The sequence below is a fragment of the Rutidosis leptorrhynchoides genome, chromosome 7, assembly GCF_046630445.1.
Source record: "Rutidosis leptorrhynchoides isolate AG116_Rl617_1_P2 chromosome 7, CSIRO_AGI_Rlap_v1, whole genome shotgun sequence".
Lineage (NCBI taxonomy): Eukaryota > Viridiplantae > Streptophyta > Magnoliopsida > Asterales > Asteraceae > Rutidosis > Rutidosis leptorrhynchoides.
This window is the reverse complement of record NC_092339.1, coordinates 26339225-26411313: the sequence shown is the minus strand read 5'-3', so window position 1 is coordinate 26411313 and position 72089 is coordinate 26339225. Positions and strand designations below refer to the sequence as shown.

At 33.6% G+C, this 72089-nt stretch overlaps 3 protein-coding genes and 1 pseudogene across 3 annotated transcripts; 1 reads left to right on the top strand and 3 right to left on the bottom strand.

Annotated features, from left to right (window-relative positions):
• The first annotated feature begins 28976 nt into the window (after nt 1-28976).
• On the top strand, nt 28977-29846 carry LOC139859052 (uncharacterized). Its single transcript, XM_071847869.1, has one exon. It carries the CDS (start codon nt 28977-28979, stop codon nt 29844-29846), a length of 870 nt encoding a protein of 289 aa, XP_071703970.1.
• A 1269-nt stretch (nt 29847-31115) lies between these two features.
• On the bottom strand, nt 31116-31848 carry LOC139859051 (uncharacterized mitochondrial protein AtMg00310-like). The gene is made up of 2 exons (XM_071847867.1): nt 31551-31848; nt 31116-31444 (listed from the first exon to the last, which is right to left on the bottom strand). Exons 1-2 carry the CDS (start codon nt 31846-31848, stop codon nt 31116-31118), a joined length of 627 nt encoding a protein of 208 aa, XP_071703968.1.
• Nucleotides 31849-32942: 1094 nt separating this feature from the next.
• Nucleotides 32943-37173, bottom strand: LOC139858234 (uncharacterized). The gene is made up of 6 exons (XM_071847097.1): nt 37028-37173; nt 36355-36917; nt 35573-35899; nt 34098-34472; nt 33537-33754; nt 32943-33432 (listed from the first exon to the last, which is right to left on the bottom strand). The coding sequence occupies exons 1-6, from the start codon at nt 37168-37170 to the stop codon at nt 33187-33189; spliced, it is 1872 nt and encodes a 623-aa protein (XP_071703198.1). The 5' UTR covers nt 37171-37173; the 3' UTR covers nt 32943-33186.
• Nucleotides 37174-46628: 9455 nt separating this feature from the next.
• Nucleotides 46629-49057, bottom strand: LOC139859050 (anaphase-promoting complex subunit 8-like; annotated as a pseudogene).
• Nucleotides 49058-72089: the final 23032 nt, after the last annotated feature.

Sequence of the window (72089 nt, the reverse complement as noted above, 5' to 3'; positions counted from 1 at the left end):
AAAATGGTGTGGAACAGGAAACTTTTACAACCAATTCCAAAGACTTTACATGCTCGAAACCAACAAAAAAACTTTAGTCTCGGAACGACTCGCAACATCCGACACGGGTACATCTGGTACCTGGAATTGGCACCGAACACCGAATAGGCGGGTACTTAACGAACTTTTGGAACTAAACAATCTCCTTTCATCCATTCGCCTATCCGATAAACCCGATACTTGGAAATGGAACTTAGACCAATCCGGATTCTTCACTACAAAAACACTCACCTCCATCCTCACAATATTAAACTTGATACACCGAACACCACATTCAAAACACCAAGAAAGAAACTTTTAACCCAAAAAGTAAATATTTTTATATGGAGGGTCATACTTGGTAGAATCCTGACTCGGATAGAACTAGATAAACGAAATATTGATCTTGACACCCTACTTTGCCCACTTTGTAATTCTCACATCGAATCCATTGAGCACATTCTATTTCATTGCCCGATAATGCATATTTTTTGGTGCTCAATCCTACATTGGTGGAACCTTCCCGTTAACACTATCTCCAACCTACACGACATCACCACAACTGACCAATCGTTCACCACATCGCGTATTGGCACATACATTTGGCAAGAAACAAAATGGGCCACATCCTACATTCTATGGAAACATCGAAACCTCAAAGTATTTAGCAAAAAAGATTGGTGCACCGCCACAATTCTTTCTGAAATCCAAGTCCAAATATTTGCGTGGATATCCAAAAGGTTAAATAAATCAACAATCAAATGGCACCAATGGCTCATCAACCCCTCGTTCTACACATCCTTGAATCAACAAAGAACGGGCATCAGCTAAATCGGATTAAAAGCTCTCCTCGGATATCGATCGTCTCACGAATACATGCCTAGGATCCCCATTATTCACTTGGTTAAATGGGTAGTTGTAGCCAACTTTGTCACCGCATTCGCGGTACAGTCTGGCCGCCCCTACCCACCTCGAATTACTCAAGTGTCGCGGTGTCTAATGGCTCCTCGTCCATGTATTCATGAGCTTTTGTGATTTTTATCCTATATGTTACAACATAATGTATAGTATATAGGGCTTTGTAAATTTATCGATATATTAATAAAAGTTTTACTTGTTTTTCAAAAAAAAAATCATTTTTATAGGTCTACTACTATTATAAAGGACTTTCTTAAAATACTCTTGTATTTAATACTAAGGTTTATCATTTTTTTTTTTCTTCTAAATTTCTTTCACCTGCACATTTTTTTCATTGTTCTTTTATCTTTTTACCTCACAAGATGACAACTTTTTTCCTTTTAAACAAAATTTATTTTAGAAAATAATATTTTATCTATGTACTAAACTATACTACACGTTAAAGCACTTGTTACATGCATACATTTGTAGGCACATTACCATTAATAAAAATGAAGACTAAAATAAAAATTTTAAGATATCACGGTTTATACTTTATACCAACCACCAAGTTAAGTTGAACAAGTTTGCACCAATTAAACTATAAGATAACAAGCAATCGAGCCTCAAAAACATCAGTCTCTTCAAAATTACCTAACTTTTAAACTAATAAACTATCATGCTTCTGACTATTCGAAATCTGGGTAACTAGGGAGATCATAATTTTTTATAATGCAATTTGCTTTGCAGTTGATTAATGGAGTCTTCTAGAGGCATCGCTGTTTGAACTTGTTCTATGACAGTTGTTCATGGGTGCTTCTTAAAGGTGACTACACCCAGAACCTTTCCTATTGGCAGTTGTTCGACAGAACATCTTCCTTGACACGTGAAACAGATATGATGGGGTGTTGTAAACTTCTTTGGTGCTCCCCTTCTCGCTGTTAATAAAAATGCAAAAAAATAGAATACATACTTGAGAGTTGATTGTTGATTCCATTCGATAAAAGTAGACTTCAAAATTCCATCAGAGATCAATTGATGAGGTGAAAGAAAAGCATGATGTAAGAAGTGAAAAAGACAAATAAGAAGCTGAGAAGAAGTGGAAGAGTTGTCTAAGAGCACACGGTGAAATGTCCCGTTCTTATTGATTAAAAACGTTCCATATTAATTGATTTCGTTGCGAGGTTTTGACCTCTATATGAGACGTTTTTCAAAGACTGCATTCATTTTTAAAACAAACCATAACCTTTATTTCATAAATAAAGGTTTAAAAAGCTTTACGTAGATTATCAAATAATGATAATCTAAAATATCCTGTTTACACACGACCATTACATAATGGTCTACAATACAAATATATTACATCGAAATCAGTTTCTTGAATGCATTTTTTACACAATATCATACAAACATGGACTCCAAATCTTGTCCTTATTTTAGTATGCAACAGCGGAAGCTCTTACTATTGACCTGAGAATAAACATGCTTTAAACGTCAACAAAAATGTTGGTGAGTTATAGGTTTAACCTATATATATATATCAAATCGTAACAATAGACCACAAGATTTCATATTTCAATATACATCCCATACAAAGAGATAAAAATCATTCATATGGTGAACACCTGGTAACCGACATTAACAAGATGCATATATAAGAATATCCCCATCATTCCGGGACACCCTTCGGATATGATATAAATTTCGAAGTACTAAAGCATCCGGTACTTTGGATGGGGTTTGTTAGGCCCAATAGATCTATCTTTAGGATTCGCGTCAATTAGGGTGTCTGTTCCCTAATTCTTAGATTACCAGACTTAATAAAAAAGAGCATATTCGATTTTGATAATTCAACCATAGAATGTAGTTTCACGTACTTGTGTCTATTTTGTAAATCATTTATAAAACCTGCATGTATTCTCATCCCAAAAATATTAGATTTTAAAAGTGGGACTATAACTCACTTTCACAGATTTTTGCTTCGTCGGGAAGTAAGACTTGGCCACTGGTTGATTCACGAACCTATAACAATATATACATATATATCAAAGTATGTTCAAAATATATTTACAACACTTTTAATATATTTTGATGTTTTAAGTTTATTAAGTCAGATGTCCTCGTTAGTAACCTACAACTAGTTGTCCACAGTTAGATGTACAGAAATAAATCGATAAATATTATCTTGAATTAATCCACGACCCAGTGTATACGTATCTCAGTATTGATCACAACTCAAACTATATATATTTTGGAATCAACCTCAACCTTGTATAGCTAACTCCAACACTCACATATAGAGTGTCTATGGTTGTTCCGAAATATATATAGATGTGTCGACATGATAGGTCAAAACATTGTATACGTGTCTATGGTATCTCAAGATTACATAATATACAATACAATTTGATTAAGTTATGGTTAGAATAGATTTGTTAGCAATTTTCACGTAGCTAAAATGAGAAAAATTATCCAATCTTATTTTACCCATAACTTCTTCATTTTAAATCCATTTTGAGTGAATAAAATTGCTATGGTTTCATATTGAACTCTATTTTATGAATATAAACAGAAAAAGTATAGGTTTATAGTCATAAAAATAAGTTACAAGTCGTTTTTGTAAAGGTATTCATTTCAGTCGAAAGAACGACGTCTAGATGACCATTTTAGAAAACATACTTCCACTTTGAGTTTAACCATAATTTTTGGATATAGTTTCATGTTCATAATAAAAATCATTTTCTCAGAATAACAACTTTTAAATCAAAGTTTATCATAGTTTTTAATTAACTAACCCAAAACAGCCCGCGGTGTTACTACGACGGCGTAAATCCGGTTTTACGGTGTTTTTCGTGTTTCCAGGTTTTAAATCATTAAGTTAGCATATAATATAGATATAGAACATGTGTTTAGTTGATTTTAAAAGTCAAGTTAGAAGGATTAACTTTTATTTGCGAACAAGTTTAGAATTAACTAAACTATGTTCTAGTGATTACAAGTTTAAACCTTCGAATACGATAGCTTTATATGTATGAATCGAATGATTTTATGAACATTATTACTACCTCAAGTTCCTTGGATAAACCTACTGGAAATGAGAAAAATAGATCTAGCTTTAAAGGATCCTTGGATCCCTTGAAAGTTCTTGAAGCAGAATCATGACACGAAAACAATTTCAAGTAAGATTTCCACTCGAAATAAGATTGTTATAGTTATAGAAATTGAATTAAAGTTTGAATATGATTATTACCTTGTATTAGAAAGATAACCTACTATAAGTAACAAAGGTTTCTTGATCTTGGATGATTACTTGGAATGGATTTAGAAAACTTGGTAGTAAACTTGCAATCTTGGAAGTATTCTTGATTTTATGAAACTAGAACTTTTGGAATTTATGAAGAACACTTAGAACTTGAAGATAGAACTTGAGAGAGATCAATTAGATGAAGAAAATTGAAGAATAAAAGTGTTTGTAGGTGTTTTTGGTCGTTGGTGTATGGATTAGATATAAAGGATATGTCATTTTGTTTTCATGTAAATAAGTCATGAATGATTACTCATATTTTTGTAATTTTATGAGATATTTCATGCTAGTTGCCAAATGATGGTTCCCACATGTGTTAGGTGACTCACATGGGCTGCTAAGAGCTGATCATTGGAGTGTATATACCAATAGTACATACATCTAAAAGCTGTGTATTGTACGAGTACGAATACGGGTGCATACGAGTAGAATTGTTGATGAAACTGAACGAGGATGTAATTGTAAGCATTTTTGTTAAGTAGAAGTATTTTGATAAGTGTCTTGAAGTCTTTCAAAAGTGTATGAATACATATTAAAACACTACATGTATATACATTTTAACTGAGTCGTTAAGTCATCGTTAGTCGTTACATGTAAATGTTGTTTTGAAACCTTTAGGTTAACGATCTTGTTGAATGTTGTTAACCCATTGTTTATTATAATAAATGAGATGTTAAATTGTTATATTATCATGATATTATGATATATAATATATCTTATTATGATATATATACAGTTAAATGTCGTTACAACGATAATCGTTACATATATGTCTCGTTTCGAAATCATTAAGTTAGTAGTCTTATTTTTACATATGTATTTCATTGTTAATACACTTAATAATATATTTACTTATCATTTAACATAATTAACCAAGTGTATCAATATCTTAATATGATTCATATGTACCTAGTAAGACGTTGTTATAACGATAATCGTTATATATATCGTTTTCGAGTTTCTTAAATTAATATTCTCATTTTTATGTATATAACTCATTGTTAAAATACCTAATGAGATACATACTTATAATAAAATCATTTTAACTATATATATAACCATATATATGTCATCGTATAGTTTTTAAAAGTTTTAACGTTCGTGAATCACCGGTCAACTTGGGTGGTCAATTGTCTATATGAAACCTATTTCAATTAATCAAGTCTTAACAAGTTTGATTGCTTAACATGTTGGAAACACTTAATCATGTAAATAACAATTTCATTTAATATATATATAAACATGGAAAAGTTCGGGTCACTACAGTACCTACCCGTTAAATAAATTTTGTCCCGAAATTTTAAGCAGTTGGAGGTGTTGACGTATCTTCTGGAAATAAATGCGGGTATTTCTTCTTCATCTGATCTTCACGCTCCCAAGTGAACTCGGGTCCTCTAAGAGCATTCCATCAAACCTTAACAATCGGTATCTTGTTTTGTTTAAGTCTCTTAACCTCACGATCCATTATTTCGACGGGTTCTTCAATGAATTGAAGTTTTTCATTGATTTGGATTTCGTCCAACGGAATAGTGAGATCTTCTTTAGCAAAACATTTCTTCAAATTTGAGACATGGAAAGTGTTATGTACAGCCGCGAGTTGTTGAGGTAGCTCCAGTTGGAAAGCTACTGGTCCGACACGATCTATAATCTTGAATGGTCCAATGTACCTTGGATTTAGTTTCCCCCGTTTACCAAATCGAACAGCGCCTTTCCAAGGTGAAACCTTAAGCATGACCATTTCTCCAATTTCAAAATCTATATCTTTTCTTTTACTGTCCGCGTAGCTCTTTTGTCGACTCTGGGCGGTTTTCAATCTTTTTTGAATTTGGATGATTTTCTCGGTAGTTTCTTGTATTATCTCCGGACCCGTAATCTATCTATCCCCCACTTCACTCCAACAAATCGGAGACCTGCACTTTCTACCATAAAGTGCTTCAAACGGCGCCATCTCAATGCTTGAATGGTAGCTGTTGTTGTAGGAAAATTCTGCTAACGGTAGATGTCGATCCCAACTGTTTCCGAAATCAATAACACAAGCTCGTAGCATGTCTTCAAGCGTTTGTATCGTCCTTTCGCTCTGCCCATCAGTTTGTGGATGATAGGCAGTACTCATGTCTATACGAGTTCCCAATACTTGCTGTAATGTCTGCCAGAATCTTGAAATAAATCTGCCATCCCTATCAGAGATAATAGAGATTGGTATTCCATGTCTGGAGACGACTTTCTTCAAATACAGTCGTGCTAACTTCTCCATCTTGTCATCTTCTCTTATTGGCAGGAAGTGTGCTGACTTGGTGAGACGATCAACTATTACCCAAATAGTATCATAACCACTTGTAGTCCTTGGCAATTTAGTAATGAAATCCATGGTAATGTTTTCCCATTTCCATTCCGGGATTTCAGGTTGTTGTAGTAGACCTGATGGTTTCTGATGTTCAGCTTTGACCTTAGAACACGTCAAACATTCTCCTACATATTTAGCAATATCGGCTTTCATACCTGGCCACCAAAAATAAAGATCCTTGTACATCTTCCCCGTTCCAGGATGTATTGAGTATCTGGTTTTATGAGCTTCTCTAAGTACCATTTCTCTCATATCTCCAAATTTTGGTACTCAAATTCTTTCAGCCCTATACCGGGTTCCGTCTTCCCAAATATTAAGATGCTTCTCCGATCCTTTGGGTATTTCATGAAATGTCCCGTTCTTATTGATTAAAAACGTTCCATATTAATTGATTTCGTTGTGAGGTTTTGACCTCTATATGAGACGTTTATCAAAGACTGCATTCATTTTAAAACAAACCATAACCTTTATTTCATCAATAAAGGTTTAAAAAGCTTTACGTAGATTATCAAATAATGATAATCTAAAATATCCTGTTTACACACGACCATTACATAATGGTTTACAATACAAATATGTTACAACAAAATAAGTTTCTTGAATGCAGTTTTTACACAATATCATACAAGCATGGACTCCAAATCTCATCCTTATTTAAGTATGCGACAGCGAAAGCTCTTAATAATCACCTGAGAATAAACATGCTTAAAACGTCAACAAAAATGTTGGTGAGTTATAGGTTTAACCTATATATATCAAATCATAATAATAGACCACAAGATTTCATATTTCAATACACATCCCATACATAGAGATAAAAATCATTCATATGGTGAACACCTGGTAACCGACATTAACAAGATGCATATATAAGAATATCCCCATCATTCCGGGACACCCTTCGGATATGATATAAATTTCGAAGTACTAAAGCATCCGGTACTTTGGATGGGGTTTGTTAGGCCCAATAGATCTATCTTTAGGATTCGCGTCAATTAGGGTGTCTGTTCCCTAATTCTTAGATTACCAGACTTAATAAAAAGGGGCATATTCGATTTCGATAATTCAACCATAGAATGTAGTTTCACGTACTTGTGTCTATTTTGTAAATCATTTATAAAACCTGCATGTATTCTCATCCCAAAAATATTAGATTTTAAAAGTGGGACTATAACTCACTTTCACAGATTTTTACTTCGTCGGGAAGTAAGACTTGGCCACTGGTTGATTCACGAACCTATAACAATATATACATATATATCAAAGTATGTTCAAAATATATTTACAACACTTTTAGTATATTTTGATGTTTTAAGTTTATTAAGTCAGCTGTCCTCGTTAGTAACCTACAACTAGTTGTCCACAGTTAGATGTACAGAAATAAATCGATAAATATTATCTTGAATCAATCCACGACCCAGTGTATACGTATCTCAGTATTGATCACAACTCAAACTATATATATTTTGGAATCAACCTCAACCCTGTATAGCTAACTCCAACATTCACATATAGAGTGTCTATGGTTGTTCCGAAATATATATAGATGTGTCGACATGATAGGTCGAAACATTGTATACGTGTCTATGGTATCTCAAGATTACATAATATACAATACAAGTTGATTAAGTTATGGTTGGAATAGATTTGTTACCAATTTTCACGTAGCTAAAATGAGAAAAATTATCCAATCTTGTTTTACCCATAACTTCTTCATTTTAAATCCGTTTTGAGTGAATCAAATTGCTATGGTTTCATATTGAACTCTATTTTATGAATCTAAACAGAAAAAGTATAGGTTTATAGTTGGAAAAATAAGTTACAAGTCATTTTTGTAAAGGTAGTCATTTCAGTCGAAAGAACGACGTCTAGATGACCATTTTAGAAAACATACTTCCACTTTGAGTTTAACCATAATTTTTGGATATAGTTTCATGTTCATAATAAAAATCATTTTCTCAGAATAACAACTTTTAAATCAAATTTTATCATAGTTTTTAATTAACTAACCCAAAACAGCCCGCGGTGTTACTACGACGGCGTAAATCCTGTTTTACGGTATTTTTCGTGTTTCCAGGTTTTAAATCATTAAGTTAGCATATCATATAGATATAGAACATGTGTTTAGTTGATTTTAAAAATCAAGTTAGAAGGATTAACTTTTGTTTGCGAACAAGTTTAGAATTAACTAAACTATGTTCTAGTGATTACAAGTTTAAACCTTCGAATAAGATAGCTTTATATGTATGAATCGAATGATGTTATGAACATCATTACTACCTTAAGTTCCTTGGATAAACCTACTGGAAAAAGGGAAAAATGGATCTAGCTTCAACGGATCCTTGGATGGCTCGAAGTTCTTGAAGCAGAATCATGACACGAAAACAAGTTCAAGTAAGATCATCACTTGAAATAAGATTGTTATAGTTATAGAAATTGAACAAAAGTTTGAATATGATTATTACCTTGTATTAGAATGATAACCTACTGTAAGAAACAAAGATTTCTTGAGGTTGGATGATCACCTTACAAGATTGGAAGTGAGCTAGCAAACTTGAAAGTATTCTTGATTTTATGTAACTAGAACTTGTAGAATATATGAAGAACACTTAGAACTTGAAGATAGAACTTGGGAGAGATCAATTAGATGAATAAAATTGAAGAATGAAAGTGTTTGTAGGTGTTTTTGGTCGTTGGTGTATGGATTAGATATAAAGGATATGTAATTTTGTTTTCATGTAAATAAGTCATGAATGATTACTCATATTTTTGTAATTTTATGAGATATTTCATGCTAGTTGCCAAATGATGGTTCCCACATGTGTTAGGTGACTCACATGGGCTGCTAAGAGCTGATCATTGGAGTGTATATACCAATAGTACATACATCTAAAAGCTGTGTATTGTACGAGTACGAATACGGGTGCATACGAGTAGAATTGTTGATGAAACTGAACGAGGATGTAATTGTAAGCATTTTTGTTAAGTAGAAGTATTTTGATAAGTGTATTGAAGTCTTTCAAAAGTGTATAAATACATATTAAAACACTACATGTATATACATTTTAACTTAGTCGTTAAGTCATCGTTAGTCGTTACATGTAAGTGTTGTTTTGAAACCTTTAGGTTAACGATCTTGTTAAATGCTGTTAACCCAATGTTTATAATATCAAATGAGATTTTAAATTATTATATTATCATGATATTATCATGTATGAATATCTCTTAATATGATATATATACATTAAATGTCTTTACAACGATAATCGTTACATATATGTCTCGTTTAAAAATCATTAAGTTAGTAGTCTTGTTTTTACATATGTAGTTCATTGTTAATATACTTAATGATATGTTTACTTATCATAGTATCATGTTAACTATATATATATATATATCCATATATATGTCATCATATAGTTTTTACAAGTTTTAACGTTCGTGAATCACCGGTCAACTTGGGTGGTCAATTGTCTATATGAAACATATTTCAATTAATCAAGTCTTAACAAGTTTGATTGCTTAACATGTTGGAAAAATTTAATCATGTAAATATCAATCTCAATTAATATATATAAACATGGAAAAGTTCGGGTCACTACAGTACCTACCCGTTAAATTAATTTCGTCCCGAAATTTTAAGCTGTTGAAGGTGTTGACAAATCTTCTGGAAATAGATGCGGGTATTTCTTCTTCATCTGATCTTCACGCTCCCAGGTGAACTCGGGTCCTCTACGAGCATTCCATCGAACCTTAACAATTGGTATCTTGTTTTGCTTAAGTCTTTTAACCTCACGATCCATTATTTCGACGGGTTCTTCGATGAATTGAAGTTTTTCGTTGATTTGGATTTCATCTAATGGAATAGTGAGATCTTCTTTAGCAAAACATTTCTTCAAATTCGAGACGTGGAAAGTGTTATGTACAGCCGCGAGTTGTTGAGGTAACTCAAGTCGGTAAGCTACTGGTCCGACACGATCAATAATCTTGAATGGTCCAATATACCTTGGATTTAATTTCCCTCGTTTACCAAATCGAACAACGCCTTTCCAAGGTACAACTTTAAGCATGACCATCTCTCCAATTTCAAATTCTATATCTTTTCTTTTAATGTCATCGTAGCTCTTTTGTCGACTTTGGGCTGTTTTCAACCGTTGTTGAATTTGGATGATCTTCTCGGTAGTTTCTTGTATAATCTCTGGACCCGTAATCTGTCTATCCCCCACTTCACTCCAAAAAATCGGAGACCTGCACTTTCTACCATAAAGTGCTTCAAACGGCGCCATCTCAATGCTTGAATGGTAGCTGTTGTTGTAGGAAAATTCTGCTAACGGTAGATGTCGATCCCAACTGTTTCTGAAATCAATAACACATGCTCGTAGCATGTCTTCAAGCGTTTGTATCGTCCTTTCGCTCTGCCCATCAGTTTGTGGATGATAGGCAGTACTCATGTCTAGACGAGTTCCTAATGCTTGCTGTAATGTCTGCCAGAATCTTGAAATAAATCTGCCATCCCTATCAGAGATAATAGAGATTGGTATTCCATGTCTGGAGACGACTTCCTTCAAATACAGTCGTGCTAACTTCTCCATCTTGTCATCTTCTCTTATTGGCAGGAAGTGTGCTGATTTGGTGAGACGATCAACTACTACCCAAATAGTATCAAAACCACTTGCAGTCCTTGGCAATTTAGTGATGAAATCCATGGTAATGTTTTCCCATTTCCATTTCGGGATTTCGGGTTGTTGAAGTAGACCTGATGGTTTCTGATGCTCAGCTTTGACCTTAGAACACGTCAAACATTCTCCTACGTATTTAGCAACATCGACTTTCATACCCGGCCACCAAAAATGTTTCTTGAGATCCTTGTACATCTTCCCCGTTCCAGGATGTATTGAGTATCTGGTTTTATGAGCTTCTCTAAGTACCATTTCTCTCATATTACCAAATTTTGGTACCCAAATCCTTTCAGCCCTATACTGGGTTCCGTCTTCCCGAATATTAAGATACTTCTCCGATCCTTTGGGTATTTCATCCTTTAAATTTCTCTCTTTTAAAACTCCTTGTTGCGCCTCCTTTATTTGAGTAGTAAGGTTATTATGAATCATTATATTCATAGATTTTACTCGAATGGGTTCTCTGTCCTTCCTGCTCAAGGCATCGACTACCACATTTGCCTTCCCCGGGTGCTAACGAATCTCAAAGTCGTAATCATTCAATAATTCAATCCACCTACGCTGCCTCATATTCAGTTGTTTCTAATTAAATATGTGTTGAAGACTTTTGTGGTCGGTATATATAATACTTTTAACCCCATATAAGTAGTGCCTCCAAGTCTTTAATGCAAAAACAACCGCGCCTAATTCCAAATCATGCGTCGTATAATTTTGTTCGTGAATCTTCAATTGTCTAGATGCATAAGCAATCACCTTCGTTCGTTGCATTAATACACAACCGAGACCTTGCTTTGATGCATCACAATAAATCACAAAATCATCATTCCCTTCAGGCAATGACAATATAGGTGCCGTAGTTAGCTTTTTCTTCAATAACTGAAACGCTTTCTCTTGTTCATCATTCTATTCAAATTTCTTCCCTTTATGCGTTAATGCAGTCAAGGGTTTTGCTATTCTGGAAAAGTCTTGGATGAACCTTCTGTAGTAACCAGCTAGTCCTAAAAACTGGCGTATGTGTTTCGGAGTTTTCGGGGTTTCCCACTTTTCAACAGTTTCTATCTTTGCCGGATCCACCTTAATACCTTCTTTGTTCACTATGTGACCGAGGAATTGAACTTCTTCCAACCAAAATGCACACTTTGAAAACTTAGCGTACAATTCTTCCTTCCTCAATACTTCTAACACCTTTCTCAAATGTTCACCGTGTTCTTGGTCATTCTTTGAGTAAATAAGTATGTCATCAATGAAAACAATGACAAACTTGTCAAGGTATGGTCCACACACTCGGTTCATAAGGTCCATGAACACAGCTGGTGCATTAGTTCAACCAAACGGCATGACCATAAACTCGTAATGACCGTAACGTGTTCTGAAAGTAGTCTTTGGAATATCATCTTCTTTCACCCGCATTTGATGATACCCGGAACGTAAGTCAATCTTTGAATAAACAGACGAGCCTTGTAGTTGATCAAATAAGTCGTCTATTCTCGGTAGTGGGTAGCGGTTCTTGATGGTAAGTTTGTTCAACTCTCGGTAGTCGATACACAACCTGAATGTACCATCTTTCTTCTTGACAAACAAAACAGGAGCTCCCCACGGTGATGTGCTTGGTCGAATGAAACCACGCTCTAAAAGTTCTTGTAATTGGCTTTGCAGTTCTTTCATCTCACTGGGTGCGAGTCTGTAAGGAGCACGAGCTATTGGTGCAGCTCCTGGTACAAGATCTATTTGAAATTCAACGGATCGATGTGGGGGTAATCCCGGTAATTCTTTCAAAAATACATCGGAAAATTCTTTTGCAATGGGAACATCATTGATGCTCTTTTCTTCAGTTTGTACTTTCTCGACGTGTGCTAGAACAGCATAGCAGCCTTTTCTTATTAGTTTTTGTGCCTTCAAATTACTAATAAGATGTAGCTTCGTGTTGCCCTTTTCTCCGTACACCATTAAGGGTTTTCCTTTTTCTCGTATAATGCGAATTGCATTTTTGTAACAAACGATCTCTGCTTTCACTTCTTTCAACCAGTCCATACCGATTATCACATCAAAACTCCCTAACTCTACTGGTATCAAATCAATCTTAAATGTTTCGCTAACCAGTTTAATTTCTCGATTCCGACATATATTATCTGCTGAAATTAATTTACCATTTGCTAATTCGAGTAAAAATTTACTATCCAAAGGCGTCAATGGACAACTTAATTTAGCACAAAATTCTCTACTCATATAGCTTCTATCCGCACCCGAATCAAATAAAACGTAAGCAGATTTATTGTCAATAAGAAACGTACCCGTAACAAGCTCCGGGTCTTCCTGTGCCTCTGCCGCATTAATATTGAAAACTCTTCCGCGGCCTTGTCCATTCGTGTTCTCCTGGTTCGGGCAATTTCTAATAATGTGGCCCGGTTTTCCACATTTATAACAAACTACATTGGCATAACTTGCTCCGACACTATTTGCTCCGCCATTACTCATTCCGACACCATTTGTTCCTTTCGTTCTATTAACCCCTGGTCCGTAGACCTCACACTTCGCCGCGCTATGACCATTTCTTTTACACTTGTTGCAAAATTTGGTGCAGAACCCCGAGTGATACTTTTCACACCTTTGGCATAGCTGCTTCTGATTGTTGTTGTTGTTGCGGTTATTATTGTTGTTGGGATGATTGTTGTAGTTGCTGTTGTTGTTGTTGTTGTTGTTGTTGTTGTTGTTGGGCCATTTGTTGTAGTTGCGATTGATGTTGCGATTGTTGGGATAATTGTTGCGATTATTGTTGTAATTGCTGTTGTTGTTGTATTGGTGATTCTTATCACCGTTTTCCTCCCACTTTCTTTTGACTTGCTTCACATTGGCCTCTTCAGCAGTCTGTTCTTTAATTCTTTCTTCAATCTGGTTCACTAGTTTGTGAGCCATTCTACATGCCTGTTGTATGGAGGCGGGCTCGTGTGAACTTATATCTTCTTGGATTCTTTCCGGTAATCCTTTCACAAACGCGTCGATCTTCTCTTCCTCATCTTCGAATGCTCCCGGACACAATAGGCACAATTCTGTGAATCATCTTTCGTACGTGGTAATATCAAATCCTTGGGTTCGTAACCCTCTAAGTTCTGTCTTGAGCTTATTGACCTCGGTTCTGGGACGGTACTTCTCGTTCATCAAGTGCTTGAATGCTGACCACGGTAGTGCGTACGCATCATCTTGTCCCACTTGCTCTAGATAGGTATTCCACCATGTTAACGCAGAACCTGTGAAGGTATGCGTAGCGTACTTCACTTTGTCCTCTTCAGTACACTTACTTATGGCAAACACCGATTCGACCTTCTCGGTCCACCGTTTCAATCCGATCGGTCCTTCGGTTCCATCAAATTTCAAAGGTTTGCAGGCAGTGAATTCTTTGTAGGTGCATCCTACACGATTTCCTGTACTGCTAGATCCAAGGTTATTGTTGGTATGTAGCGCAGCCTGTACTGCGGCTATGTTTGAAGCTAGAAAAGTACGGAATTCCTCTTCATTCATATTCACGGTGTGTCGAGTAGTCGGTGCCATTTCCTTCAAAATAGTCAAATGGAACAAGTTAATCATACAGAATATTAAGAGTAGTTAATAGTATTTCGTAGCATAATATGAACTCATTTATAAAAGCTTTTTTTTCATATTAGCGTTTTATAAGTTTAAATTCGGGTAGTACCTACCCGTTAAGTTCATACTTAGTAGCTAATATACAATTCAACTACTACAATTCTATATGAAAAACTGATTATAATAATATTTCGCGTTCAAACTTTTACACAATATTTTACAAACTTACAATACCGCTTATTTTACATATAGCATGAAATATAGCACACAATAAATTTGATACAAGATGGTTGTGAAGATAATTCTAGCTAGTACACAAGTCGTTCAGCAAAGGCAATAAAGACACGTAATTCATACGTCCAGAAACAAGTCATGCATTCTGGTTTTACTAGGATTACTTCCCATCCTTGGTCTTGTGGAACATAACCGTTATGGCCGTTGATAAGATAGCGTGTTGTAACGTCGTCAAAGGGACGAGGGTTACGTAATGTCCAACAGTCCCGTAACAATCTAAAAACCTCATTTCTTACCCCAATTACCGACTCTGTCACTTGTGGGAACGTTTTGTTTAATAGTTGTAGCCCGATGTTCTTGTTCTCACTTTGGTGAGAAGCGAACATTACTAATCTGTAAGCATAACATGCTTCTTTATGTTGCATGTTAGCCGCTTTTTCTAAATCACGAAGTCCAATATTCGGATATATTGAGTCAAAATAATTTCTTAACCCATTGCGTAAAATAGCATTTGGGTTCCCCGCAATATATGCGTCAAAGTAAACACATCGTAACTTATGGATTTCCTAATGTGATATCCCCCATCTTTCGAACGAAAGCCTTTTATAAACCAAGGCATTCTTGGAACGTTCTTCGAATGTCTTACAAACTGATCTCGCCTTAAATAGTTGTGCCAAAGAATTCTGACCGACTCTAGACAAGATTTCATCAATCATGTCTCCGGGTAGGTCTCTTAAAATATTGGGTTGTCTATCCATTTTGTGTTTTTATACTGTAAAATAGACAAGAGTTAGATTCATAAAAAAAATACTTATTAATACAAGCAATTTTTACATATATCATAAAGCATAAGCACACTATATTACATATATTACACCACACGAATACAACTATCTTATTCCGACTCGCTTGTTTCTTCTTCTTCGGTTTTGGTTCGTTTTGCCAAGTTTCTAGAGATACATGATGTTCCCCTAATACGAGCCGTCGTTTTCCACATTGGTTTAGAAAAACCTGGTGGTTTAGTGGTTCCCGGGTCATTGTTACAACTTAAGGACTTCGGGGGTTGACGATACATATAAGGTTCACCGGGATTGGAATTAGATTTCTCTATTTTTATGCCCTTTCCCTTATTATTTTCTTTTGCCTTTTTAAATTCAGTTGGGGTAATTTCTATAACATCATCGGAATTTTTGTCGGAATCCGATTCATCGGAGAATTGGTAATCCTCCCAATATTTTGCTTCCTTGGCGGAAACACCATTGACCATAATTAACCTTGGTCGGTTGGTTGAGGATTTTCTTTTATTTAACCATTTTATTATTTCCCCCACCGGTTCTATTTCTTCATCCGGTTCCGATTCTTCTTCCGGTTCCGATTCTTCTTCCAGTTCCGACTCTTCTTCCGGTTCCTCTTCGGGAACTTGTGAATCAGTCCACGAATCATTCCAATTTACATTTGACTCTTCATTATTATTAGGTGAGTCAATGGGACTTGTTCTAGAGGTAGACATCTATCACATAATATCAAACGCGTTAAGAGATTAATATATCACATAATATTCACATGTTAAAAATATATAGTTTCCAACAAAATTTGTTAAGCAATCATTTTTCAAGTAAACACGGTCGAAGTCCAGACTCACTAATGCATCCTAACAAACTCGATAAGACACACTAATGCAAAATTCTGGTTCTCTAAGACCAACGCTCGGATACCAACTGAAATGTCCCGTTCTTATTGATTAAAAACGTTCCATATTAATTGATTTCGTTGCGAGGTTTTGACCTCTATATGAGACATTTTTCAAAGACTGCATTCATTTTAAAACAAACCATAACCTTTATTTCATCAATAAAGGTTTAAAAAGCTTTACGTAGATTATCAAATAATGATAATCTAAAATATCCTGTTTACACACGACCATTACATAATGGTTTACAATACAAATATGTTACAACTAAATAAGTTTCTTAAATGCAGTTTTTACACAATATCATACAAGCATGGACTCCAAATCTCATCCTTATTTAAGTATGCGACAGCGGAAGCTCTTAATAATCACCTGAGAATAAACATGCTTAAAACGTCAACAAAAATGTTAGTGAGTTATAGGTTTAACCTATATATATCAAATCATAATAATAGACCACAAGATTTCATATTTCAATACACATCCCATACATAGAGATAAAAATCATTCATATGGTGAACACCTGGTAACCGACATTAACAAGATGCATATATAAGAATATCCCCATCATTTCGGGACACCCTTCGGATATGATATAAATTTCGAAGTACTAAAGCATCCGGTACTTTGGATGGGGTTTGTTAGGCCCAATAGATCTATCTTTAGGATTCGCGTCAATTAGGGTGTATGTTCCCTAATTCTTAGATTACCAGACTTAATAAAAAGGGGCATATTCGATTTCGATAATTCAACCATAGAATGTAGTTTCACGTACTTGTGTCTATTTTGTAAATCATTTATAAAACCTGCATGTATTCTCATCCCAAAAATATTAGATTTTAAAAGTGGGACTATAACTCACTTTCACAGATTTTTACTTCGCCGGGAAGTAAGACTTGGCCACTGGTTGATTCACGAACCTATAACAATATATACATATATATCAAAGTATGTTCAAAATATATTTACAACACTTTTAGTATATTTTGATGTTTTAAGTTTATTAAGTCAGCTGTCCTCGTTAGTAACCTACAACTAGTTGTCCACAGTTAGATGTACAGAAATAAATCGATAAATATTATCTTGAATCAATCCACGACCCAGTGTATACGTATCTCAGTATTGATCACAACTCAAACTATATATATTTTGGAATCAACCTCAACCCTGTATAGCTAACTCCAACATTCACATATAGAGTGTCTATGGTTGTTCCGAAATATATATAGATGTGTCGACATGATAGGTCGAAACATTGTATACGTGTCTATGGTATCTCAAGATTACATAATATACAATACAAGTTGATTAAGTTATGGTTGGAATAGATTTGTTACCAATTTTCACGCAGCTAAAATGAGAAAAATTATCCAATCTTGTTTTACCCATAACTTCTTCATTTTAAATCCGTTTTGAGTGAATCAAATTGCTATGGTTTCATATTGAACTCTAATTTATGAATCTAAACAGAAAAAGTATAGGTTTATAGTTAGAAAAATAAGTTACAAGTCGTTTTTGTAAAGGTAGTCATTTCAGTCGAAAGAACGACGTCTAGATGACCATTTTAGAAAACATACTTCCACTTTGAGTTTAACCATAATTTTTGGATATAGTTTCATGTTCATAATAAAAATCATTTTCTCAGAATAACAACTTTTAAATCAAATTTTATCATAGTTTTTAATTAACTAACCCAAAACAGCCCGCGGTGTTACTACGACGGCGTAAATCCGGTTTTACGGTATTTTTCGTGTTTCCAGGTTTTAAATCATTAAGTTAGCATATCATATAGATATAGAACATGTGTTTAGTTGATTTTAAAAATCAAGTTAGAAGGATTAACTTTTGTTTGCGAACAAGTTTAGAATTAACTAAACTATGTTCTAGTGATTACAAGTTTAAACCTTCGAATAAGATAGCTTTATATGTATGAATCGAATGATGTTATGAACATCATTACTACCTTAAGTTCCTTGGATAAACCTACTGGAAAAAGGGAAAAATTGATCTAGCTTCAACGAATCCTTGGATGGCTCGAAGTTCTTGAAGCAGAATCATGACACGAAAACAAGTTCAAGTAAGATCATCACTTGAAATAAGATTGTTATAGTTATAGAAATTGAAAAAAAGTTTGAATATGATTATTACCTTGTATTAGAATGATAACCTACTGTAAGAAACAAAGATTTCTTGAGGTTGGATGATCACCTTACAAGATTGGAAGTGAGCTAGCAAACTTGAAAGTATTCTTGATTTTATGTAACTAGAACTTGTAGAATATATGAAGAACACTTAGAACTTGAAGATAGAACTTGAGAGAGATCAATTAGATAAAGAAAATTGAAGAATGAAAGTGTTTGTAGGTGTTTTTGGTCGTTGGTGTATGGATTAGATATAAAGGATATGTAATTTTGTTTTCATGTAAATAAGTCATGAATGATTACTCATATTTTTGTAATTTTATGAGATATTTCATGCTAGTTGCCAAATGATGGTTCCCACATGTGTTAGGTGACTCAAATGGGCTGCTAAGAGCTGATCATTGGAGTGTATATACCAATAGTACATACATCTAAAAGCTGTGTATTGTACGAGTATGAATACGGGTGCATACGAGTAGAATTGTTGATGAAACTGGACGAGGATATAATTGTAAGCATTTTTGTTAAGTAGAAGTATTTTGATAAGTGTATTGAAGTCTTTCAAAAGTGTATAAATACATATTAAAACACTACATGTATATACATTTTAACTGAGTCGTTAAGTCATCGTTAGTCGTTACATGTAAGTGTTGTTTTGAAACCTTTAGGTTAACGATCTTGTTAAATGTTGTTAACCCAATGTTTATAATATCAAAAGAGATTTTAAATTATTATATTATCATGATATTATCATGTATGAATATCTCTTAATATGATATATATATACATTAAATGTCTTTACAACGATAATCGTTACATATATGTCTCGTTTAAAAATCATTAAGTTAGTAGTCCTGTTTTTACATATGTAGTTCATTGTTAATATACTTAATGATATGTTTACTTATCATAGTATCATGTTAACTATATATATATATATCCATATATATGTCATCATATAGTTTTTACAAGTTTTAACGTTCGTGAATCACCGGTCAACTTGGGTGGTCAATTGTCTATATGAAACATATTTCAATTAATCAAGTCTTAACAAGTTTGATTGCTTAACATGTTGGAAACATTTAATCATGTAAATATCAATCTCAATTAATATATATAAACATGGAAAAGTTCGGGTCACTACATTTCATCCTTTAAATTTCCCTCTTTTAAAACTCCTTGTTGCGCCTCCTTTATTTGAGTAGTAAGGTTAGTGTGAATCATTATATTCATAGATTTTACTAAAATGGGTTCTCTGTCCTTTCTGCTCAAGGCGTTGGCTACCACATTTGCCTTCCCCGGGTGGTAACGAATCTCAAAGTCGTAATCATTCAACAATTCAATCCACCTACGCTGCCTCATATTCAGTTGTTTCTGATTAAATATGTGTTGAAGACTTTTGTGGTCGGTATATATAATACTTTTGACCCCATATAAGTAGTGCCTCCAAGTCTTTAATGCAAAAACAACCGCGCCTAATTCTAAATCATGCGTCGTATAATTTTGCTCGTGAATCTTCAATTGTCTAGATGCATAAGCAATCACCTTCGTCCGTTGCATTAATACACAACCAAGACCTTGCTTTGATGCGTCACAATAAATCATAAAATCATCATTCCCTTCAGGCAATGACAATATAGGTGCTGTAGTTAGCTTTTTCTTTAATAATTGAAATGTCTTCTCTTGTTCATCCTTCCATTCAAATTTCTTCCCTTTATGCGTTAATGCAGTCAAGGGTTTTGCTATTTTGGAGAAATCTTGGATGAATCTTCTGTAGTAACCAGCCAATCCTAAAAATTGACATATATGCTTCGGAGTTTTTGGGGTTTCCCACTTTTCAACAGTTTCGATCTTTGCCGGGTCCACCTGGATACCTTCTTTGTTCACTATGTGACCGAGGAATTGAACTTCTTCCAACCAAAATGCACACTTTGAAAACTTAGCGTACAGTTTTTCTTTCCTCAATACTTCTAGCACTTTTCTCAAATGTTCTTCGTGCTCTTGATCATTATTTGAGTAAATAAGTATGTCATCGATGAAAACAATGACAAACTTGTCAAGATATGGCCCACACACTCGGTTCATAAGGTCCATGAACACAGCTGGTGCGTTAGTCAATCCAAACGGCATAACCATAAACTCGTAATGACCATAACGCATTCTAAAAGCAGTTTTTGGAATATCATCCTCCTTTACCCGCATTTGATGATATCCAGAACGTAAATCGATCTTCGAATAAACCAACGAGCCTTGTAGTTGATCAAATAAGTCGTCAATTCTCGGCAGTGGATAACGGTTTTTTATGGTAAGTTTGTTCAACTCTCTGTAGTCAATACACAACCTAAATGTACCATCCTTCTTCTTGACAAACAAAACAGGAGCTCCCCATGGTGATGTGCTTGGTCGAATGAAACCACGTTCTAATAGTTCTTGCAGTTGGCTTTGCAGGTCTTTCATCTCGCTGGGTGCGAGTCTATAAGGAGCACGAGCTATTGGTGCAGCTCCTGGTACAAGATCTATTTGAAATTCAACAGATCGATGTGGAGGTAGTCCCGGTAATTCTTTCAGAAATACATCGGGAAATTCTTTTGCGACGGGAACATCATTGATGCTCTTTTCTTCAGTTTGTACTTTTTCGACGTGTGCTAGAACAGCATAGCAACCTTTTCTTATTAGTTTTTGTGCCTTCAAATTACTAATAAGATGTAGCTTCATGTTGCCCTTTTCTCCGTACACCATTAAGGGTTCTCCTTCTTCTCGTACAATGCGAATTGCATTTTTATAACATACGATCTCTGCTTTCACCTTCTTCAGCCAGTTCATGCCAACTATTACATCAAAACTCTCTAACTCTACTAGTATCGAATCAATCTTAAATATTTCACTACCCAGTTTAATTTCTCGATTCCAGCATATATTATCTGCTGAAATTAATTTACCGTTTGCTAATTCGAGTAAAAATTTACTATCCAACGGCGTCAATGGACAACTTAATTTAGCACAAAAATCCCTACTCATATAGCTTCTATCCGCACCCGAATCAAATAAAACGTAAGCAGATTTATTGTCAATAAGAAACGTACCCGTAACAAGCTCTGGGTCTTCCTGTGCCTCTGCCGCATTAATATTGAAAACTCTTCCGCGGCCTTGTCCATTCGTGTTCTCCTGGTTCGGGCAGTTTCTAATAATGTGGCCTGGTTTTTCACATTTATAATAAACTACATTGGCATAACTTGCTCCGACACTACTTGCTCCGCCATTACTCGTTTCGACACCATTTGTTCCTTTCGTTCTGTTAACCCCTGGTCCGTAGACCTCACACTTCGCCGCGCTATGACCATTTCTTTTACACTTGTTGCAAAATTTGGTGAAGAACCCCGAGTGATACTTTTCACACCTTTGGCATAGCTGCTTCTGATTGTTGTTGTTGTTGTTGCGGTTGTTATTGTTGTTGGGATGATTGTTGTAGTTGCTGTTGTTGTTGTTGTTGTTGTTATTGGGCCGTTTGTTGTAGTTGCGATTGATGTTGCGATTGTTGGAATAATTGTTGCGATTATTATTGTAATTGCTGTTGTTGTTGTATTGGTGATTCTTATCACCATTTTCCTTCCACTTTCTTTTGACTTGCTTCACATTGGCCTCTTCAGCCGTCTGTTCTTTTATTCTTTTCTCAATCTGGTTCACTAGTTTGTGAGCCATTCTACATGCCTGTTGTATGGAGGCAGGCTCGTGTGAACTTATATCTTCTTGGATTCTTTCCGATAATCCTTTCACAAACGCGTCGATCTTCTCTTCCTCATCTTCGAACGCTCCCGGACACAATAGGCACAATTCTGTGAATCGTCTTTCGTACGTGGTAATATCAAATCCTTGGGTTCGTAACCCTCTAAGTTCTGTCTTGAGCTTATTGACCTCGGTTCTAGGACGGTACTTCTCGTTCATCAAGTGCTTGAATGCTGACCACGGTAGTGCGTAAGCATCATCTTGTCCCACTTGCTCTAGATAGGTATTCCACCATGTTAACGCAGAACCTGTGAAGGTATGCGTAGCGTACTTCACTTTGTCCTCTTCAGTACACTTACTTATGTAAAACACCGATTCGACCTTCTCGGTCCACCGTTTCAATCCGATCGGTCCTTCGGTTCCATCAAATTCCAAAGGTTTGCAGGCAGTGAATTCTTTGTAGGTGCATCCTACATGATTTCCTGTACTGCTAGATCCAAGGTTATTGTTGGTATGTAGCGCAGCCTGTACTGCGGCTATGTTTGAAGCTAGAAAAGTACGGAATTCCTCTTCATTCATATTCACGGTGTGTCGAGTAGTCGGTGCCATTTCCTTCAAAATAGTCAAATGGAACAAGTTAATCATATAGAATATTAAGAGTAGTTAATAGTATTTCGTAGCATAATATGAACTCATTTATAAAAGCTTTTTTTCATATTAGCGTTTTATAAGTTTAAATTCGGGTAGTACCTACCCGTTAAGTTCATACTTAGTAGCTAATATACAATTCAACTACTACAATTCTATATGAAAAACTGATTATAATAATATTTCGCGTTCAAACTTTTATACAATATTTTACAAACTTACAATACCGATTATTTTACATAAAGCATGAAATATATCACACAATAACTTTGATACAAGATAGTTGTGAAGATAATTCTAGCTAGTACACAAGTCGTTCAGCAAAGGCAATAAAGACACGTAATTCATACGTCCAGAAACAAGTCATGCATTCTGGTTTTACTAGGACTACTTCCCATCCTTGGTCTTGTGAAACATAACCGTTATGGCCGTTGATAAGACAGCGTGTTGTAACGTCGTCAAAGGGACGAGGGTTACGTAATGACCAACAGTCTCGTAATAACCTAAAAACCTCATTTCTTACCCCAATTACCGACTCCGTCACTTGTGGGAACGTTTTGTTTAATAGTTGTAGCCCGATGTTCTTTTTCTCACTTTAGTGAGAAGCGAACATTACTAACCCGTAAGCATAGCATGCTTCTTTATGTTGCATGTTAGCCGCTTTTTCTAAATCATGAAGTCCTATATTCGGATACATTGAGTCAAAATAATTTCTTAACCCGTTGCGTAAAATAGCATTTGGGTTCCCCGCAATATATGCGTCAAAGTAAACACATCGTAACTTATGGGTTTCCCAATGTGATATCCCCCATCTTTCAAACGAAAGTCTCTTATAAACCAAGACATTCTTGGAACGTTCTTCGAATGTCTTACAAACTGATTTTGCCGTAAATAGTTGTGCCGAAGAATTCTGACCGACTCTAGACAAGATTTCATCAATCATGTCTCCAGGTAGGTCTCTTAAAATATTGGGTTGTCTATCCATTTTGTGTTTTTATACTGTAAAATAGACAAGAGTTAGATTCATAAAAAAAAATACTTATTAATACAAGCAATTTTTACATATATCATAAAGCATAAGCACACTATATTACATATATTACACCACACGAATACAACTATCTTATTCCGACTCGCTCGTTTCTTCTTCTTCGGTTTTGGTTCGTTTTGCCAAGTTTCTAGGGATATATGATGTTCCCCTAATATGAGCTGTCGTTTTCCACAACGGTTTAGAAAAACCTGGTGGTTTAGAGGTTCCCGGGTCATTGTTACAACTTAAGGGCTTCGGGGGTTGACGATACATATAAAGTTCATCGCGGTTGGAATTAGATTTCTCTATTTTTATGCCATTTCCCTTATTATTTTCTTTTGCCTTTTTAAATTCAGTTGGGGTAATTTCTATAACATCATCGGAATTCTCGTCGGAATCCGATTCATCGGAGAATTGGTAATCCTCCCAATATTTTGCTTCCTTGGCGGAAACACCATTGACCATAATTAACCTTAGTCGGTTGGTTGAGGATTTTCTTTTACTTAACCGTTTTATTATTTCCCCCACCGGTTCTATTTCCTCCTCCGGTTCCTCCTCTTCCGGTTCTGATTCTTCTTCCGGTTCTGATTCTTCTTCCGGTTCTTCTTCGGGAACTTGTGAATCAGACCAATATATATTCGACTCTTCGTTATTATTAGGTGAGTTAATGGGATTTGTGCTAGAGGTAGACATCTATCACACAATATCAAACATGTTAAGAGATTAATATATCACATAATATATACATGTTAATAATATATAGTTTCCAAAAAAAATGTTAAGCAATCATTTTTAAAGAAAACACGGTCGAAGTCCAGACTCACTAATGCATCCTAACAAACTCGATAAGACACACTAATGCAAATTTTCTGGTTCTCTAAGACCAACGCTCTGATACCAACTGAAATGTCCCGTTCTTATTGATTAAAAACGTTCCATATTAATTAATTTCGTTGCGAGGTTTTGACCTCTATATGAGACGTTTTTCAAAGACTGCATTCATTTTTAAAACAAACCATAACCTTTATTTCATAAATAAAGGTTTAAAAAGCTTTACGTAGATTATCAAATAATGATAATCTAAAATATCCTGTTTACACACGACCATTACATAATGGTTTACAATACAAATATGTTACATCGAAATCAGTTTCTTGAATGCAGTTTTTACACAATATCATACAAACATGGACTCCAAATCTTGTCCTTATTTTAGTATGCAACAGCGGAAGCTCTTACTATTGACCTGAGAATAAACATGCTTTAAACGTCAACAAAAATGTTGGTGAGTTATAGGTTTAACCTATATATATCAAATCGTAACAATAGACCATAAGATTTCATATTTCAATATACATCCCATACATAGAGATAAAAATCATTCATATGGTGAACACCTGGTAACCAACATTAACAAGATGCATATATAAGAATATCCCCATCATTCCGGGACACCCTACGGATATGATATAAATTTCGAAGTACTAAAGCATCCGGTACTTTGGATGGGGTTTGTTAGGCCCAATAGATCTATCTTTAGGATTCGCGTCAATTAGGGTGTCTGTTCCCTAATTCTTAGATGACCAGACTTAATAAAAAAGGGCATATTCGATTTCGATAATTCAACCATAAAATGTAGTTTCACGTACTTGTGTCTATTTTGTAAATCATTTATAAAACCTGCATGTATTCTCATCCCAAAAATATTAGATTTTAAAAGTGGGACTATAACTCACTTTCACAGATTTTTACTTCGTCGGGAAGTAAGACTTAGCCACTGGTTGATTCACGAACCTATAACAATATATACATATTTATCAAAGTATATTCAAAATATATTTACAACACTTTTAATATATTTTGATGCTTTAAGTTTATTAAGTCAGCTGTCCTCGTTAGTAACCTACAACTAGTTGTCCACAGTTAGATGTACAGAAATAAAATCGATAAATATTATCTTGAATCAATCCACGACCCAGTGTATACGTATCTCAGTATTGATCACAACTCAAACTATATATATTTTGGAATCAACCTCAACCCTGTATAGCTAACTCCAACATTCACATATAGAGTGTCTATGGTTGTTCCGAAATATATATAGATGTGTCGACATGATAGGTCGAAATATTGTATACGTGTCTATGGTATCTCAAGATTACATAATATACAATACAAGTTGATTAATTTATGGTTGGAATAGATTTGTTACCAATTTTCACGTAGCTAAAATGAGAAAAATTATCCAATCTTGTTTTACCCATAACTTCTTCATTTTAAATCCGTTTTGAGTGAATCAAATTGATATGGTTTCATATTGAACTCTATTTTATGAATCTAAACAGAAAAAGTATAGGTTTATAGTCGGAAAAATAAGTTACAAGTCATTTTTGTAAAGGTAGTCATTTCAGTAGAAAGAACGACGTCTAGATGTCCATTTTAGAAAACATACTTCCACTTTGAGTTTAACCATAATTTTTGGATATAGTTTCATGTTCATAATAAAAATCATTTTCTCAGAATAACAACTTTTAAATCAAAGTTTATCATAGTTTTTAATTAACTAACCCAAAACAGCCCGCGGTGTTACTACGATGGTGTAAATCCGGTTTTACGGTGTTTTTCGTGTTTCCAGGTTTTAAATCATTAAGTTAGTATATCATATAGATATAGAACATGTGTTTAGTTGATTTTAAAAGTCAAGTTAGAAGGATTAACTTTTATTTGCGAACAAGTTTAGAATTAACTAAACTATGTTCTAGTGATTACAAGTTTAAACCTTCGAATAAGATAGCTTTATATGTATGAATCGAATGATGTTATGAACATCATTACTACCTCAAGTTCCTTGGATAAACCTAATGGAAATGAGAAAAATAGATCTAGCTTCAAAGGATCCTTGGATGGCTTGAAAGTTCTTGAAGCAGAATCATGACACGAAAACAATTTCAAGTAAGATTTCCACTCGAAATAAGATTGTTATAGTTATAGAAATTGAATTAAAGTTTGAATATGATTATTACCTTGTATTAGAAAGATAACCTATTGTAAGTAACAAAGGTTTCTTGATCTTGGATGATTACTTGGAATGGATTTAGAAAACTTGGAAGTAAACTTGCAATCTTGGAAGTATTCTTGATTTTATGAAACTAGAACTTTTGGAATTTATGAAGAACACTTAGAACTTAAAGATAGAACTTGAGAGAGATCAATTAGATGAAGAAAATTGAAGAATGAAAGTGTTTGTAGGTGTTTTTGGTCGTTGGTGTATGGATTAGATATAAAAGATATGTAATTTTGTTTTCATGTAAATAAGTCATGAATGATTACTCATATTTTTGTAATTTTATGAGATATTTCATGCTAGTTGCCAAATGATGGTTCCCACATGTGTTAGGTGACTCACATGGGCTACTAAGAGCTGATCATTGGAGTGTATATACCAATAGTACATACATCTAAAAGCTGTATATTGTATGAGTACGAATACGGGTGCATACGAGTAGAATTGTTGATGAAACTGAACGAGGATGTAATTGTAAGCATTTTTGTTAAGTAGAAGTATTTTGATAAGTGTCTTGAAGTCTTTCAAAAGTGTATGAATACATATTAAAACACTACATGTATATACATTTTAACTGAGTCGTTAAGTCATCGTTAGTCGTTACATGTAAATGTTGTTTTGAAACCTTTAGGTTAACGATCTTGTTGAATGTTGTTAACCCATTGTTTATTATAACAAATGAGATGTTACATTGTTATATTATCATGATATTATGATATATAATATATCTTAGTATGATATATATACAGTTAAATGTCGTTACAACGATAATCGTTACATAAATGTCTCGTTTCGAAATCATTAAGTTAGTAGTCTTATTTTTACATATGTATTTCATTGTTAATACACTTAATAATATATTTACTTATCATTTAACATAATTAACCAAGTGTATCAATATCTTAATATGATTCATATGTACCTAGTAAGACGTTGTTATAACGATAATCGTTATATATATCGTTTTCGAGTTTCTTAAATTAATAGTCTCATTTTTATGTATATAACTCATTGTTAAAATACCTAATGAGATACATACTTATAATAAAATCATGTTAACTATATATATAACCATATGTATGTCATCGTATAGTTTTTACAAGTTTTAACGTTCGTGAATCACCGGTCAACTTGGGTGGTCAATTGTCTATATGAAACCTATTTCAATTAATCAAGTCTTAACAAGTTTGATTGCTTAACATGTTGGAAACACTTAATCATGTAAATAACAATTTCATTTAATATATATATAAACATGAAAAAGTTCGGGTCACTACACACGGTATCCATTCAATTTCATCGCTGTCGTTCAAATTCGACGCCGGGAATCGACGGTCGCCAGGCACCGCGATGGCGTCGATCCCAACGTCGATTTCCACCATCCGTGAATCGACAGTGAGTAAATCGAGCCGTTTGAGTTTGAATTTTTAAAATCTAGCCGTTTAACGGCTAGTTTTGTTTTTATTTTATTTTATTTTCTTTTCTTTCTTATAAATACCACACCTTTTTCACATTTTACACACACAACAATATCTTTATTTATCATTTTCTCTCTAAAATATTCAAATTATTTACCATTCAACACAACTATATCTTTTTTATCATATTTTTATCTTTTTTGTCACAATATGTCGTCTTCTTCGAGTTCTTCCGGCGACTCGTTCACAAACTATACACTAAACGTACTTGAAGATTTATCTTCTAAAGATGAAGTTAACTCACATCGTTATATACGTCGAAATCGTTATGAAGCACACGAACGTTTGATGGACGATTATTTTGACGAGGGTTGCAAATATACGAATGAAAATTTCAAACGAAGATTTCGAATGCGGCGACGTGTTTTTCTTAGCATTATGAATGATATTCTAAGTTACTCATCAAATCCATTGCCGTATTATTTTAGATGGCTTCATCGAACACAAGATTCACGTGGTAGGTGGAGTATTAGCCCACATTTGAAGATGACAGCCGCACTACGTCAGCTAGCATACGGTTATACACTAGATGCGTTGGATAAGTATCTTCAAATGTCTGAACGAGTTGGCCGGGAATCTCTACACAACTTTTGTAAGTGTATCATTGATTTTTATGCTAACGTCTACCTAAGAGAGCCTACGTTGCACGACATTCACCATTTGTATGAAGGTCATGAAAGGATTCATGGTTTTCCGGGCATATTAGGTAGTATAGATTGTATGCACTGGGCATGGGAAAAATGTCTGGTTGCGTGGAGAGGACAGTATATACGAGGCGATCACAGTCACCCAACTATTATCGAAGACAATAGATACAACCTTGCTGAGAATGATTGGGTAGTTGAGCCCGTTCAGCATATACAACGTACTTGGATCGATAGGTGCGACGCTCGTGCAAGAAGAACAAGAGAGTTACGTGATAGAGAAGTGCATGAAGGCTTACGATCTGATTTGGTTGAACATTTGTGGGACTTCGAGACGACTTATGAATTTTATGAGATGAATTATTACGTTATCTAGTTTATTTTATGAATGTTTTGAATAGATGTAATCAAGTTTATTTTATGAATTTTAATAAATGTAATGTAGTTTATTTTATAAATTTCACTTTATTATTTTATTTTTATTATATTAAATTAATTTAAATACAATACTAAAAATCAATTAAAAAAATAAAAAATAAAAAAATTGACACTGAAATGGACACTGTGAACACCTCCACCTTACACACTGTCAGTCAATTTCAGTGTCCAAAATGGAAGCCGAAATGGACACTGAGAAATGGACATGGACACATTGTGCTCTAAGTGGATAGAGAATTACCTCGTAGAAGAAAATACACAAAACAATTTAGTAAATATAAGGGTATTTTAGAAGGGTGATGATAATGCTAAAAGTTTAGTGGAAACATCAATTCCCTTTACAAAATGTTACGGAACATAACTTATATTTAAGAAGGTTTTATTTGATTTGTGCCCTAAAACAATAGTTAGTATTATATAATTAGATTAAGGTTTCAACAAAGTTTTTTTTTTTTTTTTTTTTTTTAAAAGCAAGACGATGTATTACTATAAAGGATAATTACACGATAGAGCGGGCATAAGCCCCTCAAAAACACGAAACAACAAATACACGAACGCGAGACTTACAATTTTGATGCTAAGATTGCATCCACATGTTTAACACCTAACTAGACAAAATAAATACTTGGTGAAATAAGCCAAGTATGCCAATCCAAGCGAGGGTTTCTCGATCTAGTATTAATCCATTCGAACGACTTTATTTGTATCTCACTTAAAGTCAATGGACCGTTCCAACATTTGTCTTGAAAGACTTTTTTAGTCCGATTTCTCCATATAGTGAACGCACAAACTCACCCGATAGCTTGCCACATTTTTTTTCGGAGTTTGACATTGCAATATTGCTATTTCTTTTGAAGATTTCATCCAAACTAAGGTTATAGAAATGACTCATGTTGCACCATTTGAATACCCTTTCCCATACGTCAATTGCATGTCTACAAAAAATTAAAGAGTGCTCCACGGATTCCAAATCATCATCGCACAACGGACAACGCACACTATGTAAATCAATGCCACGTCTATCTAATTCCACTCTTACCGGTAGTCTCTTTTTTAACGCACGCCACGCAAAAATCTCGAGTTTTTTAGGTACTAGATTGTTATGTTCTGTGCATTGACTCGATACACCAGCACATAATAATTTCACCTCAATTTCACTAGACATAATCTTAACTTTAAACATACCGTCCGAAGATAAGCTCCATGACTACGTATCTGACTTGCTGTTATCGAATGAACAAAGTGAAATAAGTTGGAGCAGCCTCGACAATTCCCCAGCAGCGCGACCAGATGGAGTTCTTCTCCATTGCCAGACAGCTTCGATCCTTTCGCTTATTACAGAACCGACGACACCAATGCAACGATCTTTGACAAACACATCAGGATGTAATTCTAATATGTATAAGTGGGGAAATAAGTTGCATAACTTGTCCTCGCCTAGCCACTGATCCAGCCAAAATCTCATAGATCCGCTATCACCGATTGTCTTGAGAAAAGATTGTTTGAACGGGACATTGCAAGCTTCAACATCCGAACCTGCACATATAATGTTATACCACACGCCCGAGGTTGAACGACAATGATTATCATCGTTCAACATAAGGCCACCACAAAACCTGTAAATACTGCGAATGACTTTTACCCAAAGTGAGTCGGTTTCGGTTTTGAACCTCCACCACCACTTCCCGAGAAGAGCTAAGTTTTTGCTCTTTAGTGACCCGATATTTAACCCCCCCATTCCACGAAGTATTTAAGACCGTATCCCATTTGACCCATGAGATTTTTGAGTCTATTCTTGACCCGCCCCAAAAGAATTTTCTTCTCGCACTCTCGAGTAATTTTAACACACATAGCGGTGCCCGGTAAAGCGAGAAATAGTACAACGGAAGGCTCGTGAGGACCGATTTAATTACGACCAATCTACCTCCAAATGAAGACATTTTTGATTTCCAACTTGAAAGTCTATTATTGAATTTTTCATAATGGGTTGCCAATCCTTTAATTTCTTCATTCTTGTTCCGATGGGCAAACCGAGATAAGTGAAAGGAAACGCCCCAACTTGGCACCCCATTAAAGCCGATAATAAACTAAGTTCCGAGGGCTCAACACCAATACCAAATACACAACTTTTATCAAAATTAATTTTCAATCCCGACACAAATTTTCAAAGCGGGTTTGACATATTTCATGTTACACCGGAGTTCCCAGAACTAGTTTAACACATTTCACTTCCTGTTTTTGTACCTAGCGTTAAAAATCTTGTGTGCGGTTAAACCGGAGTTCCTAAGACCACTTCGTAAGACACTTTACCAAACATTGACAAATCGGCATTAGGAAGCCCGGTGTCATTTTTGACCTACCACCGCTAAATATAAAACCCTAATTGATTAACCATGACTAACCCGATTTTAAAAACGTCAGCTTTATTCAATCCGGAATGTACGCATTGAAGAACATAAAAAACAGATAAAAAAACATAAGTTTCTAAAGATTATTTTTAAATATAACTTATAATTCATTTCACCAGTTAGCAAATTTTCAAACAAACAATGGTAAATAATTGGATTTTCTTGCAAATTTACACGAATCTAAATTTTCGGAACTATTTCCAAAGCTCAACAGTTCATCTGAGTCTTAATCGCAACCTCGAACCATAACACCACCACCACCACCACCGCCACCAGCCCCGTCTCAGTCTCATTCAATTATGAGCCAGATGAACTTTCACGTAGGACCAAACCGACCTTCTCAAGGCCGGTTTAGTGTGATCTGTACAAACCAGCATTCGCAACTCCGGTAATACCTGTTTAGTAAACTCCATGCAACTTCTTACGCAAACCACAAAACCATGAGTTTTCATACTATTTAGTCAAAAATTTCGTATTTAATGACACTTATTCACTTAATTTGTACTCGGAGCATAAGTTAGTCAAACTTTTAAATTGAACCGAACACGAGAGAATTCCAATACAACACGATTATTAATTGATAAAGTAAAAGATAACATTAACAGATTATTAATATATCTTAATCTTAATTTATATATAAACACCATCATCAATCTTAATCCATCCATGATTGCATGCATGTGGTTTCTATTATAAATGCATGGCCAACTTTTCTTTATTCTCTTTTGCTTTTCACTAGTCTATTTACAAAAAAAAAAAGGTGAAAAGGGGATATACTCTTATCATTCCATGCAAGAGGGAGTGTGTGTGCACATTCACAATCTAGTCATGAAAGCAATATCCACCTACTTTGTGGGGTCTACTAATAAGCTAATGTGCTGGAAAGAAAAGTGGTAAAGAATCTCTTTGTAATTTTCCATCATAGATTTTTACTTTGGTCATCTTATCTTCACACCAATGCATTTGTTCTTCACTTAAATCAGTAGTTCTCAAAACTCTTGATACCACTTTTAAGTCTATTTGTGCCATCAATACCTCCATTTCATTCTGTACCTTTGATCGCCTTCTTCGTAAGCACTTGCGCGACCGTCTTAGATCTTTTAGCCTCAACTTCTTCTGCGCGTGTACATATAGTTAATAATATTTCATAGATTTAGTATGAAATAGTAAAGAAAGTTGATTGCTTTATTGGAAATGAGATGTAGGGGTTTGATTTTGACCTTATGGTTGACTTTCTTGAGCAAAAGGAGAACCGTTGGATCAACTGAAGTTCTTGAGTTTTTGGTTCGAAAGAGATGTGTAAATATTTGAAAATGATTCTCTTTGTCAGCCTTGAGAAAGTTCATAAATGTTTTGATGGCTTCCTCCATTATTACAAGAAATGATTCTGATGAAATTCTTGACCCCAAATATTCATCTTTTTTCTCCTCATCAGAATCTACAAATATTATAAATATATTAAGTATATAAAATCAATAATAGCATCAAGTATCATTTATAGTCTATAGAACTTTAGGAATGTATGATCATTTAGTATGTAAAGAACCATTTATATTTTTATTCAATAATCATTAAAAAGCCAAAGCAACTACAGAGTATATCCCTCTTGTGTGACTATACATGTGTACTAATTAATTAACAAACTTCAGTAACATGATCTTTTTAATTATTATATCTCGTGTTCTTGTTATTGAAGTAAAGTATATGAAGTAAAGTTTGTAATTAATAAAATCTAGATCAACTATTTAATCATCTTGATGAAATTAGGCAAATTTAATTACCTCGATATTCAGGGACTTGAAGTAACTTAGGAGCCAAACTTCTCATCCTTGCATAAACTACCGGTCTCCTACCATTTTCGTAAGGCTCGTTCTCTATGTAGCGTTGTAAAAGAACTTGAAATTGCTGAAACTGTTGTGCAATGTAAGCAGGACATCCAGGGTCAGATTCGCGACGTGAAGCTCTTAATTGGTGGAAATAGTTATAGTTCCAATTTAGAGCTTCCCACGTTAAGCAAATCTGAGCTACATACGCTGCTTCTAGTTCGTGATATGAGTTCTGGTAGATATACGACGTTTTCTTGTTTCTTGATGCTAATTTGTGGATGATTTTCTCGGATATTGATGAATGGGCTGTCATTGATGACCTAAATGATTCTGAAGGAATCCATAATTTCAAGTAATTAAGATATGAGTATATGAGAATTTTGCATGAAGCTTTTTATACATACTCCCTCCGTCCCAAAATAATTGTCCTGTTGGACTTTTCAAAGTCAATTTATTAAGTTTTGACTTTAAATATTCGTTAGTTTTTACTATAGAATATTTGATGAAATTTATATAAATAGATTGTTTTTCAAATGTGTTTTCATTTGTATAACTTTCGTTCGATATTATATATCACAAAGAAAGATATATAAAGTCAAAGTTGAAGAAAAAAGACTCAAAAAGTCAAAACAGGACAATTATTTTGGGACGGAGGGAGTATCTATTTTACTTTTAAAACGGGTAAACGGGGAAGTTTTAATGTTCGAGCTACAGAGTTACTCAAATATACGTGACATTACTAGGTTATCTCGTTTCTAGCACCACAAAATGTACTTAGTGAAATTTGAACCTTAGACTCTCTTATCAAAATAACGTCAACCACTAGCAGTGGCAAATCTAAGATCAAAATTAAAAGGAGTTCTAATTATTTTCAAAAACTAATTAAATTTAAAGGGTAATTTAGTGGTTGTTTACTTCAAGAAAACTATAAATACTAAAATTATATGGGGTCATGTACTTAAATTTAATTGTGTCATGTACAATTTGAATAATATTTTATACAAAAGATTTTCTAACTAGTTGTATCAAGGATACCAAGAATATCTACCTAAACTCGTCAGTGACCACTACAACATCTTGTGATAATAGAATTAACAATAAAAAAAATTAGACTAGCTAGAAGCTTAGAATAATGATGATGCAACCAAAATCTATATTGTTCTCCCAAATTTAAAGAGGAATATTCAAATATCCGAGCCACTTTTCATTAGATAAAATGTTAATATACTCAATATAATATTATATTCAAAACTTTAGAAGATAAAAGAATATGAATAGTAATCTCCAATATTTAGAACATCTAAGTACAAATAAGTAAAGTTTAAAATTAGTAATATTCTAAGAAATAGTACTTACTTTATGGAAAACCATAGACAAAGTTATGCCAAATTTTACTTGTTGAGTAAGGAAATTAGATTTGGAAAGCATACCTGTTTCTTGAAGCTTCTGTGCACTAATTCTATCTAAAAACAACATTTCTTCATCATATTTTTGGAAGACAGTATAAGATTCCCATTTAGGGCAACTTCTTCGCGATGAAGAAGAAAATGGATCATAACTCGGATCTCGACAGTTAATGGAGCTTCTCCATTCTGATGAACTCTTTGAAGTTGACCCAACTGTATTTGTATCACCAAAGATTTCTTCTTTATCCTTCTCATCAAGTTCATATTTCGAATTTAATGGTCCCAAATTCAAAAACTTGTCTACTTGTGTTAACTTCGATTCTAACTTCCTTCCCGTTTCCCTATACTTTTCTGCAATAAAATGTGATTATTAGATTACACCACATAAACACCAAAAATTAACTACAATATTACCAAAATGGGTAAACGAGTAAACAGATAAAGTTTTTCTGTTCAGGCTACTATAATCGATTTCACACTTAGAAGTCATTTGTTGGGATCTAAAATAATGAAGGAATCATCAATCATAGTCATCAAGATACTCTATATCTTTCATGCTAAAAGAGAAAATTATAAAGTGATGATTATAGATAAATTGATGTTTGATTGATTAGTACAAAATTTATAGTAGTAATTATTATTTCTAAGAATATTCAAATTAAGCTAGGTTTTAATAATTGATAAAAGTGTGGTTAAAATATTTAGTTATTAACATTTCAAACATGCATGAAAGACTTGTAACATAAAGAATATATGGGAATCAAATATATACGATGCATATTCCATGCCCAAAAGATACACAATACCTTCAATTTTGTCGTCATCAAGCTCAAAAGCAATCTTCTTGGTGACGCGCAAAGAAGGTTCATTTCCAACGTATCTACAAGAAGTGCAAGTAGACTTTGCACGAGTTGTCATGGCCGGTGTATTCACTTCATATCTACAAGATTGTGAACCGCCGGCCCTTGACAATATCTCATGTTCTTCATCCTCCTCTCGGTGGATTTGATTTTCTTGATTGTTTTGTTCTTCAGATTCGGATTGTGGTACGCTATAGAAAGACAAATCGTCACTAACACTTTCAATGCTGATTTTTGCCTCTTCCTCATTGTCTTGCCCTATATCTAGATGTTGATTAATGATCTCGTCGTCTAGAGACTCTAAAATGATCTCTTCATCGCAAATGACACTATTTTGACATGAACTTGTCACACTAGTTTTCAAAAAGCAAAGATCTTCACCATCTTCGGTTATATCAGCCACCAAATGATCTTTTTCGTCAAAACTCTCATGGTAACGATACACATCGTTTAACTCTTCCTCCTCTTCTTCCTCCAAACTAGACGCATATTCGTATTCTTCGTCATTTCTGATTTTTAAGAAACCATAAACACTAATCAAAATTTTAAGCCCTTACATATAGCCTAGAAACTTAACATAAATAACTATATTAGATAGAAATAGTAAAAAAGGAATTACCTTGGAAAGAATGGGATGTTAGAAATAAAGATCAACAACTTAGAAATAAAAATGGAAGTGAGGTAGAAGAATAAAAAAAGAAGTTGAAAAGAACTTGAGGCATTGTAGAACAAACGAAGTATGGTTTCTTTTGAACATTGCATTTTCATTTGATTGCAACAAAGAAAGAGAGTTTTTGTTCTATAAACATGGCCTCTTTAATAAAGGAGACTATCTCTATCTATTTCTCTCTTACACACACATAAGAAAGCATAGTCATTAACACAAGCAAGTAAGTGACTTTACTTTTCTTTTTATAACATTGCTTTATTTTCTTCTTTTCAAAAAGATGTTTTTAATGTGTTAGATACACTAATTTTTATTAGTCTTGGATTTACATGGACTATGTAACACAATCAACATAGTATTCAACACACTTTTGATTGCTTACAATATTTTACATGTTGTATATATGTGTTTTTTAATTGTTTGGAGAGAACAAATTTAACTAGTATACACACCACAGACTCCGGCTTTGACTGCACTCGCAGGCTCACACTACAAAGTCAGACAAATAAATTATAAATTAAAGATGATAAAAGTACAAACTAATGAACTTAATTAAGATAAATACTTACAAAGTAACCTTCTAACGAGACCTTCAAAGACGAATTTTTTTTTAATAGCGATTTATTACAAGTGTTTTACAAATCTAGCTTTTCTAAGAAAAAAATTATAGAAGCTGGAAAATTGTCATTCGAAATGTCGGTTTTTTCCATATCATTGGAAACCATCACTTCTAATGCCGGTTTAAAAAAATATCACATAGGCAAACCGACATTAAAAATGCCGGTTTCTGATGACATAGACAAAACCGGCATTCCGAATGTCAATTTTACTACTTCTATAAAAAAAATTTATAGAAAAACTAGAATCATAAAACACTATCACTACTCAAAAAAAAAAAAATCCTTCAAAGTTAAGCGTTGAACGTGTCAGAGTGTCAGTGAATTAATTTTAAGAAAAAAAATTGTACTATGTGGACATAATAGGTAAATCACATAAACTTACACGTTTTTTCGAAACTTTTTAGTTTCATGAAGGATTAATTTTGTATAAATTGAAAGTAGAGGGACTATACAATAAAACTCCATATCTTTTTTCTGTATCATTACCCTTTACTTTAACCTCGACTATCAACTGAAGAAGAAGATCAACAGAGCAATGGAGGAAGATAAAGCAGCAGCGTACTGCAACGATCTCACTCTTAAAAGCTACGAGTCCTTCCAATTCGTCTGACGTTTTTCTGAAACAAGTGCAAATTGAATTGACTCATAAAAAGCTTAAGAAAAAACTTAATTCCTCTTCTTCGTTTAGGGTTTCAGATCGTACCAATAGTTGATATTACATAGATAGAGATAATTAAGTGAAATTGATTTAAGGATAAAACTTTATTTTCTTCAAATTGAAGTGTTTAGTGTTAATGATCACGATTCAAGCGAAAACAACAAAATCCAATACCACATCAGTGGTGTAGGGGAGGTGATATGTAGACAATTATTCCCCTATCCGAGAATAAAGATAAGTCATTTCTCCACCCAGAGTGTAACACTATCAAGAGTAGAGAAAGTCATCCCTCTCTTTATTCGACGGATAAAGAGATTGCTTCCGAGAGGACCTCCGGTCTTTAAGTAGGAAAAAGTTTTTTTTTTAAATAAAAAAACTAAAATAAAAATAATAATAGACGACATGAAAATGGTAGAATCAAATTTTCATGGGTTTTAAATCCTGCCTCGAATTTAATTTAGGCTCTAAAAGTCAGTTAAGTCGCCAACAAATCAACGATTGATGTCGACTCTTGTATTTTTGTTGTCTTTCTTATATATTAACCTTGTTCAATTTTTTTTTCTTTTTATGTTTTTATTATTAATCGTTTTTCGTTTCATAGGGTAAGATAGACGCTAGTCGTTCTCATGGTTACTTGAGATCATGTCCTTCGGGCTCGGGGGCGGGTAGGTTTATAGGATCTAGAAGCGGCCATAGGTCAGTGAAGCCGGTTAGGATTAGATCGGGTAGTTGGAATGTGGGTACTTTGACCGGCAAACGTTATGAACTAGTGGAGACGTTACGTAAACGTAAAGTGGACATTTTGTGTGTCCAAGAGACTAGATGGAAGGGTCGAGGGGCGGTTAAGATCAAGGACTACAAGCTGTGGTTCTCGGGATCGAGAGTAGCTAGAAACGGTGTTGGAATTATTATTGGTCCACCCCATAACGAGAATGTCTTGAATGTGAGCAGACGGTGTGATAGGATTATGTCGGTTAGGTTAGTAATCCAGGAGGTGACCTACACGGTCATTAGCGCTTACGCACCTCATGCGGGCCTTGGCGTAGCTGAAAAGAGACACTTCTGGGAATCGTTAGACGAGGTTGTGATGATGTGCCCTCCGAACCATCGATTACTTATTGGTGGAGACCTAAATGGTCATGCAGGATCGAATGTCGAGGGTTATCCGGGGGCCCATGGGGGCTTTGGGTACGGAGTAAGAAATGAGGAAGGGCTATATATTCTCGATTTTGTTTTGCTCACGATTTGGCTGTTGCGAATTCGTTCTTCAAAAAGACGAATGCTCAGCTAGCAACCTTTCATAGCGGGGGTCATAGTACTCAGATTGACTATTTGTTACTTCGTAGAGGGGATCTTAGGACATGTGGTGACTGTAAGGCCCTTACGGACTTGACATGCTCCTCCCAGCACAGATTGTTAGTCATGGATTTGGTTCTCCGAAGACGGGTCACCAAGAGTGTAAGGCCCGTCCAACCTACAATCCTTTGGAAGAAGTTGAACGGTGAGAAGGCAGAGACTTTTAAGACTTTAGTTATAGAGAGAGTTGAGGCAGAAGTGGATATGGTATCTCATGATGATGTGGACCAGATGTGGAATTGTCTGGCGTCCACCATTAGAGAGGCTGCCAAAGAAGCCTTGGGTGTGGCAGTAGGAACTTCTAGAGGACATAGGTCGGATAGAGAATCAAGGTGGCTTAGTGACGAGGTTCAAAGTAAAGTCGCGCTTAAGCAACTAAGGTTTAGGGAGCTCATCACTTGTCAGGAAGGGACTCCGGCGGGTAGAACTAGGGTTAAAGAGAGATATAAAGAAGCCAAAAGAGAAGCTAAGAAGGCTGTAGCTTGTGCAAAAGATAAGGCATATGAAGATTTGTATAGGAAACTAGACTCCAAAGAAGGAGCAAATGATATCTACATAATAGCCAAAGCTAGGGAGCGAAGGCGCAGAGACCTAGATAACATCAAGTTAATAAAAAATGAAGCAGGACAAACCCTTGTAAAGGATGACGAAATCCGGAAAAGATGGGAAGGGTACTTCTCATCCCTTTTCGCTGGAGGAAGACCTGAATGCCACGAAGACCCGCAAGAATCTGAGATAGAACAATCCCTGAACAACATAGATTGTGGGAGGATCAACCAAGAGGAAGTAAGATCGGCACTACGAAAAATGGGGAGAAATAAAGCTGTGGGACCGGACCAGATCCCCATTGAGGCGTGGCGGTGCCTTGGCGACAATGGTGTTTGGTGGTTGACTTGCCTTTTTAACAAAACGTATAGAAGCTCTAAAATGCCTATGGAATGGAGAGGGAGCGAGACTATCCCCATTTATAAGAACAAGGGGGATGCTCAAACCGGCGGTAACTATAGAGTCATAAAATTACTTAGTCATACTATGAAGCTTTGGGAGAGAGTGATTGGGGCTAGACTTCGTCGTGTTACAAATGTTTCGGAAAACCAATTTGGTTACATGCCAGGGCGCTCTTCGATTGAGGCAATCCATATAAATAGGAACCTTATGGAGAAGTATAGAGAAAAGCAAAAGAACCTCGAGATGGTATTCTTAGACTTGGAAAAGGCCTACGATTGCGTCCCACAAAATTTGATTTGGAAGAACCTTAGAGGTAGAAGTATCCTGAGTAGATATATTAGTGTTATTAGAGATATGTACGAAGGGGCGAAGTCCTGCGTTCGAACGCCGGTGGAAAATACCGAAGTTTTCCCAATAGAAGTAGGCCTGCATCAGGGATCGGCCCTTAGCCCTTTTCTTTTCGCTTTGATCCTTGATGAGCTCTCTAGAGGGATACAAGAGTGTATCCCTTGGTGCCTTATTTTCGCCAATGATATTGTGCTTGTTTCCGAATCTAAGGAGGAACTTAATAGAAGAGTGGAAAAATGGAGGGTAGCCTTAGAGGGTAATGGTCTACAAATTAGTAGACAAAAGACGGAATATCTTAGATGTGATTTCGATAGAAACAATGTTGAACAAGATGATGGAGTGAACATCTGCATTGGAGACCAGATCTTGCATCCACAAACCTCGTTTAGATACTTAGGCTCGATGCTCCACAAATCGAGGAGGATAGATGAAGACGTGTCTCACCGTATTAAAGTAGGGTGGGTGAAGTGGAGAGCAGCGACTGGAGTCTTATGCGACAGGAAGATCCCCCTAAAGCTGAAAGGGAAATTTTTCAAGGTGGCAATTAGACATGCCATGTTATACGGATCAGAGTGTTGGCCAATGATGAAGGCGCAAGAGAGAAGGATGGAGGTGGCAGAGATGAGGATGCTTAGGTGGACATGCGGTAAAACGATGTTGGATATGATTCCAAATAGTGTTTTTAGGGAGAACCTGAAAGTTAGAAGCATCATCGACAATCTAAGAGAAGAACGGCTTCGATGGTTTGGGCATGTGAGGAGGCAACCGCTTACTGCACCTGTTAGAAGAGTCGAGGCACTTACAGTTGACGGTGTAAGGAGAAGGGGTAGACACACACGTAGGTGGGAGGATAGAATAAAGCTCGACTTGAAGGAGCTTGTATTGACCGAGGACATGACTTCTGATAGGAATGCGTGGAGGGCTAGAATTAGAATAGACGAGTAGGCCTTGGTTTATTTGGGTGTTTGCGGGTAGGGGCTTGCGGGTATGTGGGTATGGGTGAATGTGTGTGCGTGTCGTCCTTTTAATGTTGTTCGCATGAATGTTTGTGTTAGTATGTATTTTCATGTATCGTGTAAGTATGTATATTCATGTATCGTGTATTTCGTGCTTTGCATTTAACCGAGACCCCGTCTGGGTATGGGGTATGTAAGTGTGTGCAGGTATGTTTGAGTTTGTATGGAGGTACTTGTATGTATGTACGCTTGTTTAGGGTCTAGGGTTGTGTTGTATGTATGTTTAGGTACGGATGTTATTTGGTTTGTATGTTTATGGTTGTTTTATTTGTGTGCTTATATGGTTGCTTTGTATGTTTATGGATGGTTGTATGTTTTTTGTATGTATGTTTGCGTATGTAAGTATGCTTAAGGTTGTTTCTATGTTTTGTATGTTTATGGACGTAGGTTTGTTAGCGTATTCGTTTTTGTGGGTATGCTTTTATGTACGCATGTATGTTCCATGTATATATATTCTATGTATTGTTTAGGTACGGATTTATGTATGTATGTATGTATGTATGTATGTATGTATGTATGGATAGGTGTATGTATGTATGGGTGTATGTATGTATGTATGTAGGTATGTATGAGTGTATGCATGTAGGTTTATGTCTGTAGATAAGTATGTTTAGGTATGTGTCTGGTTGTTGGTATGTGGCCATGTATGTTTATTGATTTTTTAGTGTAGCATTTCTCGTTATGTCTTGAGCCCTGCACAGCAGCCTAAGGTACGTACCCATATATATATATATATATATATATATATATATATATATATATATATATATATATATATATATATATATATATATATATATATATATATATATATATATTATAGGAGGCAACATCAAGCGTCGACTTATTGGCCACTTGACTGCCGCTTAGTGGCTAAATTGAACTCCAGGCTTGATTTAAAACCCATGGAAACTTGCTTCTATCATTTTCATGGCGTCATTGATTTTTATTACTTTTCATCATGTATGTATCTACTTTATTCTTTTTATTTATTTATTTATTTATTTTTTTCTAACTTCTTTTTGGGTCGGAGGTCCTTTTGGAAGCAATCTCTTTATCCATCGAACAGAGAGAGGGATGACTTTCTCTACTCTTGAGAGTGTTTCACTCGGGGTGGAGAAATGATTTCTCTTTATTTCTAGGATAGATGAAGGGTTGTCTACGCCTCACCTCCCCCATACCTCACGCATATGGGATTGGGCTTGTTGTTGTTGTGGTGGTGGTGATCACGATTCAAGCATTTTGTTGTTATAATGATGAAAACGAAGATACTAGAATTTGAGATTTACATTGCAAATTTATTATCATCAGTTTAGATTGTTGTATAACATTTCTGGGTAATGTATGTTTGTGGTTTGTGTTGTATATAGTCACCAGCTGAAAGGGTGAAAGGTAAGATGAAACTTCAACTTTCTGAAACTGGTAAGATAATGTTGAATGATGAATGTTACTATAATGACTTATCCTAACTGCTATCCCACAATGTAAAGATTTATTTGATTTCGGGTAGTATTATGTAAATAGTCTCATTGGGTTGTGGCTTGATCAGTGATGAGTTGATTAGTTTTACCAAGTCTAATCGGTTAATTATAGCCTGTATGTGTAGAAAGTTTGTACAGTAGACTGTTTTATCGTTGATTCCTATTTTATTCATTTGTAACTTGTTATATTTAAGAATATATTAATTATAAAAAATTTAGATATCATTGTATAGATTAGCAATGATCATATTGCCCAACTTCTCATACTCCTACTATTGAGACTAGTTATACTACAGATTTAAATACGAAGAATAATTTGGTGGAAAATGTGTATACGCTCCAGGACGAACATACAGGGTCGGAAAGCAATACTTTAGAAAAGATTGACGTTTGTGAGTCCTCGGCTCAGATTGATGGTGTCGGTATTGATTCGGGTAGCAACGAGACCGGGTTTGTCTGTAGTGATGGAGTGGATCGGAGTGTTGACTTTTTTTGAGGGTCTTGAGAAAGAATGATGGCTCCCTCCTTCCGTGTCAGGTATTAGGATTGGTAGCTATTCGGCAAAGGTTTCTTCGTATGCGATTGAAAATCGGGCGGGCAAGAAATTTAATCAATTGAAAGTTGACGGAGTGGTTGTTAAGCCAATCATCAACACTCGAAAAGGTAAAGCGGTTGTCAGGTAATTTGCGAACGGTTTGCATTTTTAGTAGTATTGTAAGTCTTGAGTTTTTGTATTAGTTCTTATATTTGTTCGTGTTCCGATATCGTTTTATTGATCCGGTTGCTCAAGGCTCGAGTTTAGTTAGATATTTGCTTTTTGTTTAGTGTTAGGGTTCGTTTTCTGCTTCCTTCCGAGCCTTGTAGTACTTTTGTTTTGCTTGTATCTTTGTTTGTCCTTTTCATTTATTGATTTTAAAACTTTGTTTAAAAAAAAAAAAGCCTATTTATTTTTTATTTGGGTTTTTTTTTTATACTTTGACTTTTGAGTACACATATACGCATATTTTTATTTAAATGTATTTTTCATTACTTTTTGGGTAATATAAGCCGTTGACACGTGTATATGAAAGTTCTATAAACTACGGAGCAACAAACATTCTTCTAGCCTTATGGCTGCTTGATCAAAAGAGAAAAGTAGGATTCAAAATCCTATTATATTAAGTTACGGAATACTATTTAGTAAATATGTTTTGAAACATTGTACACTTTAAAAAATATTTAGTGATCTATAACTAAAAATATTAGTGGAAGGATCACCTTCTATCAATGCTATTATACATACAAGTGATGCAGAATTGTATTGGATATATCAAATTTAATAAATAATACTCCCTACGTCCCACTTCAAATGTCCGCCTTTCTATTTTTGGTTGTCCCATATCAAATGTCCACTTTGAATTTCAACCAATAAGAAGAGGTTATTCTGGAGAGAGAAGATTTCTGATTGGTGGAAAATAGAGTTAGTGGGATTTTCTAAAACTGTATGCAAAAAGTAAGTGAACACTTGTAATGGGACGGAAGTAGTAAAAAAAAAAGTGAGTCATATAAGAAAGGATAAATATTTTTACTAATACGTACCCAACATAACTAGATTATGTTGCGATTGTTTTTGATATTATATCGATCACACACTAAGATTTCCTGTAAGGAGAAAAAAATGTAAATATCTAATGAATATATTACAAACACTATCTTAAGTTTTATTAATAGAATGTTCTAACTTAAGTATCACCAATTAAACTGACCGCTTTCAACACGGAGAAAACTTGCCACTTCACTTTTTTTTTTATTCTCTATATTATATATTATAGATAGATAGATAGATTTGAGAGGAATATTCAAATAATCCAACTTTTAACTTTTAAGTTGATATTCAAGGGACTAATCAGAGTGCGAATGTGACGCGACAATCACATATGATTGAAAAAAAAATCAAATTTTTTTTCCCAAATTTTTTTTTCCAATCACATGTGAGTGATTGACTTTGACATGCAGTAAATCACATGTTAATTCTGCATATCAATTACATGTGACTGTAAAACTGAATCACATGTAATTCTGCATGTCAAATTCAATTACATGTGATTGAAAAAAAAATTAATTTTTATTTATTTATTTAACATGCAGAATTACATGTGATTGGGTATTACATGCTAAATTTTTGAAAAAAAATATATTTTTTTTAAATTTAAAAATTTTTGAATTATTTTTTTCAATCACATGTAATTGTCGCGTAACATGTCGCACTCTAATTAGTCCGTTGAATTTTAAACAAATTATTAAATTTACGAGATTACAACTCGTATTTTTTGTATATCAAATTGTGAAAGTTTCGGGGTTAAATTGTGTTTGTTCACTGACAACCTCGTAAAAGTAGGAGGTTAAGACCAAGTCTTTGAAAGCCTTGTTCCCTAAGGTGACACTTAACAAAGACGCCGTCAAGTTATCCACTTTAAACGCGTAATCACCACACTTAACCTCCTCTATAAATACAATATTATTAATTTAAACACTCCATTCAATTCACACCAAACACACATTTATCACACACAAATACAAACATTCTCTTCCATTACAACTTCCATACCAATACAAAACACACAGTTAACTAAAAAACAGGATATGAGTACTCAAGGAAACCAATCAATTAGGCCCCGCCCGACGATCAATGCCTGTTCTTTTGGCAATCTTCCAGCAAACAGGTGGCAGATCAGAAAACGAATTCTTAAAGAACTTATTTTTGGAGATGAAAAAGAAGCGACCGAAGTTCGAAAGGCTGAATTTCCACCGAGCAGATGGAAGATCAAAAAACGACTACTTAAACAATTATTTTCATCCACCACAAGCGCTTAAGCTAAACTTAATGATTCCAGAGTGATTAACCTTTGGGCATTGTATTTTGTTTGCAACAACAAACAGATTTAAACATACTGCAAGAATGTAGACGCATAAAAACATCATACTTGATGCTTTTTCTGTCCAAACCGTTAATTTGTTCTGTATTGTAATGTAATGTTTCTTGTTTCTTTTCGATTTTGTATTTAAGCATAAAAGACATGTTCTTTGAAGTGAAAAATGAATATGATGACCCGGGTGTGTTTGATAAGTTGTATGCATCTGGTAAATATATATAAATATAAGCACTTTTTTTAGCAGCTAAATATAAGCACTTATAGTACTCTAATACTGTATGGTTTACACAAGACTATTATCATACTACTAAACTACTTGACTAACACGAATCCAAAATCTTGCCACGTTTAAGTTCTCACACAGCTTTTGTGTCAGATAATTTGCTAGATATTTATACACAATACAAGAAGAGCATGCATACCTCATTACAGGTACAAGGGAAGACTTTATAAGATCTAATCAAGAAAAGTGTTCAGCATCCTTTTTAGGTAAACTAGGTTGAGTAAGCTTAATTGCTTTAAGAAGACTTTTTGCTGTTTCCTTCTCCTGATACAACAAATTATAGCTGTCGAATAAGTTCATAGAGTTCTCACCTTTTGAACGGTTTCTCTTAAAGGTGGCAAAATGTATGAATCAGTTAGCTAGTCGCATTGACCCGCAACACTTTTTGTCCATAAAAACAATTTTTTGTTATAAAATTAAGCTGTGTATCACATATATGATACATATTTACATCATTCAAAGAAATTAATCTAATTAACTTTTAGATTATTTTAAGTACTGCAAAATAATCTTTGGGGGACTTCCAACACATTTGACCCAATTAAAGATAAATGGGTCAAAATTACCACTAGTTAATCTATTCATAGAAAGAAACTGAGAAACATAAGAGAAAATGGGTAATAAGTAAATGGAATAAGCATGCAACTTACAGGGCCATTATAATCAAGAAGACGAGTGCTATACACTTCAGCTTCTTCATCTCTTTTATGACTTCTACAATAATTCGCAAGAAACAAAAGAGCTTCAACCATATTTGGACCTTCTAGTTCTTCATCTTCCATTCTTTCTAAATCTTTCTTATAAAATAAAACACAGCCTCATGTAATTGACCCATTTCGCTATGCCCTCCTAAAATACATAACTGACTTTTCATGAAGACCCTTTAAACTATAGTAGTTCCCAATAATACAACATGATTCGGGCCTGTACTTATCCGTCATGAAAACTTTGTGGGCCACGTAACTAACGCCCGATAAGCATTCTTTTGCATACAACACATTAGAATAAATGTCCATGTCATCAACACGATATGGGTAATCCTAAGAAGCTCCTCAAATATAGCCTCAACTTGCTCAAACATTCGTAAACTGTACTGAGCTTTAGCAATTTGGGCTTTAATGTAATTACTGTAACCAAAAGTTGCTTGCAGATTCTCGTATATAGCTAAGGATTTGTTATGCAACAGTAACTCATTATATACTGGCAAGAAAAAAGTCTCTCATCCAATGATTGTTGAGTTTAAGACTGTTTAGTGTCTCGATTGTGGTACATAAAGACTGAAGTTCTAATTAGAAAACGATATGCTTGCCCTCAATTGGAACAATTACCAGAAGGATAACAAAGGCAGACACCTTCCACAGTCAATTATCTAGTACTCGTTTATTGTATTATTTACTAACATGATGTGGTTAGGTGTATCGTGATCAAATATCAAGCACAACGCTCAGTTACGAAATGCATAGATATAGATAACTGCATAATAAAACGAACTTGAAGAACGCAAACGGGATGTTAAATTTCTAACAATACTATACAGACAGATCACAGATACACTAACTACTTTAGCATAAACCAAGCCAAATACCATCATCGGCATTTTATCGAATACCTGGTAGACATGAATAAAACACTACCATACACACTCAGAAAACAAACAAACAAACATATACGAAATCTATTGTGTTTAAAAGATAAAAAAACTAACCAAATAAAGAGCATAACACCTCAGAAACAAAGCTTTTTTTTCCCAGTCTGATCGGATAAAACATGAGCAGATCTTCTATACTCTCTGCAACTAAAATACGATCTCGCAAGCAGATAAAAATCGGAATGCACAGCTTCATTGTCATCCTCCGGTACCGGAGTTGACACGTAGGATGTACCGGCAACCGGAGCTGACGTAATTTCGTCGGTAGAATATAAACGCCGGCGAATGCTTGAACAGTCACGTTGTAATCGTGTTTGTGATGGTGGATACTTTGCTGGATCTTGCTCAACTCCAACTAATTGTTCTGCTGCCCTGTTCATACGTACAATAAGTATAGAAAATGTATTAATTAATACAGTTCGATTTCTAGGGGATTTTGAAACTTAAAAAAATAAAAACAAAATTAGGGTTTTGTTTAAAAGGGTTTTTTTTACCATTTGGATGAAGAGTATACACAACGATCTGTAAGTTGAGAGATTGCAGTTCGGAGCTCGTTCCGGCAAGCTTCTTTGGTAGAATTTTGAAATGTAATCGAAAGCGACTATGATCTGGCGGTTTTGATGATTTTTAATTTGCAATTTTGAAAAACTTACACTAATGGGAAGATGATAATTCCACAAACTTTTATTTCTTTTCCTATATCCTTATACATCACTTTTTTTTTTTTTTTTTTTTTTTTTTTTTTTTTTTTTTTTTTCATGTACACCTAATTAACTATTTTATCCTTAATTATAATTATAATTATAATAATATAAGTTTAACTCCCTATATTAATTTAAGGACATAATTGTAAGTTTATGAGAGAAAAGTATACATGAATCAAAAAATAGTGTGTAAAAATACCTCTCTATAAATTATAATAAAGAGTTTTAAAAAAGTTATGCAAGTTAATCATTAATAGGATTTTAGAAATTTTAGGTGCAACAAGTAAAAATCATTGTAAAAAATATTTATTCCCTAAACTTTACTATTAATTTCATCTTAGATCTTAGACCAAGTTATATTTTTGCACGATAATCCTTAACGCTTACATTTAATTTCCCAAAAGTTGTTAATTTATCCTTAATTTGTACCAAGTAATGCACATTACAAGCGAGGGTGTAATAATCATTTTGCGTTACTGTAAACTATAACAAAAATACCATACATTTCCAGCAACTAAGGGCCTGTTTACTTATGTATTATTAGGCTCAGGTGAATGGATGACTTTTTCAGTTAGTCCACTTTGTGTTTACTTTGAGAGTCTTAAATTAATGAAAAGCCTAAATGGATGCATTATTCGGTCACCAGGAAAATCACCGTTGTCTCCATATATTCTTTTTCCATTATTTCTCAACACTACCCTTTCCCTTGTCTTCTTTCTTTTACCTACTATGCTTATCCTTCAAAACTCAAGTTGTTGAACAACCATTTTTCCTCGTAAGTTTTATTTTTATTTTTATTTTTTACAAAGATTATGTATTTTCACGATGTTGTTCTCAATACTACCTGCCATTTATCTCCTTGATTAGCCGAATATTATTGTTTATATTTTCACGATGATGTTCTTGATTGATGTATGTGTATTTTGTGCTTTTAAGGTGTTTGATGAAAGTCCTAAAAGAAAAATAAATTTATATATTCATCTTTTTTCACAATTTTAAGGGGTTTTTAAGTTTTTTATTTTTAGGGTTTTGGATCAAACAAACTTATCATCAAAATTTTGAAGATTATGTTGTGTATATACATAGAAAGATTATGTTGTGTATTCTGTTGGGCATTTTTTATATAGGTTTTCATTTTCCCATTTCTTTGTATATATATGTAACAAGAAAGATTTTGTTGGATCACACAAACTTTTCTTAAGCTACATCACAAGTACAGTATTAGTATGATGACCCGAAAAATTTCGACTAATTTAAACCAATTCTCTTTATGATTTAATATTATGTAAATATACATATATGTATGTATATATATATATATATATATATATATATATATATATATATATATATATATATATTATAAGATGTACAAGTAAAAACGACTTTCCTACAGTAAAACATTAATTGCTACAGTAAAAATGACTTTGCTACAGTAAAACACTATTTGCTACAGTGAAACCGTTTTTGCTACAGTGCTACAGTGAAAACGACTTTGCTACAGTGATTTGCTACAGTAAAACACTATTTGCTACAGTAAACACTATTTGCTACAGTAAAACATTATTTGCTACAGTGAACACTATTTGCTACAGTAAAGTACTATTTGATGTCGACGAACTAGCAAACAAAAACAGAAAAGGCGGCCATGCGATCGCATGGCAAAAACACTGAAAACTCATGCGATCGCATGAGCTACAGTAAATCGAAAAGTACTATAAAAAGGCCAGTTTGTTCGACGAAATACTTCACAATATATTTTCTTATGTAATATAAATTTTAATTTATAATTATAATTATAATTTTAATTTAAGTTAATAATAATAAAGTATATTCGAGGGTGTTTTAATTCGGGTTTCAAACCGCTTTAAGCTAAGGAAATATTGGGTATTGTTTGGGGTATTGTTCTTGAATCCAAGGCCAACCATACAGTCATCTACCGTCATTACGTCTACGCAATTTGCCTACAATATTGAGTCTCAATATTGAACTGTGAGTTTATAGTCTCCCTTTTTAAATACTTTAAATATTTTTGGGCTGAGAATATATGCAATTTATTTTAAACGCGATAAGACACAAGTACATACTAAATTCTACACTGAGTTAAACCGGAAATCCCTGCTTTGGTAACTAGTAGCTGCCAGTACATAGGATATGGACTGGTGGGCGCGAATAATTGTATATGGATCCATAGGGCTTGACATTCCCGTCCGAGCTAGAGCGCTAGCCTTTTAACGGACGTATGTTATTTGAGTTTAAGACACGTTGGTTTGCGTGTATTAAAACGAATGGGGTAATTATCACTATAGCGTTAAGTTTAGTTACCAGGGTGCTCTGTTACGTAGAATCTATTGATAAACTTTTGATGAAATCTTGTGGTCTATCTTTATACATGTTTATGACTCGAGCAATTAAACCTATAACTCACCAACATTCGTGTTGACTTTTTTAGCATGTTTTATTCTCAGGTCCTTAGAATGCTTCCGCTGTGATGTGCTTGTTGCCTGCATGGAGTCTCTCATGCTTTGTACAAAGTTTATTGCATTCAAAATAAAACTGCGTTGTGTAATAAATAATTGGACTGTGATGTCAACCTGTAAATTAAAGACTTATGTATTTCGGGGTTTTGCTTATACCTAAGCACTCGCCCACATGTTTATAACTTTCTATGTTTAGAAAGTCACTTATTTTAATGAATGCAATATTTTATCAAAACGTATCATATAGAGGTCAAAACCTCACTGTGGAATCAATGATTAACGTGCCGCGCCAATAGCGATTTTGACGGGTCGTTACAATTAGCTACGGAAAAATGGATGGCATGTCTACCGAAAAAGGTTAATGTTTTCATTTGGAGGTTAAGTTTAAACCGACTTGCAACCCATGCTAACTTAACCTCTCGGGGTATCCAAATTGAATCGGTCTTATGTCCATTCTGTGGCTTTTGTCTCGAAGATTCAGACCACCTTTTTACTTGAGCTATTGTCTCTCTTTGGAGAGGTTTATTTGGGTGGTGGCGCATCATTGACCCATTACCGGTTGGAGTTACAAACATCCTCAGCTCGGCCAATTTTGACGTGGGATCGAAAGAAAAGAACGAGTTGAACCTAGCGACAAGGCATTTTTTACTTTGGCTAATTTGGAGTTGGAGAAACAAGTTGGTTAACGGTTCGGTAGAGCAAAGAAGAGCAATTTTAAATGAAGATATCCTTGCTAACATGAAGGTTTTATCACATTTATGGCTCTCCAAAAGGGGAGGGAAGATTACTACTGACTTCGATACTTGGCGACATAACCCTAGGATTTTAACAGACTAATTAACTTGGTTGGAGTAGGAGAATGTCATTGCACATACTTGTTATTTTGGTGTTCTATTTGTTCTGATAGGGCTCGTCCCTTATGAGCCATGGAGTTTGTTATGGCATTTTGCCTTTAGTGATTAATTAAAAGTTGCTTTTCAAAAAAAAAAAGTATAATTGTGCAGCTATCTTGACTTCATGTTGCACATTTCATATGTGATATATTTGTTTGTATTTATTTTCTTTGTGGTTAGTGGTTACAGGTGTTACCAAGCTCGTGTATCACCCAAAATACAATTTATATACAGTGAGATATACTATTATTGAATTAGAGAGATGTATAAACTTTCACAATTTATATACAGTGAGATGTACATTATCAGTTTTACCATTTAAAACAACTAATACTTCGATTATTTTGTCTGGGGTATAATAGTCATTTTTATCATTCAGCATATTTATTCAGCACAATAAGTAAACAGGATTATTTATTTCCAGATTACTCAATATAGTCATTCTATATCCATTCTGTCATCTTTATCCATATATGACTTAATGAAATAAATGGTAAACAGCCCTAAGTCATTTTAAAAAGATTTTATTTATGCTTTGTGAATGAAAAATATTACGGTACAACTCTCGTCCTCCTGAGTCGTGACTATTAAGGATGAACATTGTTTTTGGTCAATTATTCATACCGTACCGAACTAGTATTGTACCGCTGCAATCGGTAAGACATTCGGTACATATATAATAAAAAAATTTGAATGCAGTATTTTAGGTACGGTACTGGTTTTTTCCATTTTAGGTACTCGACATCGCATTACAAACATATTGTATATAGATAAGTTATTCATCGATTTAGTACAGTGCGACATATATATATATATATATATATATATATATATATATATATATATATATATATAGTTAAAAGTTCAAATGAGAACAAAAAAATGACGAAAATTGTAAGAACTATTAAATTACAAGAATTTTCACATGTGAGTAGGTTGAATCACATATAAATGTTGACGAAGAGTAAAATTGAACAACAAATATTATGAAATAACTTATCATTTAACTAAATAATCAAATATATAATTTTTTTCGTTCACATGTGCAGATGTGTTTGTGTAACATACGAACATTTCATATAATTCACAATTTAACATGTAATTTGTGATTGTGAACATTTCTTTGTCAATGATATGAACTTTAGATAAGAGTTATATGCAATTTGTTGAACATAAATGCATATAAACTATGTGATTAAAGAGTTCTCGTAGTTCTGGCTCTTTTTATTGTTCTCGTTTGAACCTGCATACATATATATATTTCGGTTCAGTACATTAATAATGGATATGGATGATTTAAAAATATGAATAGTAGATATCAATATGAATGTAGATGATTTGTTAATTAAATATGTGGATCTTTACATTACCACTCGAATATACGATTTATAGATTAGGCCAATAATATTTCCACTCACTAGTTTGATAAATCAACTCATCATGTATAATTAACTATACACGTAGTACAAGTAGTTATTGCATGATATGAGTGGATTTATCACAATAATGAGTGAAAATATTATTAACTTTTAGAAAATTAGTTTTTGTTTTTTGAAAAAGAAGCAAATAGGTTACGATATGGGCACGCGGCCTACCATTCATTTTTAGGTCCATATTCAAATCTTTCTAAGGACATTTTGTTAAACACTTTTCGAAATAAAATCATTTTGACCATTTACCATTTTATAAAAGTCTATATTGTATCCTTCACTTTGTGGAATTTTTTTTAAAAATGGTTTTTTTTAAAGTAATTACATAAATGGTTTTTCAAAAAAAAATTATAGAAATAGGTAAACCTGTCATAACCCGTCCAAATCCGCCTGGACGAATACAATAACATCTGGTACCATTGCGATGAACTGACTTAAATATGCCATGTACGACTCCATGTAATATCTTTAAAATGAGCAAATGCATAGCGGAAGATTTCTTTCATACCTGAGAATAAAAATGTTTTAAAAGTGTCAACCAAAAGGTTGGTGAGTTCATAGGTTTATCGCAAACAATAAAATTCAGTGATTTTGATAGACCACAAGATTTAAATGTGCAAGGTACAAATGAGCCCGAAACCTACACCCATATGTAATGTACATGCGATTTCCTTTAAATACAGTACACATATCTCGTGTACGAAATCATTTTTTAAAATGCTTAATAACCGTACACATATCTCGTGTACAAAATATCATACACATAACCTGTGTATAAAAATCATTCTCTCGATATATAACATTCACTTTGCTTTCTTTGCTTGGTAACCGACCTTAACATTTAATGCGCATCATAAATATCCCCAAAATAAACAGAACTTTCAGCCTGTAATAAATATATAAACCTCGAAGTACTAAACACCACGCCCACTAGCTCTTCCGTCTAGTGAACATTCTGGGTGGGGGTGTTAAACCCGGTAGCTACCTTTAAGATTCGCGTGAATTAGGGGTCATACCCGTTTCCTAATTCTTAGGTTACCAAGCTATAATAATCAAGGGGAAATATTCACATCAATTAGTGGCAATTATAACGTCCAACTAATTTAATAATAATCAACAGAACTTCTGTCTGTATAATAATTCATTCGAGAAATGTTTTGTTTATATCTATCTCGTCAAACATTTATAAAAGCATCTTCTCAGTCCAAAAATATAGATTTCAAAGGCATTTAATAAAACAGTTATAAAACAACGCATGTATTTTTAGCCCAAAAATGTAAAGAGTAAAAGAGATCATATGAAACTAACGCATATAAATATTGTAAAACAGTTATTAAAACTTTGCATGAATTCACAGTCCAAAAATGTAATGAGTAAAAAGGGAGCAAATGAACTCACTGATGTTATGCGAGGTGTATATGAAATAGCTATATATTTTACTAGGAAAAACTATTAAATACGATACAATTTTACACAAAATATGACAAGTTTTAATTATTTATTTACAAATGGGATATACCTAAACCTTGCTACAACACTATAGGCAGTGTACCTAATCGTAGAGTAGTGTAGTTTTTAGTAAGTCCGGTTCGTTCCACAGGGAGCTGGCTTATTTCACACTATATTTTAAACAATTATATTCGTACAAAATATATTATATTAATAATATATAAAAGGGGGTTTTACCGTTTAATGACCGGTTTGTCGATTTTATATTTTAAGCGAAGCGTAAAGTAAATGACGATATTTAACTAACAATATAAAATAAATAACAATAATTAAAATGACAATAAATAAAAGTACGAGGAAATATGAAATAAAATATATTATGCTTATTTAAACTTCCGTAATCATGATGTTTGACGTGTTGATTTTAGTTTTATGCCCATGGGTTAATTGTCCTTTGTCCTGGATTATTTAATATGTCCGTCTGGTTTTTATCCATAACAGTCCATCGGTCATAAATTTAAAGTGCGAGTGTCCTCGTCAAATTCTCCTTATACCCGAAGTCAAATATTTCAACTAATTGGGGACTTAAACTGTAACAAGGTTTTAATACTTTGTTTAATAATTACACCAGGTTATCGACTGCGTGTAACCCAAGGTTTTAATACTTTGTTATCAATTATGCCAAGTGTCCTTGTACATAATTTCACCCCTGTTTTAATAATTCCATAGACTATTAATCCATTCCCGTATCCGGTTAAATGAACGATTATTCGTACATATAAATATCCCGCCCATCGTGTCCGATCGAGTGTATGTGGTTATTTATAGGTACGTCCAATTGTAAATCTTTATATTAAAATTAACAAACTATCATTTAGTTAAACAAATATAAAGCCCATTAATAGCCCATAGTCTAATTTCCACAAGTGTCGTTCTTTTGTCCAAACCCCAATTATGGTACAAAGCCCAATTACCCCGTCTTTAATATTTAGTCCAACATCATGATTACTTTGGCTCAAATAAGCATAATAATAAATTAAGTACGAGACATTAATTTAAAAAGGAGAACATAACTTACATTGAGTATTTAACGCGTAGTGTTACACGGACAAAATTTCAACTTCAAAAACCCGTAAAAATAAATTTTACATAACCCGAACTAATCTAATATAAAACTACCCTATACTATATATATTATATATATATATTTATTTATTTATTTATTACAGAGTATTATTATTATTATTTATTATATATAAACTCGGCAGAATGCATGGCCTTTTATAGGCGTTTTGATTTCTGACAGCTTCGCGAGTCGTGGAGTTTTTGGCCTTCAAACTCCGCGAGTCGTGGAGTTTGAAAATCCAGCTCAGGATCCTTTGTCTCATAGCTTGTCGACATGATTATATATATATTTATAATATATAAATAATTTATATAATTATTTATATATTATATTTTATTCTTATGCATAGTTGACTCGTAATTTTTGGTCCATTGCGTCGGGCGTTGATAGTTGACTCATGTCCCGGTTCCGGATTTTCGAACGTCCTTGCGTACAATTTAATATCTTGTACTTTGCTTTTTGTAACTTGTACTCTTGTCATTTTTAGACCTTTTTCATCAATAAATTGAACCTTTTGAATTGTATCTTGAACATTTGAGCTTTTTGGACGTTTGTGTCTTCAAATCTTCGTTTTCGCCTTTTGTCTTCGCACTTATTTATTTAAACAATTATAATGAAAATATAATACAATTACATATGAAAACCTATTATTTAGGAGGGATATTGCTATGAAATATATGTTCCTTTTTAGCCTTATCAAACATCCCCACACTTAAACGTTGCTTGTCCTCAAGCAATACATAACTTGAAATAAAAACATACATGAATCACTTTTTTATTCATCACACTTTGTACATCAGTGATTTTGATATGGTGATATAAACAATGATAGTAACGATAGAACCATGGTTAAAGGTGGGTGTGTCATCCACAGTTGCCTCGGGTTTAGGTCAACGACACTTGCAATCAAATAGCTGATTTACTTTCGGTTTCCAAAGCAAAGTGCACATTTGAAAGGCGGTTTACAGTCCCACATGACTATGAAAATGTAGATCCTTAAAGAAATTGGATCTTTATGAAAACATTTGATCTTTAAAAATTCAATCTAGCTTTTACCCTAGATAAGTTTTCCGGAATAACCCTTCACCGGTGTTGCAAAATATTTTTGTGGGTTTTGTGGGTTTCAGATTTGAAAATTTTAGCTCAAAACTTATGGTTTTGTGTCACCCACTTGCTAACCTTGTATTAGGAAAGCAACACGTCCAGTATACTTGCTCCGTATATTACCTTTCGGTAAACTACCATCCGATTGTAAAGGAAAGCGATGAACAAGCAACTGTTAAGGCAATGTCCCGTGACATGCTTTTGATTATGGTCTATAAACGTGTCGGATGCTAGTACTATCCTTTGTAGGAGCAATAGTAAAGATCATCCTATGATTTTTTGGTCTGGCACAAGGTCCTGTCTTTGACCATGCTATGCAACCACCGTTCTTACAGTTGACACCCGATTTGGTTCAGGTGACCTAATGAATTCCAGGTGAATTCCTAGGATTTTACGTTCAATGGTAATGAACGCATTGAAAATAGGTTTTCAGAAAACAAATCGGTTTGTAATTTGATCAAAATATTTTCTCGTTCAAGTTCGAGTTTAGATATCATTGAATTCCATGAGTTTGTAATTCTCAATCTTTAAGGTCAATCTCAAGGATTGAGTAATATCAGGCTTAAAAGCTGATTTTTAATCTTTAAGGAGATTATTCTTTCTGGGGGTCTGATTCATTAGTCTTATCAAGCTAATTTGCACGGCGCCCTCCCCATTTTACGAGACAGATCCTCTCATGGTTAGGATAAGTCTAACCACATGGCGACCCTGTTTGATGCTGAGGTCCGTGGATTTCCTGCTGATTTTAGAGATGACTTTTCTAGATTTTTCGTCAACCTACAGCTGGTCTGGACGATAACTTCTTGACCTAAATCAAGAAGCGCATGTCTTTTTCGGAAGACTTTACTTCCTTTTAATGATGGAATTTATTCATCGTGTAGATCCATCTTTCATTACAGTAAATCGGGTAAAACAGTTAATTTAGTCCAAAACAAAAGCACCTGCAATAACTTTACGGAAACATGTGATAGATAGTTTTTAATTGAATAACTTGGTACATTCTCCCCACACTTGGCTTTTTCATGCTTCTTTTTATATCCTAATAAATAAATTCAAGCGTTTTAGTTGTTTCTCAATTTATGTCCTTTCCGAGGTAACGATAATTTCGGCATTAACACCTAGTTTTATCGTTCATAAATATGTATAAACATGATTTTGAATTTATTTAGTTTAAAATTTTTTAAATTTTCATAAAATTTAGAAACTAAGCCAAGTATAAACCCGAGAGAATTGATAACCCTTCCCCACACTTGAGATCATGCAATGCCTTCATTAGCATGAAATCGGACTATAATTATAAATTCATGAGGGTGATTAGTGTAGAAAAGTGATTGAAAATACCCAGTTTGTAATTACAAAGCTCGTCAAATGATAGATGGCGCGCCTCATCGTCATTCCTTTTTGTTTTATCACACATGTTTTTCTTCAAAAATGGTTGCTTTTCTGAACTGTTTGCTAATTTTTTGAAAATGCGTCTTTTACCCTAATCGTGCATTTTTATTAACGAGTTATGCACTAACCCGAACCCCTAATTTAACGTTAAGTGGGGTTAGACTTTCCCATACTTAGCTGACGACATGTGAAGTCGTTAGAATAAGTTCCACGAATTAGAATAGTGAGCCAGTTATTTACATCTCGGGTGGTATAAAATATATAAATGGGTTTAAAGTTTAGACCCACCCAAATATCACTACTTAATTCTTTTTTAAGTGTAGCTTTTAGTAAATGGATATGTCTCTTTTCTGGTTCTTGGTCAAATGGATTGATATACACCGACATACATATTTCTATAGGGTGGACAATTCCTAACACTTCCTTTCGTTCATTCTCGGAATCAAAGTTTTCACCTCTATTACCCAATTGGGTGAAATTCGAGGTGTCAATATCTATTACAGCTTGTAGTTCATCTTTGGTAGATGACTCGTCTATTGAGAATATTGGGTTGGAAGGTTGTGGCTGGATTGAAGCAAATTCTTCTTCATTAACGGTACTTATCGGTCCCACCATTTTGGTCTCGGGGGTAAAATTTTCAAAGTTATCGTTTTCTCAAGAGTACCAATTTGTCATCCTTACTTCTTCTTCATCCATAGATGGATCGATGATTTCGTCGGTTGAGGCTAATGTGTCGATATGTTGTGAAATTGGTAAGACTGAATAAAAAGTATCATCGGGATAATTGGTGATTTCGGAGCTCTCGAATTCATCAAAATTCGATGATGTGAGATTTTCTTGCACAATATTCCTCAGATCAACAAGTGTGTAATCTGATAGAGTTTCAGCTTGCCGATTTACAAACTCTCTCATTTGTTCATTTTGAGCATCAAGTTCTTCGAGTTTGATTTTCATATAATCTAAAGAATTTTCAGGCACATAATTTTCCTCGTCTACTGGTTGTTAGTTTGGATATATTCTTGAGAATAATCCCAATTAGAATTGTATTCCTCATAATCATTCCATTCAGGTTCCATGGGTGCGTAATTTTCCATAGGAACGTAATAATAACATTCCCATGTTGAATGATAATCTCCACAGATTTCACAACCAGTTATTGTTTCGTCATTCGTGATCCAAGATTGACCGAACAAATTGTCATCAACACCCGTTTGAGAGTATTGATTAAATTGATTTTGGATATCAAAAAGAGTTTCCATAGCCTTGTTTTCAAAATTTTCCATTTTATTGCGATGGCCAAATTTTAGCTACAATGTGGTGCATTTACTAATTATCCTATTAGTTATAAAAATAGAAAAACTTATATAAGTTGTCCAATTAATAGACTTTTCTGCTTTTGCCCACGTTTCGAATAGCCAAAAGATGCAGCAGGGAGCCAGAACCCTTTAAATCGGAAGCTCACAACTCAGCCACTAACAAATCCAACTATTACTACGAAGCAGAAAATTGTCAACGTCCATTAATTTAACCACTTAAATAATTTTTCTTTCCGTTTGAGATATTAGATAAGAAATAGAGAAAATTTCTAAGTCCTAAAAACTAAAGCGTCGAGAAATAAGAAAGAAAAAGAATGCGCGTCGAAAAATGTCGAAAAATAAAAATAAGAAAATAGCGCGTCGTAACTTAAAAGTCTAAAAATTATATCTAAAAAGTTGCGCCTAAAGGTCTAAAGGTAAATGCAATTTTATTCAGAAAACGGCAATTACTTAAAGACACTAAAATCTATTTAAAACTAAAGCAAAAAACGGCGTCGCAAAATTCTAAAGCACCTAAATCTTAGTCTAAAGAAAAAGCACTTAAGGGATTTTACGGCAAAGCCTAAAAATCTAGGAAATAAAAATAAGCGACGGCAAAAACTATGTCTTAAAACTAGCTACGAACGAAAAATATACAAATATTACGCTAAAACAAATGAAAAGATACAAAATATAAAAATAAACTTAAAGTTATAAAAATTATTTATTTTTATAAAAATATTATTTTTATATTATTTATTTTATAAAAGTATTAATTTATATATATATATTTAATAATACTAATTAATATTTAAAATACAAATTAATTTAAAAACTAAAACTAAATATTAATATTAAATATAAACCTAATTAAGTTTTAATAATAATAATTAAATTATACTCGTAATAAATGCCAAATTAGGGTTCTGGGTGCGTCTGTCAGGGTGGCTCCGCGAGTCATGGAGTTTTAAGCCTGTAAACTCCGCGAGTCGCGGAGTTTGCATTTTCGGTTTTTTTTTTTTTAAATTTTATATTGTTTTTCTAAAATGATATATAAATATATTTATACAAAAATAAATTAAAAATCTAGCGTTTCGCCAAGTTCCCCGGCAGCGGCGCCAAAAACTTGATGTTATGCGAGGTGTATATGAAATAGCTATATATTTTACAAGAAAAAACTATTAAATACGATACAATTTTACACAAAATATGACAAGTTTTAATTATTTATTTACAAATGGGATATACCTAAACCTTGCTACAACACTATAGGTAGTGTACCTAATCGTAGAGTAGTGTAGTTTTTAGTAAGTCCGGTTCGTTCCACAGGGAGCTGGCTTATTTCACACTATATTTTAAACAATTATATTCGTACAAAATATATTATATTAATAATATATAAAAGGGGGTTTTACCGTTTAATGACCGGTTTGTCGATTTTATATTTTAAGTGAAGTGTAAAGTAAATGACGATATTTAACTAACAATATAAAATAAATAACAATAATTAAAATGAAAATAAATAAAAGTACGAGGAAATCTGAAATAAAATATATTATGCTTATTTAAACTTCCGTAATCATGATGTTTGACGTGTTGATTTTAGTTTTATGCCCATGGGTTAATTGTCCTTTGTCCTGGATTATTTAATATGTCCGTCTGGTTTTTGTCCATAACAGTCCATCGGTCATAAATTTAAAGTGCGAGTGTCATCGTCAAATTATCCTTATACCCGAAGTCAAATATTCCAACTAATTGGGGACTTAAACTGTAACAAGGTTTTAATACTTTGTTTAATAATTACACCAGGTTATCGACTGCGTGTAACCCAAGGTTTTAATACTTTGTTATCAATTATGCCAAGTGTCCTTGTACATAATTTCACCCCTGTTTTAATAATTCCATAGACTATTAATCCATTCCCGTATCCGGTTAAATGAACGATTATTCGTACATATAAATATCCCGCCCATCGTGTTCGATCGAGTGTATGTGGTTATTTATAGGTACGTCCAATTGTAAATCTTTATATTAAAATTAACAAACTATCATTTAGTTAAACAAATATAAAGCCCATTAATAGCCCATAGTCTAATTTCCACAAGTGTCGTTCTTTTGTCCAAACCCCAATTATGGTACAAAGCCCAATTACCCTGTCTTTAATATTTAGTCCAACATCATGATTACTTTGGCTCAAATAAGCATAATAATAACTTAAGTACGAGACATTAATTTAAAAAGGAGAACATAACTTACATTGAGTATTTATCGCGTAGTGTTACACGGACAGAATTTCGACTTCAAAAACCCGTAAAAATAACTTTTACATAACCCGAACTAATCTAATATAAAACTACCCTATACTATATATATTATATATATATTTATTTATTTATTTATTACAGAGTATTATTATTATTATTTATTATATATAAACTCGGCAGAATGCATGGCCTTTTATAGGCGTTTTGATTTCTGACAGCTCCGCGAGTCGTGGAGTTTTTGGCCTTCAAACTCCGCGAGTCGTGGAGTTTGAAAATCCAGCTCAGGATCCTTTGTCTCATAGCTTGTCGACATGATTATATATATATTTATAATATATAAATAATTTATATAATTATTTATATATTATATTTTATTCTTATGCATAGTTGACTCATAATTTTTGGTCCATTGCGTCGGGCGTTGATAGTTGACTCATGTCCCGGTTCCGGATTTTCGAACGTCCTTGCGTACAATTTAATATCTTGTACTTTGCGTTTTGTAACTTGTACTCTTGTCATTTTTAGACATTTTTCATCAATAAATTGAACCTTTTGAATTGTATCTTGAACATTTGAGCTTTTTGGACGTTTGTGTCTTCAAATCTTCGTTTTCGCCTTTTGTCTTCGCACTTATTTATTTAAACAATTACAATGAAAATATAATACAATTACATATGAAAACCTATTATTTAGGAGGGATATTGCTATGAAATATATGTTCCTTTTTAGCCTTATCACTCATAATACGATATTTTGTAGTAAAAATATTCATACGACATAACTGAACAATGCAGGGTTGGCCTCGGATTCACGAACATATATCATTAATATATATATTAATACATATAATGGTAATCGAAAAATTTATATATTTTATTAGTGATTTAATTGTTATTTTTATTATATGTTTCATTAATAATTTAATTAACTCTATTTATTTTATACACTTAAAAAAATATAAATATAGTTATGTTATATGTAATAATTGTATTTTACATAAATAATATTTGTTGTAATAGTAATAATAAAACTAATGGTAATATTAGTAATACAAATAATGATAATAGTAATAATAATGTTAAAAATAATAATTGTAATGTTAAATGTAATAATGATGATAATAATAATAATGATAATAATAGTAATAACAATAATATTTATAATACTTAGTAATAATAATACTAGTAATAATAATAATACTATTAATAAAAATGATAAAAATAAATATGATACTTATTTTATTAATTCATAAAATGATAATATTAATAATAATAATAATAATAATAATAATAATAATAATAATAATAATAATAATAATAATAATAATAATAATAATAATACTTATATTAATACTACTAATGTTACGATAATAATAATAGTAATGGTAATAGAAATACTACCTCAAAGAAGTAGTCTTTAAAAAAATGCCCAAGTCCAGGTTTGAACCCGCGACCTCCCGCTAACCCAATAACACTCTTAACCATTATTCCAAAGCTGCTTTCCTCATTTTTATCCCGGATTAATTATATTTAACCCGTATATTTAACTGATTCCATCATCTTCTTCTTTTTCTAAAAAAAATGCCACGATCAGGGCTCGAACCCACGACCTCTCGTTCCACGCAAACACACCCAACCGTCCCTTTGTTTGATTATTTCTGTTTTAATCACAGCCTAAAACTATATAACCCGTATATATATGTTTCCTAATCATCATCATCTGTTCTATACATCATCATCATCTACCCGTCATCTTTATGATCACTATCATTATTTAAACCGTCATTTAACCAGCGTCATCATTATTATCATTAAATCGTTTCATCATGTATCACTCGATCACAATTTCAACATAACTTGATCAAAATCCTACGGCCCAACAGAAAAACTGGAGTTGGGTCACGGCCCATACACAAATCAAAGTTTACGACCCAATAGCAAATCAAAATTTTTGGGTTTGGTAACCTTAACGGCAGTAGGTGTAAAAAACAATTATGCGGTTATCACATATAATAACATCACGATATTATGATATCTTTTCATCCTGTTCGTTTTCCATCTTCCTCGCCACTATTTAAGTCACCGTCATCATAGCCTCACGGTTTGTTATTATCTAACCTTCTTTAACATCAAGTCATAAAATCATAATCCTAATTCCTAAATCACTCTCGGTCACCATCTTATACATCATCATCCTTTATTGAATCTTTATATCATTAACATCATTATCGAGTCATAAGCATCATCATCATTTTCGCGATATCATATATTATGATCATCACTTCATCATAATAATATCATGAATAATTAAATGATGTGTGTAATTGAGTTGTTTGTCGAGTAGGAACTAGAGAATTGGAACGATGGGCTTATGATTTCGTGGCCCAACTTTCTTCACAATCCCAAGTGACGAAAACCCATTAAACAAAAGTCCACAAAGAACCAAAACCGACCCGTTAAGAGAATAGGAAGAAAACTGTCGGTGGTATTAAATAGAATCAGACAAGTTACATTAGGAAACTTGTAGGGTTCGTTTCTTTTTCTTTTCTTTAATAATCAAGTGGGTTACTTGTTGGGTAGATGTTGGCCACAAAGGAAAAGAACAAAAATCACGATATTATCATATTTGTAACGGAAACAAATTGAAACAGCACAGAAACAGTGATTAAGGATGTTGATGGTTCTTTGTTTGATTTTTGATGAGGTTGTCGATTGTTTGATGGGTTTTGGGTGGCGAATGTTAGCTACAAGAAATAGAAAAGCTAATTGCAGCAATAGCAGTAGTTGGCGTTCGAATAGAGAAAGAAAAAGAAAAGAAATATAATAAAATGGTTGTTTGTTCATGGTGGTGTTGGGTCTCACGGTTGACCAAAAAAAATAGTGATGATAGCAGTAGAAGTGGTTGAAGCGACCCGTCCTAATCCATAAGGACGAATACAATAACATATGATTACATCGCGAGGTAATTGACCTCTATATGATACATTTTACAATCATTGCATTCATTTTTAAAAGACAAACTTTCATTTCATCGAAAGTTGAAGGCATGCATATCATTTCATAATATATCCAACTATAATTGATTTAATAATAATCTTGATTGTGATGACCCGGAAATTTCTGACCAAATTTAAACTTTATCTTTAAATGATTTAATGTTTTCGACACGATAAGTAAAGTCTGTAAAACTGAATCTCAAATTTTTTGAACTACTTTCATATATTCAAATACCTTTCGGCTATTCTTGACGATTCGCGAATAATTATATGTATATAGATACATATATATATACTATAACTTGAAAACGTAACAATGTATTAATTGTTTGATACTGTACATTAAACTTATTGGTTTAAATATTTATTTGAATATATATGATAAGTTGGAATATTAATTATATGAATAACTTGCGACGTATATTTAAAACGTGTTTATGAATGTTGAAAATATATATTAACTTGGTCATAAAACGATTTGTTATTATATATATATTAACAAATAGCGAGACAACGATTTATAGAAGTAAATGACCAAAACACTCGAAAGTTTAAGATACACTTTGAATGATATAGTTTATTGATAATTTAAGACTATATTTTGACAAAGGTACGAGTCACAAAACGTAAATTGCGAGTTTTCTAAGCGTACAAAAATGCGTTCGAGAAACTGGAACCGGGACATAAGTCGAGTGACAACGTACGAGTCATCGGAACGAAAATTACAAGTCAACTATGCACATGAATTTAATATAATATATAATTAATTATTTAAATTATATATATTATATATATTATAAAATATTATGTCGACAAACAAGAAGCTAAAAATTTGTGAGCTGTCCCAGGGTGCCATGCGATCGCATGGCCTTGAAGCACAAATCCCATGCGATCACATGGGGTACTTTTTCAGAAAAGGTTCTATAAATTCAAACGATTTCATTTCAATCACACACATATTTATTTATGTTACTTCCTTCGTATTTAAATTATTATTATTATTATTATTATTATTATTATTATTATTATTATTATTATTATTATTATTATTATTATTATTATTATTATTATTATTATTATTATTATTATCATTATTATTATTATTAAGTTTAATATTATTATTAATCTTATTAATTATTAGTATTACTAATTATTAATTAGTAATATACATAAAATACTACGACGAGGTTATGAGCGTGTCACTTTCAAAAATGGGTTTTTGAGCGGGATAAAGTTAAGAAAATTATGGGTTATAGCTATGGAGGTTATGGGTAATGTTCATGGGTATTATTTACAAGTCAAACCTACTGTTATCATCTATGTTGTGTCTACGTACTTTTCTGCAATATTGAATCACAATATTGATACGTAAGCATTTATATTTTATCTTTTATACATTAATTGTATATCCATGTCTAGTGCTCGAGTATATATATTTATACATGTTTGTATGCTAAATTTTGTCGTTAAACAGTTTATAATGAATCACGAATTAAATACATATATTAATGGTAAAAGGTATATGATATACATGTTTTCAGAAAGTTGGCGAAAAATCAATAACTTTTCATTTAGACACCGAATAGTTTCGATGAACGGATTAAAAGATATGATCAACTGAATTATGATTGACGTTAATTGAAATTGCTTTTGAATCTGCAATTAAGATTTAAACAACTTGTTTACGAGATTGATAAAGTGAACTTTTAAATATTACCAACCGAGTAAATGACTCCTTATATAAGGTATGTCTCGTTTTGTTGAACTATTGTCAAAATTGACTTTTTGAAACAACTTTGGATAACTTTTGTATGTCGATCTCGAGCATTAGGATTATGATACACTATGACCTGACCTAGCTTGATAGACATTTATTGACCAACATATATTCTCTAGGTTGAGATCTACGGTTATTTGGTAATCCGAGTTTCAGTCACATTTTGGTGAACGACTTTATATGCTGCTAAGGTGAGTTTCAATTGCTCCCTTTTTAATTGCTTTTGCAATCTATATTTTTGGGCTGAGAATACATGCACTTTATTTTAAACGCAATGGATACAAGTATATACTAAATTCTACACCGAGTTTGAATCGAAAATTCCTTAGCTTTGGTAACTAGTAACTGCCGGTTATAAGAACTGGTGGGCGAGAGTAGTTGTATATGGATCCATAGGGCTTGATATCCCCGTCCGAGCTAGAGCACTAGCCTTTTAACAGACGTATGCTATTTGAGAAGCGTACACGTTGGTTTGCGTGTATTATTAAGATGATTATACAAAGGGTACAAATTATATATACGTTAAGTTTAGTTACCGGGGTGCTCAATCTTGTAGAATATTTTGATAAACGTTTCTGGATGAAACAACTGAAATCTTTTGATCCACCTTTATGTACAGATTATGCAAAATATTAAAACTATGAACTCACCAACCTTTGTGTTGACACTTGTTAGCATGTTTATTCTCAGGTTCCCTAGAAGTCTTCCGCTGTTTGCTTACATGTTATACAAGCTATGTGCATGGAGTCTTGCATGCTTTATTCAAGAAAACGTTGCATTCACAAAACCATCATCATGTATCTATTTTGACTGCATTGTCAACGGAAGTATTATTGTAAACTATTATTTACGGTGATTGTCTATATGTAGAAATCATCAGATGTCGAAAACCTTGGAATTAAATATTCATTTATGGTATGCCTTTTCAAAAGAATGCAATGTTTACAAAACATATCATATAGAGGTCAAATACCTCGCAATGAAATCAATGAATGACGTGTTCGTCCATATGGATTTGGAGCGATCGTCACAGTTGGTATCAGAGCGTTGGTCCTAGCGAACCAGGTCTTGCATGAGTGTGTCTAACTGTTAGTGGTTAGGATGCATTAGTAAGTCTGGTCTTCGACCGTGTCTACATGTTAAAAGTTTTACTTATCATTTCTTGTCGGAAATTACATGTTTATCATCTTAAGTCTAAATGCATCTTATTGCATTGATTGCATAGATAGTGTATAGACAAAATTCATATCTTAGCGTATATGTTACTGTAAACTTTTCCTGACATCTTCCAAAAATTCCTCCGTGATTTATGGAATTTTGGTAATATATATACATATGTAAATTATGTATTGAAGAGTACCAATCTAAATTCTATAATCTATTTCATATCAAAAATCATCTGTCTAATTATACAAGATGGATCCCGTATCTAGTTCAAATTCCTTAAACTCCGACAGCTATTCCAATATGGATATTCACCTGAATTCCGAAGACAGTGTAACCGGAATGGATCAACCAATCAGCCATCACCTATTCTGGATGAATTGGGGATGGGTTCGTAGCCTAGTTAATTATTGGAGACAAGAAGAAGGAGATCCCTTCCATCCACCACATTGCCCTCTTGGCGAAGAACCTGAAGCACTTACCGGCGAACCTGTTCGTAATACCATTTTCTCTCTCATCTCTCGAATATCTCGTCATGATCATATACTCTCTCAAATTCTGGATCTTATTCATCCGCTCGTCCGAACCGCCCATCATCCTGGTGTAGTAGAAGAAGTCAACGAGCTTCGCGCTCGGGTAGTGGCTTTGGAGAATATGGTGCAAAGGTTACAAGCACCAGCAGAATCTCCGGCATCAACAGTACCACCGACAACAACACTAACAGTACCATTACCACCACCAACAACATCCGCACGGCAAGCCTCAACATCACAATATGTACCTTGAACATCAACGTCATACGCATCGTAGTTACCAAGAAATACCAGCAACAATAACCGATGAAGTATTAACTTATTTCCCCTGAAGAAATTTTATGTATATTTAATATATATGAATTTTGAAATCAAAATAAATCTTTTCGTACTAAGCTATTACGTGTGAATCTTAACTGGTAGGTACTACTCGGTTAGTTCATATTACTAATATGCAATAATGTACATCCTTCCTTAACAACTTAACCATTGTTAACTACAATCTCTGTTTCAACTTAATGAATTCCATTTCATAATAAACCAAGTGTATTATTCAATTACATAATTGATTTTACATTTTCATTTTCGATGTACTCGAAACTTTCCAGAAAACATCATCTGTGCCTTGTAAGGTTCACAAAGATTCCACAAGCATCAACATCCTTCACCGAGAAATAAGAATAAATAATGGAGTATCGATTACATTAGCGAAATACTCCGCAAAGATTATGTAATCTTTAATGTTTTAGAGATTAATCATTTCTAAGTCAAGTCGAAAATCAAATGAGCTTAATATGATATTAACTCATTAAATCTGTATTAGATTTGAAAAAAAATATACATACATATATTTTCATAAAGACGGTAATAAAAAAATTCTTTTGTACAAAGTATTAATTGTGAAATCTTTAACGGGTAGGTACTACTCGAGAAATATTTAAGTTCACAATTAATATGTTACACTGTACATTCTTCAATTTTGATTCAAAAATCATTAACTATACTCACTATCTTCACAATGATACACAATCATTTCATACAAATTCAATCACATATTCTGATATCGACGGATCAGAATCCAAGCCATAACTCTGAACCGATGACATCATTCTTAGATCTTTACATCTTTCAAAGCTATACTTTGACTTCAAAACTATGCAAGATCCTTTAGCATTGTTTTTACCGAAAATAACCTTGCAATTCCTTTTCAAAGTATCCAGTATTATCAACCATTCAACCAGTCAACGACGACCTTTCAGACTTGTAATTTTGGCATATACGTTTTTGTTACTGGGGAACCTTTCATGTTCCACCACATTAGCAGTAAATTTACCAACAACTTTATTAATCCTTGACCTTTCGAAAAATCCTTATACTCATTGAAACCCTATCATGTACTCATCCACATCTTGTAACAATAATTGCCATACCAACCACCGGGAATTAGCAATCAGTATTTTGAATCTCGCAACATTTTCTACGACAACAGTTATATATAGATAACATCCAACTTCTAGACTTACATACTTCGAATGTGAAGTTTCTGAAAAACATCCCAAACTATGAACTAGTTCTCTGAAATTGGAAAAATGCTGATGAAGCAGCGAAAACTGTAAACAACCTTAACAGTCAAAAGTTTGATGATAAAGAATAGTATGGTGATAAAGCTGAGAAAAAGAGAAGGTTTGGAACTGAAAAACGGATTGAGTAAAGTATGAAAGAGGCTGTGGATAAATCACAAAGACTGAACCTGCCTTCAAAGAATCCAAATGACTCAGTGACTACTGAAACTATTAGTAAGAACCTTACTTCTTATTCTAAACCCTCACAGACAGATTTTCCGCATCATCCTCTGATATTAGAAATTCTAAGATATCATCGTATCTTTCATTATAAATATCCTCGATATTTTTGAAGATATTTTTTTTATAACCATTCTTATCTGAAATCATTCATCTCTTCGCGCTATCTGTGTTACATCATAAAAGAAACTATTTTAGTTTCTAAAATCTGAAAAATTCGAAAAATAGATGTTTTGAAGTAATGTTGGGAATTGAAGCATGAGTTAGTATAATATAATAACACTTGATCAACATGATTATATTACAGTAAGTCATGCTGAGTTTCTAATGGAACGTGATAAAGGTTCACAGATCACACCCTCATCATGAACCATGTTACATAACTCTTCCATTCTATTTAATCTCTAAATATATTAAGAAAATACTTTTCTTGATGATTCGGTCTTTTCCAGATATTCTGGTAATTTGACAAATCAAGATCGTGTCATTACAATTTCTTGCTTAGAACATTAACTATGTTCATTCCGAAATGTATAGCTACGAATTCTGGACCATTATTCGCTTGACTTAAAGTCGAGAAGAGAAAACGAAAGCATGAAGCTCCGAAATATAATGGAAAATATAAAGCCCGAAAACAACTCTGAAATTACAAACCGTGTATATCAATGCGTATAGCAATATAAAGACACGGGAGAATGAAAAACAATATAACCCCAAGGTAATAGTAGAAGAAAATAACCTCCTCTGGTGGCAGATGAAAAAGAAGAATGAATGATATGATTGCCAAGAAAATATCAAGAATCAAAACTGGATGAATCATTTTCAGAAATCTTTTGTAAGTATGAAATAAGAAAGAAGATTATAGGAGTGGTGAAAATAAATGAAATGGAAGAGGTCAATTTATAGCAAAATATCAGACATAGCAATCGAGGCAGATTACGCATTTAATCAAAGGAAATCCTAATTTCCTTAAATTCCGAAGAATCAAATCTTATTTAAATTATGAAGATTTTCTATTCCTTAAATTCCGGAAATCAATCATTACTACATCAAGAGATAAGACGAATCTCTATTCTCCATTTCACTATATTACGATAACTTCTCTCATACGCTGCGAGTAATCGGATTGTTTTATCCGTATTATTCAACGGTGATAAAATTCTATTTATCAACTCATATTCGTCATGAAAACATTTTTATTGTTAGCCATGACGACCTCACTTAAATTTCGGGACGAAATTTCTTTAACGGGTAGGTACTGTGATGACCCGGAAATTTCTGACCAAATTTAAACTTTATCTTTAAATGATTTAATGTTTTCGACACGATAAGTAAA

What these genes read in the sequence shown, in the direction of transcription:
- LOC139859052 (XM_071847869.1), top strand. Translation starts at nt 28,977, where the DNA reads ATGTCGTCTTCTTCGAGTTCTTCCGGCGACTCGTTCACAAACTATACA.
- LOC139859051 (XM_071847867.1), bottom strand. Translation starts at nt 31,848, where the DNA reads ATGTCTTCATTTGGAGGTAGATTGGTCGTAATTAAATCGGTCCTCACG. An exon ending in CCGAAACCGACTCACTTTGG is followed by an intron (nt 31,445 to 31,550) that starts GTAAAAGTCATT and finishes TTATATGTGCAG; the next exon opens with GTTCGGATGTTGAAGCTTGC.
- LOC139858234 (XM_071847097.1), bottom strand. Translation starts at nt 37,170, where the DNA reads ATGCAATGTTCAAAAGAAACCATACTTCGTTTGTTCTACAATGCCTCA. An exon ending in ACAGAAGCTTCAAGAAACAG is followed by an intron (nt 34,473 to 35,572) that starts GTATGCTTTCCA and finishes GGATTCCTTCAG; the next exon opens with AATCATTTAGGTCATCAATG. An exon ending in TCAAGAAAGTCAACCATAAG is followed by an intron (nt 33,433 to 33,536) that starts GTCAAAATCAAA and finishes GTACACGCGCAG; the next exon opens with AAGAAGTTGAGGCTAAAAGA.